Source organism: Limanda limanda, chromosome 11 (genome assembly GCF_963576545.1).
Source record: "Limanda limanda chromosome 11, fLimLim1.1, whole genome shotgun sequence".
Classification (NCBI taxonomy): domain Eukaryota; kingdom Metazoa; phylum Chordata; class Actinopteri; order Pleuronectiformes; family Pleuronectidae; genus Limanda; species Limanda limanda.
The window spans coordinates 6494801-6552876 of NC_083646.1; the positions used below are offsets into that span (position 1 = coordinate 6494801).

Consider the following 58076-nt stretch of genomic DNA (forward strand, 5'->3'; position numbering starts at 1 on the left):
TTCCAGCTTTCTAATCCTCTTGACTGGAGAGCAGGAGACTGAGTGGCTGCAGGGCGCAGAGGAGGGGAAGGAAATTGGAGAGAGGAGAGAGGGCGAGAGATGAGAGAAGGAATGAAAAAGGGCGAAAGTGCCTCTTGAGTGACAAACCCGGAGACGAAGGCAGAGGAAGAGACGAGAGCAGCTGAGTGAAAGGACAGTTTGATGAACCACGTCGAGCAGCACAGCTAATTAAAAACCTTTTTTTATTTCTATTTAGACAAAATAATTAGGAAACATAAAAGGACATGAAAAATCAGGAGCTATTCAAGGCTCTTTGGAAAAGCGAGCAAAGCAAAGTTCAACATTTCCTCGTGAAGCCCTTTCAGGAAATCTCACATCCGTTGAGCGAGTCCATCTCTTGTAATATTTTACACAAATAAAACCAAATCAAAAACAGGTTGAAAACCTTTTAACACACACACACACTCACACAAAGTCAATTCATCACACTAACACAGTTCCCTAGACTTCATTTTTGGATCTGAAAAACGCAGCAACCTTGAATAGCTGGCACCTTTCAGCCGACTGCAGCCTGGTCTCATAATAGTCTGCCCACTTACACGAGTCGGGGTCTCATCAGCGCCGCTGGCAGTCGGCACAGGGTGACGACTCATTTCCAGACAGAGCCGGAGGAGGCCGGGCGACGGAACAGGACCAAGGAGACCAAAACAAGTCTTGAGTCTGTGTTGGCTTCGTTCATGAGGAAAAGACTGATCATGATAATGTTGCATTGTGGCCAAGCTACGTTTAACAAGCTTCAAATGAAGGTTTAACAATAAATTTAAACCTGAACCTCCATTTAATTAGATATTTTTCTCCCAGTTTGACCAAAAGGTGAATCATTTTGTGGACAAAGGCTGAGGAAATTCCATGTGAAGTAAAAAATAACAAAAAAAACATCAATAATGAACTAGAATTAGCTTTTTCTAAATAGAGCAATGAACCTGAAAAAAGACAAACAAACAAACAAACAGTCTATGGCTTCCCCCCCCCGCACAGCGACTTGTTCAGGGGACGACAGAGTACGGCTGATAGGGCAGCAGCTTCTGTCGTTCGTTGATCGAGTGGATCCAAGTGGGTTTGACAAAGTTCAGATTGCCGTTGTCCATCAGGGCCTGTGACGGGGGGGACAGAGACATGGACAGGTCATGAGGTGGTCTTGTTACATCACAGATACGCTCACAGAGGAAGAGGCATCGCTCATTCAGACACTAACAAGCACCTCAAACGGCTGAAACACTATTTACACCGATAACATCAAGTTGATTCAAAAGCTACTTTATCCCAGCACTGCTGCATTTTCACCAGGGTGGCAAAAACACTAATTCTCTTCATTTCTTTTATTTTAATAAAACCTTGAAAATTTGCAAGTGTTTACTGCTTCAAGGACAACGGCTAAGATGCGACCTTGCCAGGACCTTTTCTGCTTTTCCCCTCTGAGGTTTTTTGAGGCGATTGTCATTTGAGCACTTGACTGAGCACTTAAAAAAGGTTCCCTGGAGTGATTAACATCACAAAACCGTCTTGTGTGTAGAAGGGAATAATAAAAGCAAACCCGCCTTTACACAAATCCTCAAGGGCGAATTAGAAGTCCTTACATGACTGGCAAGGAAATACTGATGAAAGGCAAACAGTGGCAACAACTCACATCTTCAAAAGAGTCATGCCAGCCTTCACTGGTCACCACAAACTGCACCTTCTCCGTCATGTAGTCCTCGATCACTCTGCGGCACAGACAACAGCACATACAACGGAGATTTAATAACAGGCATTTACAATTCCTGCCACATCTTTTTTCTGGTCGAGTTATTTCTAGAAGTCTCTCTCACCCATTAAAGGCCACGATGTATCGCAGCAGCAGGCGTCGCTCGTTGTTAGGGAATTTACCGTAGAGGAAAAAGTGCTTTCCACTCAGGAAGTCTGAAAGAAACGATTGAAGAGGAAGTAGCAGAAGAGTTTAGCTGAAGCGCACAAAACTCATATGAGTGTAATTATTGGTGTCCTTTGGTGAAGGGCAGGAAGCAGCAAAGTTAGGATGAATAAACACAGAAAGTGGTGCGAGAGGCAAAAGAGACATCCAATTATTTCCTGTCTGTGTTTGCAGTGGGCCACGATGGAGGGGAGGACATTTTTCCTTCTGCCGTGAACAGGATCAGACGACAGAGACCGCGGGACACGGGGATAAGAACAAAGGGACACACCTGGCAGCTCAGGGATGGGATGATCCTCTTCAGCCTCAGCGTCTGTGTTTTCATCTGTCGACCCCCCGTATGGATCCTCCTCTTTCACCGTCTTCACACCGGCTGACACCTTTTTCTTCTGTCTGTTCTCCTTCTCCACTCTAACACAAGGACAAAAAAGACAAAACTTGACCCAACTCTGTCTCTTATGCTCCATGTTGCCTGTCTCTGAAGAGAAGGAACCTCATTTGTCTCCTTCCCGTTCTGTCTTGTCTGGACACTTGTTTTAATGGTCGTCACAGAAAACCCACAGCTCGACATTATAGAGCAGTTCAGAAGTTCAACTTCAAGTCGAGGGCGACACAATCTTCATTCCTACCAACGTGGCTGCATTAGTCCACTGATGTGCAGGTGGCAGTAATGTGCCGAAAAATACAACAACTGCAAGATGCACGTAAATAATGCAGGATTTAAAATTGGGTTTTCAAATGTTTTACGAGGAAATAAATTTAAACAACGTTTATACTGTGGATCAATTTTGGGGCAGCGATGAATACAGTGAACACCACATTAACACATTTTCATTCACACAATCTATGGATCAGTTTACTACTGGTGCATTGTGGGAGCAGATATGGAGTCAACGACCACACTGGACACAGAAGACAAACCGGTTCACCTCAATATCACACAGAGCAGTTTGGACATGGTTGTGTTTACCTCTGCAGCTCGTCCTCCGTGTCCACGGCAGAGTCGTCATCATCACCTCCTGTGAAACCAAGAGTTAATACAGGAGATTTTTAACAAGAAAACTGACACGTCATTTATTACAATAATAGCAAAGGTCAAGCTGAAAATGAAATAGTTTAAGCGTGAAAAGTTTCATGCATCCAAGATCAAAACTGCAGCTTGTGGGCAGCTTTTCAAACGGAAACAGATGGACAGGGTAATAATAATATTGTTATTCCCTGAGGAAAATATCAATTCACCTAAAAAAACACAGGGTTGTTTCCTAGTTCAAATCATTTCCTATGATGTATTATTATCCCTGCACTCTGTCCTTCATTTTAAAACCAATTGAATCCAAAAGTCAAATGTCAAACAATGCTGCCCCTATGATGAAAATAATGTAATCTTGACATCATGTCCTCTATAAAATACTATTAACTTTCATTATGCAGAGCAAGCAGAGGTAAAGCAGGATGTATTTTCATCAGCAGTTCAGGCAATGTCACCTTGTTGGCTACACTTTCCATTACCACACAATCATGGGTTGTTGTGGGGGGGGAAACAGGAAGAAGCTCTAATTAAAACGTCCTCTCCCTATATGTGTGTGTGTCCTCAGTGATGCAACCCGGTACTTTACTTCTGGCCTCGAATTAACATAGAAATGAGAATCATGCACAAGTCCCTTCACAGCGATTCCTTGTTTCTTCCCTCAAACTCCCATCGACAGCATGTATGTTGTTCATGTTCTTTACACGGTCGAGTTATCAAACCGAGCCGTTTCCAAGTGCTTCATAAAGCTGATCCCATTTGCCTCTTTCTCTGGGTTTCACATTCTCCCCTTGCTCTTCTCAACTCACTCAGTCCTCTCCAGCTCCGCTGCTGCCCTCTCCCCCTACACTAGATATTTGAGCTGAAGGAATTAATCACTTTCCATGAGTCACCACCACTTATCGTTCAGTTTTGGGATCTTTACTAATATAAATATATGTTTATATATATTAAAGTACATGTATGATATGTGTAACGCACATGTCCACCTTATGTTTATCTATTTTTTAAGAGAGTGAGCTTTTTTATTATGCTAAATTAAACTACTGTATTGCATTCTACTTAGTTTACAGGGTGGTGAACCTTAGAGTTTTTTGTTTTCTGCTTTGTCACAGTAAATATTGTTTTCCCGTCTCCGAAAGTTTTGTCTCATTACAATTAATTTGTGGTGGGTGACCCTGCAGCAGTGGAGCGATAAACTTTGCCCATTTTAATATGCAAATTGAACGAAGAGAGAGAAAGTAAAACTCCCTTTCCCAGGCAAAAACAAAACGGGTATTAATTAAAGCATTTTGCAGAAGTTAAGACCTTGTAGGGCATCTGGTGATAACTGTTCTATTCTCAGCAGGGGACCACTTCTGCATTTGATCCCCTCTCTCTCTGCCTAGTTCCCTCTCTCTCTCTCTCTCTCTCTCTATTTTTCACATTTAATTAAAAGGCAAAATGCAAAAACATCTAAAAAAAAAAGTACAGGAAACTGAGAATATTAGATGAAAGCTTTCTGTTTTCTGATCTGCTACAAACCGCCCGTTCAATTTGCAACGACACAAGCATATTATGTTGTTGTTTTGCCGGCAGCTCAATGTGTTCACAATGACAACGTTAAGAAATTGAGGTTAATAATAATGTTGGTATCCAAATAATGGATACCAACATTATCTGGTCGGTAGATCTTGTTGAGCTGGTCATTTCAAGAGTAGCTCACAAGCCTATAAGGTGTGGGCACCCCTGCTCTAGAAGATCGAATCTTAAACCACATGTCAGGTAAAGTTCAGTTAACCACTTGAAGTAGTTTGATGCAAACCTGGTTCGTCCATATCAGTGGAGCCACCATATTCATCATCGTCTTCACTCTTCACAACGGTTTTTTTGGGGGTGACTCGTCTCTCCTGCTTCTGTGGAGTCTGCAATAACAACAAGGACAGGATATTACAACTGATAGTTACCAACAAGAATGATCATTATTTTTTTGTAGACTCACGCAAAACAACACAAACAAACCTTTGTATCCATTTCCTCTTCACTCTGGTTGTCCACTTCCATTTCACTCTCCGAGCTCGACTCGCCACCATCCATCAAATACCTGACGCAACAGAAGAAGAAAAAAAAAAGAACGGATGAACAAAATGCGTCCGGATGATTAAAGACTGGGGAGAAAATGATGCCTGCACTATATATCTTGCTCCAAAGCAGCTTCACTCACACACTGCAGTGGCCCTTCTAGCAGGCAGTAATGGGACATAAGCACATTTAACAAGGAAGAGATGATAAAGATATAATTTCACACCAGTGTCCCAATTGTCTTTACAAACATTACAACAGCTAATATATCAAATACCTTTGACGTTTGCATGCTCTTGAGCTACAGCTTATCCTCCCCAAACACGTTGTTGTTGTTTCGCAGTCGGTGAACTGAAACCATGAATCAGGATTGATGGCTGCAACCCTGCTCCAATATCTCAAATTTTTTCTTGAGTTATAGGTTAGATGTTGCAAACAATGCAGCTTGGCAGTGGTGGGACAGAAGGAGGGCAATAAGCAAAGGCTGAAGTGCAAAGTTTTATATTGAGATACAACTGCATAAATTGTCTGGCTGTAAAGTGCATACCTTCGCCAAGGCTCAACAGACCCCTTATGAATCCACATTAAAATTCAAAGGAGCCAAACTTTTATGCCCACACTCAAAAATATCAGTCACCTTAACAGACCTGACTTTTAAATCAACCTCCATGAATTATTCTCTGAGAAAACAAGACAAGAGGTTGAAAAATATCCTATCTCCCAAAGAAAGTAAAGTAAACTTCCTGGATCCACCCCCCCCCCGGACCCTGATCCGGATACACACCACAAAATAAGGGGAAATCGGTCGGTGGTTTTTGAGTGATGGGGTCTAACAGACGAAAACATGACTTCCTGGTGCTGAGGTAATAACAGCAAAAATAATGCCCACACAGCTCGGTCTTTACAGGCTCTGCACAACAACATAGAGATGATATCCTCTTCAGGCAGAAACAGCAGTGTATTGGTTCTTCAGTGCACATCTCTATTGATTAACCATCTTAACCCACCGGCATGGTGTAAGGGTTTTGTTGTTACCTGTGTGTGTGCCCAACCTTGGTGGGGAGGGTCTCTCAGGAAGATTAACTTTTGGAGCTGGGGGAACTTGCACAAAGTTCACTCTTACAGCGCTGGACAAGTTTGTTTATGTGGAATTCTCTCTGCCTACTGGGAATGGTAAACACTTTATGGATGCTTTAGCTCCAACTTGACCTTAGTAGTGAATGGTATGACATTTTAAGCTCGGAGATTGGTATTCCTTATTGAAATGCACCTCGGGAGTCATATTTAAGTTTGACCACTGAAGTTTTCCCTACACAGGCTTTTACCTGAACTTTCAGAGAACAAGACATTATCTGATGCTGATGATCTATGGGGGGGAAACTTTCACCTTCCTTCTGGGCAAAACGCCTAAAACCTCAAACATCTCCTCCCACTTTGCAGCTCTGTAAATATGTGCACTTTCGGAATTTATAAGACATTAAGAAATATATTACACCTGACGACATAGTCCTTCAACTTTTCTATTTTCATGACAAAAAAAGGGAGGAATAATGTGTCAGATTCTTCTCATTGGTGTTTTTTACGTCATTTTTCTCACAATAAGTACATGAGATTAATTGAATTAAATCTATTCAAATTCATGTGAAAATAAAACATAAGCAAGACTGCAAACAAAGTCTTTTAGACATATAATTCAATATAACCTCAAGAGAAATGTTAAACAGACTTCAGTGTGTTTTTTCCAGTCCTAACGACCACTCAAAGTGCTTTACAGTGATTCCATAGTGCTTCTCCATCAGTCACACAGGGTTCAGTGTCTTTCCCAAGGACACATGTGGACTGGAGGAGCCGGGGATCGAATCGCCGACCTCTCCGATGAGCGAACGACCGTGACCCACCTCCAGAGCCACGGACACTCAGATGCATAGAATATATTAGGGGGTGTAGTGTCAGACGACATATCGTGACTGTGTCTGTAATGTTCTAGGCTATGGTTAGGCAAGTGTGGCGGGGAAATGAAAAGACAGATTTTCCAATTACTTTAAAAGTGAAGATATAAGTTTGGATAATGATGAAGGAAATGGGTAGGACACGCAGAAAAACAGGAAAGAACATGTGACATTTCTCCCCGAACCTCTCTATACATCACCTCAATCCACGACTGTGCATCAAAGCTAAGGTGTTATTATTTCCACTCACACTACGCAGACACATTATAATGACCCATGCTTTCTTCTTTCATAAAACTAAGTGACTAGGAAATTGAAAAAAATGAAAAAGGAGACTGTGGATAAGAGGAGCAGTGCAGCATGTGCTGCTTATAACAATAAGTGGCATAATTAAAGTAAAGCACGCCGTGTGCTCAGCTCCAGACGAACTGGAGAGGTGTTTTACAAAAGATGAAAAGATAGAAATGATAATAGTTAAGTATATATTTATCTTATCTAGTCCTGATTTTCACTCAAAGTGTTTTACAGTACAGTTTTACATTCACACACGGTCGTACAGTGCATCTATGTGCAGCTCTTTCTCTGTGAGAAAGGTTAAATTGTTCAATTCTATTATTAAACTTAACATTTTTTGTGATTATATTTTTTAACCTCATCTCCTGTCACCCTACTAAACAAATAATTCAGTGAAATAATGTATGAACTACGATTCTAGTAGTTTTACCTCAATAGTTATTACTGTATACTTCTCCACCTGTTGTGATTTCAAGTTTGAGATAAGTATCATCATGTTCACGTGAGTCCGTTATGGGGTGTCACTGCGTGTTAAAGCATAGACCGATTCACAACTAAAATTGTATATGATAGACAGTGATTATCTATTTTTTGTATAATTCAAGTAAAGACTGGTTCTTCTTTAAATAATAGTTATTTCTTCAAAACCCCAGAAATAGCTGAAACTACTCATTGATGACAAAATTATTGCACTTAGCACATCTTTACACTCTTGGCAAAAATGCTGTTGAGGATAAAAGTAATATTTTCAGATTTCAAGTGTTGTGTTTTTGTATGCGATTAAAATCAATGTGTCGCAGATTAATCACGATGCGATTGTGCTGATATTTTGTCACCTACATGTCGACTACTTTCCACGTCCTCCAGGTCCTCCTCGGCTTTAATGAGATATTGATTTACTTATTCAGTCCCATTGTGATGGGATGTTGTAGAGCCACTTGAACGTTTTCTGCTCTCCCCTCTTTAGGTTCCGTCTCTGGATTCTCGCTGATTGAATGACGTACACAGAGAAAGTATTTATTTCGGTGCTTATGTGATGTCAGAAATCTCATTAATATATATATATATATTCTGAATAATAAATATGCATGGCAGGAGCCCAGTGAAGCTGTGCATTTGCCCGCAGATGCTCGGTGACAAAGTGTTTGCGTGCATGATGGATGGGGCAACAGTTAGAGGATGTGAGTGTGCCTATTTGTTTGGGTACTTGTCATCATCAAAGTAAGTGGTCCTTTTAATTACCCATAGCAGATGCAGCTTTTAAATAAAGGGTACATCATCAAAGCTGCACACTCAACACGCTGCACAATAGCGGAGCTGGACAGGGCTATGACAACAGGAAGCAGTGGGGGAAGGATGGTGGTGAGGGATCCTCAGCACAATCAGAAACTCACTGAGAAAGGCTTACATGAGGAGGAAGGATGACACAGGCTGCTGAGAGCTTGAAGTAAGGACCAGATTTGATTGAACATTAGGATTGTCTGCCACTGGCCTTCAGGTATATGTTATTTTTAAAAGCTGTCCACGCTACTCTTCCTCTTTATTCGCCGGTTGCATTCATTTCTGGAGATGAAGACTAACATTAGCAAAAAAATTGATTTCTCTACACTGAGTCTAACCTGCAGACTGATCCATGCAGGATGTCGGTGACAACAATCTCTCTGAAATGACAGTCTCATCGATACAAGTAATCATTACCCACACGAGACTCACTAATGAAGGTCTGTGACTCTTCCTGGTGTGTGTATTTGACCCAAATAGGTCGGACACATCATGATTATCTCTGTTATTGATTAAGCGGCCATCACTTGGTCAATATTTTGCAATATTTTGGAAGGAAAACACATCCATGGTGACAGCTTGAAAGTGTTTGTTTTGTTAATAACTTCCTTTTAAGACAAAAGAGAAGAAGCAAATAATATGAGATTCTGGATCCAGCTAATTCTCAGCTTTATTGAACTCAAATACTAAATTCTACACTTCACTGTGAAAATGGGCAGGTCAATTTCCAAGATGGGGTTGTGAGAAAAAAAAGAAGACATTAACTGTCACACCGGTATCCTGATTGAATTGGACCTACAGGGGTAATAATTCTGGAACACGTCCTACACAGCAATAGCTGAGAATGAATCACATTCATAGTAAAAGGTACAAAGAGACAAACACTAGTAGAAGGGACAAAAACATGTTTGGAAAGAAATCAAGGTAATGATCAGACCTTCCAGCTCTTAACTCCAGCTAAATATTTTACATACAACATTGGAGCAAATATAGGAACAAAAAGCAAACCACAAGTATTCCTGAACTCGAGCTGTGCGATATGACCAAATTCTCATATCCCCATAGAGTTCATTCTGTATCCAGATGACATCACACGTTGTACCTCACCATGGCCGTGTAAATTGGGGCCACGTCTCTACTGATGAAAGTTGTAATGGCAGCCATTACCTCCTTCCATCTTTGTGGTGCTTTGCCATATGGTGTGCCGTGGGACAAAGTATTGCAGCACTTTTTTTGCAATTAAAAATTAAGCTGCTCATGCACGCAGTTCTCAGGAGGATGGAACAGGCGGATCTGTCCTGCCGGCTGTGTGCTATACGTGTACCAGTCATCCGGGTGCATGCACAGAGAGGCGGTGGACTAGTGGCAGAAACTTGGACTATGGGCAGAAAAGGTCCCTGGTTCAACTCCACGGAGAAACAACAAAAAGACGAACCTGGATTGATCTGTCCAAAAATCCAAGAGGATTCTCCCTACCCTGTCTAGTGAGCAAGGCACCTTACTCCCCCAACATCTGCTCCCAGGGCGCCGTACATGGCTGCCCACTGCTCTGTGTGTCCTGCACCAGATGGGTTAAAAGCAGAGGTTAAATTTCCCTCCTTGCATGAGTGTGCTTGTGCATGTCTGTGCATGTGTTTTGGTCAAATAAAAGAAATGTATCTTAATGTATCAATGTGTGTTCACTGGCAGATCACCTTGACCCCAGTGGACATCTACTTTATTGGCACGTAACTACAAACCAGGAATTTTACTGATTTAATGTTTCAAAGTGGGTTGAGGACAGAATAATCGTCTAAAAGTGGATCTTAATCAAGCAGCAGCCCACCGTGTCGTCTTTTTCAACCTGGAGCCTACTGTGCTTTCTAACTTATTTGACTCTCAACGTGACCTTCATTTACAAAATTAACATCATGCTGTATTGAAGAAGCCTTGAAATTAGAGATTGGGACCATAAACTTCCGAGGAAACTCATAAACTTCTATAGAAACCAGATTCTTTTAAAATCAGAGTATTGGATCCATCTGAATGCACCAGAAGCCCGAGATTAATAAGATCAGTAACCTTGGATACCCCATCAGAATGAGAGCTCTGTTGAAAATTGAGGGCGACATGATCATTATGGAGGAAACAAGTATGAAGGAATTCCTGAAATGGTAAAGCAACCCCAGTACAGTGAGATTTCAATTACTTTGGACCTTCCGCTGCCCAAGATGAGTCCTCAGCTCTGCATTATTCAATAGACACAGATTCTTCTGGAGCAACAGCAGACGGCCTTGATGCTGCAAAGCTCCCCCTGTAATGAGCCATATAATTAGACAGCTGCTGGAGCTGCCTGGGCTGAAGTTGTGATCACAGCAGGCATCAGCTGCTCAGGGTTACAATGTTGGAGCAAGTGGGCAACACCGCTGTGAGGTGTATTTTTGGACGCCTCAATCAGCCTGATTGCTAAGTACAGACTGCGAGAGGTGCAGTCGTGGCTTTAAGAGAACATATTAACCAGATGAAGCTCTGCGGAATGTCCTTTAACAAGACTCTGAATTTCCTCCAGCTGTTCCACTGCGAATGCCTGAGCCTGGGCTTTTGGTGTAAAAATTCAAACTCAAGATATCGCTTCTTTTTCATTGGTTTGTTTTGCATTTCGTCGTCTCTTACCGTTTATAGGAGAGCTGCTCTTTCCTCTTGTGGCAGTCCATCACCCATTCTTTCCGTACAATGATGCCCCCTGCTGATTTCACCTGGCTGTACTTGGGCGTGTTAGCAAAGGCACAGCTGGAAATAGAAAAACACAGGGTTACATCACTAAGAGAAGTTGACGTGGGCAACAGTCATACGGCGGATATCACGATGCAATCAAAGTGAATTACAGAGTGCAATCAGGCCTGTGACACAATCCTGACGTACGATGTATGATCATACAAATTACCTAAATATATCTTTCCATCTCAAAAGATCGATGTTTGAAAAACATGTTTGCACTTATGTATAATATATTTCTAAATATAAGAATTTGGAGTTATTTACATATTAAACATATTAGACGTTTATTGTATTTGCCACTATGTGAATGACACTGTAAAACAGGATCTCCCCTGACTTTCTCGGTTACCTATAACTTCCCAGTGTACTGATTTGTTTATCAAGTATTCTTCAGCTTCCCTACTGTGCCAAAAGTGTAAACCTCTGATTTCACAAGCTTAATTTAAATGGACTCCAGCAGCATCAACAAACGACTGACTCCCAGCACAGCACAAACTCAACGTAAGCATAAACTAAATTTGTATCTAGGAATGAGAACAATATTGGAAAACAATATCGACAAAGCTGACTTTTTCGCTGTTGTTTTGAGTCCAAGAATGAGTGTGAGCAACAGAAATTGCTTTTAATTACAACGGCTTACTTAAATGATACACATTCACATATTTAAGAAGGGCGATTTATTCCTTTATCCCAATGATTAACTCTGCTCTTTCAGGAAACAATTAATGAATCTTGATGAAAAATAACAGGCGCATTTAATCTGAGTGATCTACTCATCTTTCTTTAATCAAATCAGCTGCCAAAAACCTGCCGTTGTACATGTATTGATTGATTCGCTCAATAGTAATCTCCTCACTTTCTCTTTGTGGAGCCACATTTCTGAGCTGTCCGTCAGTTTATTAAGAACGAGCGCCAACAAGGTCTCTTAAAGCAAAAACTGTGGTGGGAATTTAAAAGCCCTTTTTTAAGCTTATTTGTCAAAATCCAAAATAAGCAGATGTTTATTATGTTGTTGAGACAACACACTCAATTAATTTGCATCCATTTAAAACAAAGTCCATAAGACTAAAGTGTGTAGAAATCTTTCCTACTACATGTATTTACATTACACACATCACATATAACATTTACAATGTTAACTCTTTTATGATCTATAACTGCTTTCAGACATGCAGCAGAATTTGTATGTAACATCCTGCCTGAAAGTCTGGACCCAATTCTCAGCTTATGAAACAAGATTATTACCAAACACAAAACAAGATTATTTATTTTTGGGTCAAGATCAGGGTTCAGGTTATAGTTCTGCATTTTCCTTCTTCCTCAATTAGAGGAGAAGTTAGACATCACTCAAGTAAGTTCAGTCCCGAGAGGTGAGAGGCTACATCGAGCAGCAGGATACTGAGTCTTAATGAAGCTGGTGGGTGGATTTCTTAACTTTAAACAGAACTTGACTCACTGTTTCTCCACTTTTGCGCTAAACTAAGCAGCTGCTAGGTGCTGCTTTGTATTTACTTTGAATTGTTGCCTTTAACGTGCAAACAAGTAATGCATCTATAAAATACAGTCCACTTCCACATTTAAATTCCATAGATCCAGATTTGTTTTGGGATCTTCACCAAATGGCACACACTCTTTTTAAATCAACAAACAGACAGGAGTGAAATCAGAACTTCCTTAGTGGAGATGATGATGGCAAACAATAAAGAGCACAACTTCAGAATGCACTTTCCACGTGCCACCAGCTACTTACATGAGGTGTGTGGCGCCGGGCGTCCAGTCAGGCCGGTACTTGGCTCCCATATCCAGAGCCTTTTCCCTCAGCTCCCCCCTGTATGGGTTCTGGAAGCCACTGAGTACAAACACAACCCCTTCCAACATCCGGTTGAATGGGACCTGGGATTTAGTTTTCTGTTGTTTGGGTTTAGTTTCAGATTTGGTCAAACTCTGCCTCTTCTTGTCGGGGGACTTCGGTGTCAGGGAAGCTGGGGACACAATTCAGAAAGTCAAGGAAATTCTCTAAGAAAACAATGTATATGCTGCGATTGAGACACTAAACGAAGTGTTACCTTTGGCAGCGCTGGAGCTGGATGCGCTGGCTGGACTCGGCTTGTTTTTGGGGGTTGTGGCTTTAACCTCCGGTGAGCCAGCTGGACTTATTTTCTTCGTGGGAGGGGGGCCAGGGGCAGACTGGCGCTCTTTGTTGAACTCAAATTTCCTTTTTGCTGGTGGCTTTGTGGAAACAATTCATGGGAGAAACTGAGGATTTTACACTTTTCATGCTTAAGTCACAAGAATAACAAAAAATAATGTGCAAATACACGTTGTAGACAAACTTTCTGTTCATTTAATGGCAAAAAGTTTAATAAATTTGTAATGCGTGAGCATTCTGAAATTAAAATGTTCCGTGTGTATGCAGAAACAATAGATTAGAAAATGAAGTGTAAGAATTCATAGAGGATTTCAAAAAACAGTTGCTTAACAATTACAGAAGAAAATTGCAAACAGGACTGTAATCACTGGAATAACTGTTGAGACGACTTTTCAATACACGGAGAGTGACAGAGACATTTCCTGCGTTAGCATTTCACATTTGCACAGAGTTAAAGTAATTACATTTTTTGCTTCAAGCTGTTGATGAAAGCTACAAATTTAAGCTACTGCATATGAAACAATTTATTTAAATAAATTGGAAACGACAAATACATGAATTAGTTTTTCCGAGAGATATATTGAACACGGTCAAATAATGCAATGTTCAGCAAAACAAGTAAGTCTTCCAGGCACAGACTGTGTGTTCAATCCCTGAGTTCACAGGCTGTTGTGGTTCACATTAGGCGGTGTGTGCCACTGTGATTGGTACAGTGGGAAAACAACATCACAGTGACTCCCGCACGACAACAGCACGACAAATGTTAAGATGCTTCTCCAGGAGATTGCACAATCTGAACACACACCACCTCAGATTTGGCTTTTCACAGAATTGATGAGTGACTGTAATAATTGTAAAATGGACCAGAATGATGTGTGTAGTATTATATGAGGTTTCTTGAATGCGCCCTAGTGAAAATACAGCAGAAAAGGTACTGAAATAAAATGAAAAATAATTCACTATGAGCAAGCGGGGTGATGCCAGCTCCTTGCTCCTGCATGATAAATGTCTTGTGCCAGTTCAGATGCCTTTACTGGCTGGTGAATGATTTGTTATTTGTTGTTTTTTTTACACCGAAATAACAGACGGCAATAAGAGTTTTAAAGGTCAGGAAATTAACTGTTCTGCACCTTACTTTTTCTGGTATTGGCAGCATAACGGAAATAATACTCTGCTATAAAACGAAAGCACCTGTGCAGGCTGTACATAAAACAGTGGTAATAATTTTAAAAGTATTGAGGCCAGTTTCATATATATCCTGGAATTTAGTTTGGTGGAGAAATGGCTGGTGATGTTCAGTACCTGTGGCGAGACAGTGCTGGAGGACGAGGCTTGGCCCGACAACTGGGGGGAGCCACCGGTCTGCAGGGCAGCAGAAGCATAACTCAACCTCTCATTCTGAGGAGACACTAAAGTGGAGAAGTGCAGAGAGTTGGTGAGGAAGGAAAAATGAACTATTCCCACAAAGTGGCACAATAATGAAGAACGTCTTTGAAATCGACTCTTTGCTCTCATCTTCTGCTACAAGTCAGAAGCTTTAATTACAACCTAATTGATGAACTATGGATTTTTGTTTTTACTCAACCTCATTATCAAGAAGGACCTGAAAGAATTAAATTGGCCTTCGGCAGCTTGTAAATTTGAAGGAATGGATTTACCTTTGACAGAAGGACTGGTTTTTGTCGTACTGTCCCGACTGAAGAAGAGACTGCCCGGCTGAAGACTGGGCCCAGATGACGGAGACTCCTCCTTCACCTTGAACTGTCCCAACTTGGTCAGCTTCTGACAAGAGACAAGAAGAAAATGTCCGTGGCCAAAAGAAGAGATGGAGGGACTGACTGAAGGTTTGAATTTGATAAATGATTTCAAAAGATAAAACACCTTCCTTTTGTTGTTTACTTATTTTATAATCAAGTAGTTTCTGATCAAAACTATTACAGTATGATTGCAGTCATTCTATGACAATGTCCGGTTGTTACTTTGAGTTCAGACAAAATGTTACTATTAAGATGGTTGACTTATTTTGTAACATTTAATAATAATTTTAAATATATATATACAAACTAAAACTTAGTTACTAATCATCAAGGCCTCATTACAAAATATTTTTAAAAAAGGACAAGATATTTTAATACTTACAGGGGAGGCTGCTGGAGGAGGATCATTTTTGTCCGGCGGTGAATGAAACTTAACAAAGGCCAGACCATATGCTATGTTCTATGTACAAAGACAAAAAAAAATGTATAAAATGTATGTATATTTCGATAAGATTCCACTTTCATCATGTAGCTCAACAAGTAAACACACTGCAGGTGAAACCACACTGTTGTTGAGCATGTGTGAGGATATCATTTGCTCTATATGTCCTCTTATATGACTTCATTGTGACATTTCTGTGATACAATCAAAGATCTGACCTAAAACTAGTGATGCTGTTATTGCTAATTATGTCATAAAGTCATGTTAACACTCAATACAACCTTTACCTTGCTGTAAGGCTGGCTACAAACAAGTTTCACCCTGTCCCACTTCTCCTGGGCTGGGGTCTTCTGCAGCTGGGTGGGCCCAAAGAAACGCACCCGGTTCAGATTGGTGCCATTGCGGCTCTCAGTTGGAGACATGAAGGAAGACGTAACCAGAAGAACCTGAAGCAGACATTTAAAAAATCAATAAATCACAGGGGGGGAAAATGGGATAGAGATCACGTGCAGACATTAATAGTCAAGATAGTGACGGACTACCTCATAATCCTGGTCTCTGGTAGCGGAGGAATTCCCAACCAGCACCTCGATGAAAGCTGAGCCTTCATTTCCGATGTCGATGCTGTGCACCTGCTCCTCCTTCTCGAGCTGAGCGAAGGAAAACAGCGACAACAGATAAATAAAAACTTAATATAAGCCCCTTGTGCTTCACAAGCATCACAAATACTGTAAATATCCTTAAGTCAAAGAAAGTCTAACACAGTCACATACGAGAACAGACAATTGACACAATTATTGATTATATATTCATTTTTGTTAAGCACCTTCTCAAACACTATCACAACATTTTACTTCTGTTTAGAGGTCCAGTGTGTAATAATTATGTGAAAGGGATCTATTGACAAGAAAATACAAAATACTTAATGATCCTAGTGATGTGTACGGGGGTGTGGCCTAGGGGGTAGAGTGGGCGTTCTCCAACAAGGAGGTTGCCGGTACAATCCCCACTCTTCTCCATCTGCATTCCGAAGTGTCCTTGGCAAGATACTGAACCCCTAGATGGCCCCTCATAAATGTTGAGTGTACTAAAAATGTAAGTCGCTTTGGACAAAAGCATCAGCTAAATGGCATGTAATGTAATGTAATGTTTACAGTTGTGTGTTTCATCTAAATTGTACAAATTGTTTGTTTTCTTCACCCTAGAATGGGCCCTTTGTATTTAAATACTTTATATTTACATCAGGAGCGGGTCCTCTCTACGGAGGCCACCATGTTTAGTTTTACAGTAGCTCAGACTGGACAAACTAAACACCCTTTGAGTTTAGAGTCATGTTGGGAAGGGGAGAGTGAGGTGAGTTCAGCTGCAACATGCAACTTCACCACTAGTTGTCACTATATCCTACACACTGAACCTCTGAAGACTTTTTGGAGGGGGGGGTGGAGACAGGAACTCACCTGCAGGATGACGGATGTCTGCTTCTCCCCGGGTCTCGCTGCCTTCCACTTCCTGTAGGTGTCCGAGCTCAGCAGGTTGTCCGCCTTGTGGGTCTGTTCAGCGGGATGAGAGAGGATGAATGAACGGGAGGATGAACCTTTGAGCAGATACACGTTTCTCACTGAACATAACACACAACTCACGGTGTCCTCGGTGCTGCACGACACAACGTGCTTGATCTTGATCTCAGGCATTGTTGATGTTGATTCCTCACGTTGGTTCAACGCTTCTAGGCGAGTTAACAAAACATAGAACACACACGTTGTTCTGGCAGTGGAGGAAACTACAGTGTGTTCCTGTCCAGCGGGCTAGCCTTGTTAGCACGCTAGCAAACAATGGGTAGAGTGAAGTTCCCACTGGTTAGCTTGATGGTTTCCACACACACCAGCGCTCCCAGTAACGAACCTGTACACGTGTTGTGTAGCTGACACACACCCGCTCACTCTGGCGCTACAGTGCACGTCGGAAAACACACGATAATACTTTTAATGTTAAGCTAAACGTGTCATTTTCCCACCAAAAGCCCGACGTGTTCCGTGTTGTTGTGACCACACCGACAATCTCAGCCAATCAGCGAGCCCCTTTTTCTTCTTCTACTCTTTAAAAAGCGCATCACAGGGTAATGTCGCCACCAACTGTTTATAAGATATAAACACACACACATCTATGTATATTTTCGGATGTAAGGATTTAATTCCTACTATTTTTAATTTACCTAATCTTGTTTTCATTCTTCTTTCGTTTTATTATTTTTACTCTTATTATGTACTATTGTTTATTAATATATACTAATGTATATGCATAAGTACAATTTCTGATCTAATTTATATTCTGTTTCACTTGGAAAACTATTGTACTATTATTAATATATTTTCTCTAATATTAGTTTATTCTAAATTAAATGTATTGTTATTTTAATTCTGCGAGTTCTGCGTTAGTTCAGTTCAGTAAAGTTCAGTTCCTTCCATTCCTTTGTTCCCTGAACTATGAAATTCAAACCTAGCCTCCACCACCCCCTGTCGATGTGTACTACACAATAAAACAAAATAACTACATCCGAGTCCAGTGAATGTTCTTTATGAGTGTTGTTATAGTCTAGGTGCAAAAAACAGACATGTGCTGTTGAATTATATTTCATAAGTAAATTGAATCGGCAATGATCTATGCTATAGATAAAAGTCTGCTTGAATGGTTCGATGAAAAAGTTAATGTCTCAGGAACAGGTCCAGGAAACTGAAGTGCATCCTTGATTCTGGCAAATCTTCCTGAGGCTCTTTACAGAGCAGAACTTTTGTTAATGTTACACACTTCCCTCACTGATTCATCATAGATTGAGCTGCTTTTTTTTCTCACTCTGGAGGAACATGGTCAAAAAAACATGAAACTGAAAAATGTCTAATGTACTAAGCAAACCTAATCCGAGCCTCAGCGCTTGTGTGCTCAAAGAAGTTGTAGATCATCAACAAGATTGAATGATGAAATATGTCTTTTATTATGCTTTTTTATCTTTTATATAAAAAACGAGCACAGAGGTAAGTCACAGGCCACCAATCAGTGGTTGAATATGGAGATTATAGAAATAGATTACCAAGAGATCACTGGGCATGATTTTAAAATGCTGTTGACATTTGGATGCAGACTATATACAACCAACCAGCAGCTATAAACATATGCATTCCCGTTCGTAGAGTCTGAAGTAATGTAACAGTTGAATAATGTGACTCAGAGGATCTCAAGGTAAATGGCAGTTTCTGCCTCGGCCACACTCTGCACCTCTCCTGTGCCTCTGACTCCGAGAGCGACTCGTCTGTTGACACCTGCTCCCTCTCCTCCTCCTCCTCTTCTTTTCTCTCCTCCTCTTCTGCCGATTGGACGAATCTGGAAAATGTCAGATGTTAAAAGTCTCCCCAAAATTCAGGAATGATAGATTTTGAAATTGAAATCTACGCAATACTGTCTGTTACCTGGTTGTTATGGACAAAATGAGGTGTGCAGTTCTGGTAAACGAGCTGGTAGCTGCCGTTGGTGTAGATGTGAGTCACTTCTGTGCAGTTAATATAGAGAGGCATCCTGTCCTGGTAGATCCCCAGTCCTTCAGGGTAAACAGCTGGACTCCTGCTCAGGACCTCTCTGAGAGGAGCAGAACAAGTGGTGAGTGTGAACCTCGCAGCAAAACACTTGTTTACAAATGTCAGTGTAACATTCAAAGGGCTGGTTTCCCTCACGTACTTTCCAGCTCTCCTCCGACAGCAGCAGAAAAGAAGAGACAGGAGGAATATGAGCGAGCAGATGGACACAGCAGGAATCACCAACCACCACAGAGCTGCTGTCACTGGAAAGGGAAGAAAAGAGCAACAATGGATCATGATTTCAAACATATATATAATATATAGGTTTCCCTCTCCATCATGAATAGAAAGACCTGGATTATGATTTACATCTTAGATTGTAAATAAAGATGGACGACACGTCTTCACTTTCTCTAAAAACTATGCCAAAAATATCCTGGATATGAATGCATACAAATTTTTTATAACATGTGAAGCAATACAACATTTAGAATTCAAGACAGGTACAACAACAACCTGTGCAGCACTTCAGTTTATCCCCTTGACTTTAAGCTGCAGGCACATTGCACAGATGTTCAACACCAGCCCGACACACAGCGAATACTGAGGCCGAGGTCGAGCTCTTGTCTTTTGTTCACGTGGGAAAAACAGAGCTCAGAACTCACCTTCTCCACCCTGCAGCAAAACCAGGGAGTCGTTCCCCAGAGCGTTGAAAGCAAAGCAGATCACAGTGAGGGGTTGGTCCATGTGGCCCCTCAGAGTCGCAGTTAGTACGTGAGGCTCTGATGTCACCGACACGTTGTAATCATGAGGGGGAACCGATCCGTTAACGCTCCAGGTCACCGCAGGTTTGGGGTTGGATGTAACCGAACACCGACACAACACCTCAAACTCCTCTACGACACAGGTGGAGGAGAGTTGGACGATGGCTGGTTTATCTGGAGGACAGAAAGAATGAAATCTGAAACTCTTTAAACGCACAATATGTAACTTCTCCCACTAAGGGTCACTCAATCAAAATGATAACTGAAGATTAAGACGGTTATAGAACAGGGTAAAGAGGATATAAACATGTGCAGGTAACTTTTGTCTACAAGTTCATGGTCATTGGTAGGTAGGATTACAGGAAGTAGGATTACATTGTATGTTCAATGGCGTGGGGCGGGACTCTCCTCGACCAATCAGGTTGTGAGCGGAGCAGCGGACCTTCATGTCTCGAGTCACGTTGTACAACCGGACTGAGTGTGTGCGCTGATGGAGGTGCACCGTGTGGCCGTGTTGAGTGTAGGACCAGTGGTACTGTGACACTGGAGGATCAGCTTTACATGAGCAAACCAGCAGTGCATTCCCCCCCTCCAGCACCGTCAAGGACTGGACCTGCACCTTCACCTCTTTTGGGGGAACTACAGAGCGTAAAACACAAGGATATTAATTTGAGAGAAAACCAAGACACACACAAACATAAACATCAGAGCTTTGCTTACAAGTAATGTGTAGATCCTTCGTAGTGGCCATTGATCTGGCTCCAGGGAAGGTGACCTGGCACCTGAGTCTGGGCTTCACCTGTTGTGACACAATAAACGACAGCGGGGCCAGTAACATCAGCCTGTGGGGGTCCGGACGGAGTGTCAGCACCTCCCCAGGCTTGGTGCTGTTCGGCTGGACTCCTCTCTCCCAGCTCCACTTCAGGGTTGGAGGTCTGGAGGGACAGTGATAGCTGACGGAGCAGTTCAAGGTGACCAGCTCTCCTTCTGTGGCTGCCGACCTTCCGCTGATGATCGGAGCCTCAGGAGCGTCTGTCAGCGAGGAAAATCTCCATCATGATTTTGTTTGAACACTAACCCTGTGTTTTATTAAAGACATATAATAATTCTACACAAGCATCACAGGAAATCTCCTACAGAAGTGGTTTGTCCCGGATTTCCATTTTTATAGTCAATTTAATCATTGTGAAAGTTTAGCCTATTTAAGGTGTTACATTTTTTTTAAATTATATTTAAGGAGAAACATGATTTCTCTTTCCTCAAGTATGTTATATAGGCTTTTTGTGTATGCAAAAGTTCTGCAAAGTTAAAAAGACAAGGCATTTGCATAATATACGCTTTGCCTCAAGACACGCCCACTAACAAACCCAGCTGTTTCAGCTGGCCAATCATAGCAGACTGAAATTTATCAGGAGGGGGCCTCAAAGAGCGAGGGGCTGAAACCAAGTGTTTCAGACAGAGGCTGAAAAGAGGAGCTGCAGCAATAAAAATTAAGGACAGTGACGTCGTTTCAGAACTTTAGAGCATGAAAACCTTTTCAAGTAATAACACAAATTAAAATGAACCAATTATGAGTATATGTCTCATTTAAATTTTAGTTTTGTTCTGTACTTGTTGAATCTTATAAAGCTTGTTCATTCTTGTATAATAATTTTATTCTCTGTTTGCCATAATGGTCTTGCCAGGATAATATTGTGACAACAAGGTGGAGTTGTCTCCTGTGCTTGGGTGTGTTTTGGCGGAGTCGGACCGATGATCTTGATTCTTGATAGAATAAAGACTATGACTACAGAACTTTGTGGCCTTATGTGGTTCTTGTTGCACCACCTGAGTCAAGGTGTAACAATATACATATGCAATGCATGCATTTCAGAAATTTGTTTCACTTTATGATAAATATGACTTCATCTCATCTTTTTGGGGTTTGGCCACGTGTCGAAAAATGCTCTTATTTTCTACTATTTCTTCCCCAATGTGATTCTCTTTTGCTCTAACGTCCTACAGCCTGTATACTCACATGATCTGGTTGAAACTAGGACAGTGCAATGTCTTCCCTATACTCACCAACTACATCCAAATTGAAGCTGCTTGATTTTCCCCAGAGTAAGTCATCGCCTGTCTTCAGAGCCACCTCAAACATGCGTGAGTCGTCCAGGCTGATCCTCTCGATCTTCACCGAGCAGTCTCCATCTGCGATTCGCCCAAAGAGGGATGCGCGGCCTTGGAAATCCCTGCTCACTTGACTCCTGTCCTCGCTGTTGAAGGCAGTGCTCCGCAGAGAGAATAAATGGCCACCGCCTCTGAACCTCAGTCGGACGTCCATCCTGTCCTTCCTCCCCCTGAGAGGATGAGGAGCTAGAGGAGTGAAAGAGCAGGGAATCACCACGCAGGATCCCACCAGAGCCTGGACACGGTCAGGGACTGAGGGCGCAGGAGAGACAGCCTGGACCCCCCTCCACACGGCTGCTGTGTGTCAGAGAACATTAAAATCATTACCAAGGAGAATCAGTTAAAGTTTTATCATAGGTTTAGGCTTTAATGAATGGAGTCAATAGGCTAAATTGCAAGTTATCCAACCATTTAATTCTGTGTGCAATTCTTTCTGTTTTAATTTGAGGAGCTGTGGAGCAAAAGACGTTTCCCAAGAGTGTGACCAATTAAAAAGTTTGCACGGTCTTCACGGTCAATAAAAAAATAACTTAATGAATCCTTTGAAAGAAGACAGGTCGGCATTTGCACATTTCTTTTAGCACGAGGTTGGAATTGTTGAATTTACTGCCCAGTCTGCAAATGCACAACATGACCCACGGAGGTTTTGCAACAGATGTAAATTTAGAAAAAGGGAAGCTGGCGAATGCTCTTTTGTCTCTGGAACTAATCTACAACCACAAGCTTATTATGTGGATATTATGCAGTCAAATAAGAAAAGAAAAAGTCTTTATTTCAAGCCACGTACATATATTATCAATATTCATGGAGATGACACACAAGGATATCATTGTTTAGGCAGTATAAATTATTCCCATCGGTGGATGGAATATCATTGTCCAGTACAAATAATTCTGCAGGAGACATTGCCAGATAAAAAGAATAACAATGTCTACTATGTATTACATTAAAAGTTATGGTACATTTAGTGGTCTCAAGTCGTAACTTCATAGTGACATTAATATATGTCCCTGAAATTTACATTTAAATCACAGTAAATGCATAAAAAAGCATAGGTATTGGATTGAATAACTCACCAAAAATCAGCGGACACAGAAGAAAGACAGTGTCCACATGCATGTCTGCAACCCTGCTCTGTGGACACAGAAACAGGGACGGCAGAACTCATGGGCAAAGAGGGGGAAGTGGGATTATTTCATGTGTTCCTGCTGTAACTTCACCTTGATGCCCAATCTTTAACCTCCAATCTTATGTTTGTGCAGTAGTTAATTCCTATAAGTTAAATTCTAATAGCAGACACTATCGTTTTATACTTATTTAATTATGGACTTGCAAATGATTCAAACATTTCAAATGTGGTGGAGCTAGGAATTGTTTCGCTAAGGAAAGAAAGACCTCAGCAAGTATTTGTGAGACAACACATGACAACGTGTGAGTCACTCTCATGCTGTTTGCCATTTCCTCAAAGCCCTTTTCCTGATTCCCTCTGTCAACACAGACAGTCTCAAATAAACTACAAAAGTAGCAGCGATAAAAGCTCCACAGAAAGTTGAATAAAAGAGAGTATTGATTAACTTCAGCCTGACAACAATCTACTGCAGTGCTGCTGAAGATGGGCATCGCATCAATAACTTTTGTATTCCAACAACAGACTGTTAAGAAAGAGCAAACAACCTGTTTCATCACAGTGAAAATATATACAAATTGAAAAAACACTGTTTTGAAATGAATTTTATGTTTCTTTGAGTTTTTTAGGGGATTTAAAGGATCATTACTGTGCAGATCTGCAGGTCTGGGTGCAAATACAATGCAAGGATGACAGGGACAGTAACAGAAGGAGGTGTGGTTGTGTTAATATACCTGATGATTATAAGTATATGTATAAAAGGGAGCATCAGAAGGGTGAATAATATAATTACACAAAACCTTACTGTACACAGTGAGGGACAAAAGTGGCTAAGCAATAGAGGTGCTAAAGGATTATTAACGGTGCACAGGGTGGAATCAATGTGATGCTCTGCCAAGTCATTTTTGCTGACTTTGGGATGAAAGGAGTATAAAATTAATAAAAGCCCATTCAGCTCAGCTATAAACGAAATGTCTTCACAACGACCCGGTGAATTGCTGTGAAATTTGTCTCAGACATTCATGCCCCCCTCTGGATGAGGTGTAATGACTTTGACAATCTCCTAACTTTTCATTTAGTGACATCATGGGGTCTAAAACTTTGGTCTTGAAAAAGCAAATGACCCTTCTAGTACGCTAATACAACTGTGTAAGTATGCTTTCAAGCTAAGATGGTGAACATTTGAGCAAAGCCCAGAACTATGCGCAGCCTCGTTCAGCTGCGAGTGATACAAATCCTCAGGCAAAACAGTTTCCTAAATCAAAAAGCATGGTGTCCAACAAATAAACATAAGATGACATCATGTTGTACCTTATATATCATGTGTGTTTACAATATGATCCACAGATTAGAAGTGTAAAGGGCCTATAGCTAAATACTCCAATGGAAGAGCAAGGATGTCAGTCTCCTGATATATATATTCATTTTTAAAGTATCATTACATTATTTATAGTTTGTTGTCTTCATAATGGTAAAAACCCTTCATATATGAGGATTGATTAAGTCCCATTCTTTATTTATTATTTGATTGATTTGATTAAATTATCTCACAGTCTATTTATTGTGCGGCTAACAAAGAAGGAGCCAGGAGCTCTTCATCTTGGAGGAATTAGATGAGTTCCAACTCACCTGGGATTGGAACAGTCCTGTTAGAAACATTGCCATGGATTTGAAGGTGCCAGTGTCCCAGCTGTTGGTGGCTTTAATCAAGAGAAGCTTTCTCCCTGCGGCATCCGTCATTCTCACAACAAGACCAGTGAGAGCATCCAAAGCATTTCTTCCAGAGATGCTGTACACTACAATTAAACAGTAAACCAGCCTTAAAATTGTATGATTGACAAAAACAAAGCCAGCAATTACCAACGCTGTTAATCACTTTTTACTACTTATACAGAAAGTCGTAAATATGTAGCCATATATACATTGTTTGATGAAATGTACTCAGTAAAAAGTGAGTTTGCAATTAAGTTACTGATGTAATCTTCATTCATTCCTCAACGCAGAGCTTGAAAACTGAATCCACTTTCAATTCATCTGTATTTGCGCACAGCTGATTTGGTGAATTGTACCAGAACAACATAAGACAATCAGCAATCCTCAGTAGATCCCCATTTGGGAGAGGCGGTGGACTAGTGGCAGAAACTTGGACTATGGGCAGAAAAGGTCTCTGGCTCGTCTCTGGTTCGACTCCACGGAGAAACAACAAAAAGACGAACCTAGATTGAACTGTCCAAAAATCCAAGAGGATTCTCCCTACCCTGTCTAGTGCCCCTGAGCAAGGCACCTTACTCCCCTAACATTTGCTCCCCGGGCGACACAGGCCACTGCTCTGTTTGTCTGGCACCAGATGGGTTAAAAGCAAAGGTTTAATTTCCCCTTGCATGAGTGTGCCTGTGCGTGCATGTGTGTGGGATAAATAAATGTATGTTAATCTTAATCTTAAAATTAAAAAAATGTATCACTCAGACATCAACCTGCTGGGGAAGATCCCAGATACGATAGAAAGCTCTGGATCAGCTGTTAAACAGGCCTCATGCTGGGACCGATTTGTCAGCGACTTTTTCAAAGGTCATGTTTTAAAACGACAACTGCAGCCCAATTTGTCATCATGTATGATGTAAGATTATTCTCAGTAATTGAACAATCGAGAGCACTGAGTGATGAAATCCTGTATTGCATTGATGTGCAATACATGACCTGCTGATCTGAGGACTTCTTCTGCTGCTGCTTCATACAATAAGCTCCTTGTAGTAGCTGCAGCCTAAGAGCAGTATTGACTTGAAATACATGCTCAGAACTGTTTGAGTCGGCCGTGTTTATTCCTTGTAGCAGTGAAACTGATGCTAATTTACATTGGTGTAAATAAGAATAAAACTAGACCCATGGGCTGATGAACTCCAAACCTTATTATCATGTTTAGAGTTTGTGTAATGGGAGGAGGTTCTTTATTAACACGTATGATAGTCAAAATGCATATGCTGTTTTGCATACATTAGCATAGGAACAGAAGAATTTGACTCACTTGTTTGACTCTTTGCAGATATTGTTTAACATCAGCTCACCTTTGAAAGCAGGAGGCACAGCAAGGACAAAACATGGAGCTCTAGTTTCCTTCTTGAAGCCGTAACATTTTCAAAACGTTTATTAGGTGAGTTGATTTTTTTTTTTACCTTAACAATTTTTCCCCATTTGGTGTTTGGAGTCTGAGATTGAGAGCTTGGCTCGTTTGTTTTGCAGTTTTTCTGTATTGTTTACTTAATTCATTCTTCTATAAAAAAAGAAAATATAACTTTAATTTCTAGATTTGCGATATACGTTCAAGAAGTAACTGTTCATAGGGTATAACATTTTAAATGCAATGATGGTTGTTACTTCATACTATAGTCTCATTAGTCTGTAAAATGTACGACATGACAGCTCCCAGAAGTGAAGCCAAATCATCCAAGATAAAAGTACACATCAATTACATTTTTTCTCATAAGTGATCGAAACTGGATGAACCCCTGTATCGGCAAACCTTCGATACCGCTGCTCTTGACCACAATCACCGCTGCACAGAATTTGTCGTCAAAATTGAGGTCAAAAGCGTAAGATGGTAGCATATGAGGCATATTTAGTTTCAGTTTAAATCAGAAGTAAAGTATTGTACATTTGTATATGCAGGCTATCATTCCTACAACTTGATTGATGTTTGTTCACTTCCTTTTATTTATTTGGTTCAGGTCCATTGACCATGGTGAACAGCGAGGTGATTCTCTCGGTGTACATAATAACCCTCGTGATTGGCTTCCCAGCCAACCTCCTGGCTCTCTATGCCTTCAGTGTCAAGATCCATGTTAAGGCAAATCCAACAGACATCCTGCTACTCAATCTGACCGTCTCCGACCTGCTCTTCTTGCTCAGCCTTCCTCTCAAGGTGTATGAGGCAGATTTAGACATGATGTGGAAACTGCCCGAGTTCCTGTGCTCCCTCACCACCTTCATCTTCGCCTCCACCATCTACACCAGCTCTTTGTTGCTGATGGCTGTCAGTCTGGTTCGCTACATTGCACTCGCCTTCCCTATCACCTATCATCGGCTGCACAAACCTGTGTATGCAGTAGTGATGAGTGCAGTCATTTGGCTGATCTCCTTTGCACACTGCAGTATAACTATCATCACCCAGCACCACCCATCCCTAGCCAGAGAAACCCCTGATGGCCAGGCATATGCTTGCTATGCAAACTTTACGGAGAAGCAGCTGGATGTCGTCCTCCCGATACGTTTGGAGGTTTTCTTTGTTCTCTGCCTTGTACCTCTTGTAATTTGTGTTTACTGCTATGTGCAATGCATCTTGATCCTGTACAGCCGCCCCAGGATATCCCGCATGCAGAAGCAGAAAGCCATCGGTATGGCCTTGGGGACTCTAGCCGTGTTCCTCATTTGCATGCTACCATACAATATCTCTCATGTAGTGGGTTTCATTGAGGGTAGGAGCCCAGAATGGAGGTACTACGTTTTGCTGCTTAGCACCTTCAACACCTGTATTGATCCCATCATCTTCTACTTTTCTTCCTCTAGCTTCCACTGCAACAGTAAAAAGTCAATTTTCAGGAAACGTACACTCACTGTTTCAGAGTTACAAAATCAGGGCACAGGCTCTAACCCAGGATAAAAGACACTGTCCAGCTTTAATGTTATTATTGTCCTGTATATTATTCCATTCATTATTTATCTATTACCTCTACCGCTTATCCTGGAGCCAATTCTACCCAGCAAGAAGTACCACATGCTTCAGAAGTTGTTTTAATGCAAGCTTAAATTTCACATTTATTTATCTTTATAGAAAAATGTCTTAAAAAATCTGAAGTGTGATCTGATCCTGTTGAAAGTGACTGTGTTGCTTTTGAAAAAAAATGTAGGCCCTTTAAAAAAAGAATGCAGAGACATTTTATTTGCATATGCAAAATTCAAAATTTTATCTTTTACAGAAGGTTTTCTATTTTTAAATGGGAATTCAAATCATTTGTGCCCTTGACACAGTAGCTTGTGTTTACTTTAACACGGGCCAGCCACTCTTCTGCACGCATGCTTTCTGTAGGCACACATGTAGAATACACCTGCATCAAAAAACAAAAGTCAGAAATAAAGCCACAAAGGCATTTCTTCAGCACACAGATATGCCAAGTACAAGATAGTGGAGCAATAACTATTTTTAAATGAAAAGATTATTTTTTTCTCGAAGTTATCTAGTATATTTGAAGCTTATTGTGTGAGTTTGATAATATGTATGTTTATGGAGACTATATCGAGGGATTATTCCAACAGCCTCTTTAACAATTATTATGAATAAAGCTTTGGGATAATGACTGAAATATGTGTGGCAGCAGTTTAATTTTTACTATATCATTTGTTTCTCATGAAAAGACATAGTTGTAATATTCAAGGAGGAATTCAAACTGATTTAGTTGACTCTTTTGGGACCTGGTATTTGTGAACTACAGTCCGGCTTACATGTGGAGTCAAACCCTGGCCACACGTTCTTTGTTCTGGAGACAAACCAGAGTCTCCAGAACTCAGTCTCTCAGGGTGCTTCAACGTCACACTGACGTGTGAAAACTGACCGGGGACACAAGCTTCAAACACTATTGGTAACTCTGGGCCCATGACCCATGAGGTCACCAGGCCAATATAAGCCCACCTCTTCCTCTTTTTACTTAACTCTCCGAGAGGAGCCCACCTCTCTGTCTGCTCAACTTCAATGGAGGAGAGGTGCAGCTTGCAGCTCACCTCACCAGGGAAGCCTCCTCCCAATCCAAGCTCCACCAACCTTCAAGCAGGCTTGACTGGAGTGGACTGCTAAAGCCTTCCAAAAGGCAGCGACGCGAGCACCTGCCTAAGAACTTCAGCAAAAGAGCTGCATCGTGCAGCAGAAACACAAACACAGGAGCCACAAAACTAGCAAGACGACTTCACTGGACTTCAAACAGCACATCAAGCACATCGGTAAGATTTAAGAACAGACACAGTAATTGTACAATGGAAAGCACTGCGTGATGAAACCTTGTACTGCACAAGTGTATTGCATTGATTTGCAATACATGACCTGCTGATCTGAGGACTCACAGAACTCCGCCCCCTTCACTGGTTACCGGTGGCTGCCCGCGTCCGTTTCAAAACATTAGTACTTGCGGACCCTTCTGCGAACGGATCGGATCCAGTCTACATCCAGGAAATGGTCAAACATTACACTTCAGCCCATTCATTCCGCTCTGCTTCTGCCAATTGGCTTGTTGCTCCCTCACTGCAAGCTAAACACTCATCAAAATCACGACTCTTTGCTGTCCTGGCGCCTAAATGGTAGAATGAGATCCCCATGGACATCCGGATAGATGAAAGTATTGACATACACATACCATGTCCTTTGAGCATTAACTACACACACACACACACACATACAAGGCAGAGGACCAACATCTGAGGGAGGTAAGGCAGATAACGAGCAGACCTCACTCACACACACACACACACACTACGTCACCTCAACTTCAGATGTTTCATGCTCTTATCAAACAGGAAAAGGTTTGCATGCCTTTTCTCACAGTTTTCCATGAATCACTTCATTATATTAATTTCTAAGACGTCCTCTCTCCTGTGAGATCCTCAGTCTTAGAATGCTTTGAGGCCAGAACACTATGACCTCTGGTAACCATAGCAATGGCGCGCACCTACAGCATCATCAACACGCGACGCCAGGAGGAGGACCCAACGAGCCAGGAAGGCAAACTGCCTTGTGAACCAGCCAACGAGGCACTGCCGCGCGTACAATAACCTCTGTCACGCCCAGTATATGGATATATAAAGTATGTGCACACTTTGTCTAAGTGCCATTTTTCCTTTGCAGCTGACTGTGTAGGATCAGTGGTCCGTGCATGATCATTTACTGGACACAGCAGTTTCCTGACCTGTGACCTCTGAATAAACCTGCTTAATTTTAACTGGAGAACGACGACTCCTGCCTTTGATTTCCACCCGCAACAAAAGTTTACACATCTTCCGCCGCAACCTAAAAACACACATCTTCCAAATATACCTTGAATACAATTTTAAACTGACAATTTAGTAGCACTTAAATGGCACCTTGTAGTTTTGCTTTTTTGAAGAAATTGTACTTTCTGGATTCTTGTTGTTCTGGGTTTGTACCCTCATGGTTGAATGCACTTATTTTAAGTCATTTTGGATAAAAGCGTCAGCTAAATTAAATGTAATAGAAAAAGGACATCTTCTGCTGCTGCTTCATACAATAAGCTCCTTGTAGTAGTTGCAGCCTAAGAGCAGTATTGACTTGAATTACATGCTCAGAACTGTTTGAGTCGGCCTTGTTTATTCCCTGTAGCAGTGAAACTGATGCTAATGTAGACAGTGCTAACAGGAAGTGAAACCAATATTGATGACATGGAACTGCAAAGAGGGATGTCCTTAATCGATTCTCTATGTGGAAAATAATCAGTGTATTTAAAATTATTGCGTAAGTGTAAATAAGTATAAATGCATAACCATGGCCTGATGAAATCAAAACCTTATTATCAATGTTAGAGTTTATGTAATGGGAGGAGGTTCTTAATTTAGACGTGTGAAAGTCAAAATGAATCTGCTGTTTTGCATACATTAGCATAGGAACAGAAGAGTACAGCTTTGCAGGTACTGCTTATATCAGCTCATCTTTGAAAGCAGGAGGCACAGCAAGTAAAAAAACATAGAGTTCAACATTTTACAACATTGTTTATTAGGTAAGTCGATTTTTATTTTTACCTTATCAACCAATTTTCCATATTTTGTGTTTGGAGTCTGAGATTGACAGCTTGGCTCATTTGTTTTGCAGTTTTTCTGTATTGATTTTATGATGTTTGTTTACTGAATTGATTCTTGTATAAAAAAAAAGGAAATGATACTTAAAGATAGAGCTTACATTTCTAGATTTGCAATATATATTCAGGAAGTACCTGTTTTTATGGTATAACATTTTAAATGCAATGATGGTTGTAACTACATACTATAGTCTCATTAGTCTGTTAAATGTAAGACATGACAGCTCCCAGAAGTGAAGCCAAATCATCTCGATTGTGACCTGGTGGGTGGACCAAGCTAAAAAGTAAAAGTGAACATCGATTACATTTTGCTCACAGATGAGGTTTGTTCAAGTGTTTGTGCAACTTTTAGCTGTAAATTGGATTTTAACTCATAATTGATTCGCAACTAGTAGAACATCTGTGTCGGCAGAACTTCGATACCGCTGCTCTTTACCACAATCACCACTGCGCAGACTTTGCCGTCAAAAGCGTAAGATGGTAGCCCCCATATGAGGTTTATTTAGTACCAGTTTCAATCAGAAGTTAAGTATTGTACATTTGTATATGCAGCCTATCATTCCTACATTTGATTGATGTTTGTTCACTTACTTTGGTTCAGGTCCGTAGACCATGGTGAGCAGTGAGGTGATTCTCTCGGTGTACATAATAACCTTCGTGATTGGCTTCCCAGCCAACCTCCTGGCTCTCTATGCCTTCAGTGTCAAGATCCATGTCAAGGCAAATCCAACAGACATCCTGCTACTCAATCTGACCGTCTCAGACCTGCTCTTCTTGATCATCCTTCCTCTCAAGATGTACGACGCAGATTTAGACATGAAGTGGAATCTGCCCCAGTTCCTGTGCTCCCTCACCGCCTACATCTTCTTCTCCACCATCTACACCAGCTCCTTGTTGCTGATGGCTGTCAGTCTGGTTCGCTACATTGCACTCGCCTTCCCTATCACCTATCATCGGCTGCACAAACCTGTGTATGCAGTAGTGATGAGTGCAGTCATTTGGCTGATCTCCTTTGCACACTGCAGTATAACTATCATCACCCTGCACCACCCATCCCTAGCCAGCGAAAAGCCTGATGACCAGGCCTATGCTTGCTATGCAAACTTTACGGAGAAGCAGCTGGATGTCCTCCTCCCGATACGTTTGGAGGTTTTCTTTGTTCTCTGCCTTTTACCTCTTGTAATTTGTGTTTACTGCTACGTGCAATGCATCTTGATCCTGTACAGCCGCCCCAGGATATCCCGCATGCAGAAGCAGAAAGCCATCGGTATGGCCTTGGGGACTCTAGCCGTGTTCCTCATTTGCATGCTACCATACAATATCTCTCATGTAGTGGGTTTCATTGAGGGTAAGAGCCCAGAATGGAGGTACTATGTTTTGCTGCTTAGCACCTTCAACACCTGCATTGATCCCATCATATTCTACTTTTCTTCCTCTAGCTTCCACTGCAACAGTAAAAAGTCAATTTTCAGGAAACGTGCACTCACTGTTTCAGAGTTACAAAATCAGGGCACAGGCTCTAACCCAGGGTAAAAGACACTGTCCAACTTTAATTTTATTATTGTCCTGTATATTATTGCATTCATTATCCATCTATTAGCTCTACCGCTTATCCTGGAGCCAATCCTACCCAGCAAGAAGTACCATATGCTTCAGAAGTTGTTTTGATGCAAGCTTAAATTTCACATTTATTTATCTTTCTAAAACAATGTCTTAAAAAATCTGAAGTGTGATTTGATCCTGTTGAAAGTGACTGTGTTGCTTTTGAAAAACAATGTATAGACATTATATTTGCATATGCAAAATTCCAAATGTTATTATTTTACTATTTTCTCTATTTTTGAATGGGAATTAAAATCATTTGTGCCCTTGACACAGTAGCTTGTGTGCGGGCCAGCCACTCTTCTGCACTCATGCTTTCTGTAGGCACACATGTAGAATATACCACCAAAAAAAAAAATTAGAAATAAAGCCACAAAGGCATTTTCTTCAGCACACAGATAGGCCAAGTACAAGACAGTGGAACAATAACAAGTTATAGACAGAAAATATATTTTTTAAATGTAAATATTCATTTTTTCTCTTAGTTATCCAGTATATCTGATGTTATTGTGTGAGTTTGATAATATGTGTGTATATTGAAACTATATCGAGGGGTCTTTTCAACAGCCTCTCTAACAATTGTTCCGAATAAAGCTTTAGGAAAATGACAGAAATATTTGTGACAGCAGTTTCTTTTTTTTAAACAGGTTTTGTTGACTATCAGCAAGAAACAGCTTATACAGTGAAGTTGAATGCACCTGTGTATTGGACCCAACCCAGTATGTAGGACCAGGAGAGGCGGCAGTCTGTAATACAAAGGTCATTTCAGGTGAAGTTCACACTGTGCACCAATAGTTTGTGCAACAGGCCGAATGGACTGTCACTGTACATGATATTCAAATTCACCACAAAACACATCATTCATGCCCGATGGGATATTTGGGTACTGTGGACATTTATTCTGATGAGGAAGAGATACCTACAAAAATAATACAAGCCCATCCTCCACTTTTGTACTTTTGTGTACAGAGGTCGTCATGAGAGCTTCTGGACACAGTAATCAAACCAACCACAATAAAATCCATTAATAACAACATGTGTTTTGATTTATACAACCCTGCGGCACAAATCAGAGATGTGTAAATTTCCTCAGCCAACCACTCAAAACGTTAATCTGAAAATGACCTGGGAACATTAACTCACAAACAACTAACAATGCTGTGAGAGATGCTGATACAACTGCAGCTTTGTCTTATGAACTGTGAAGCTTTTGAGTATGACGACGGCAACAGCAACAACAGGTTCTGAGGCAAAGTCGACCGGGACGCAAGATTATTGCAAACTTTGCTGATGACCTTGGGTTTTCATGAGGTTTACCTGGACCGGGTGGAGGAGATCTGGGCGGAGAGAGAACAGATGGACTTGGTGAAGAATGAAGATGCCCTTCAGTCGGTGCTGAAGAGGATCCAGGTGGCAGGACAAAAAATGAAGGGAGAGAATGCAAAGAAAGTTATGAAACGTTTTATGAGGGACGCCCGGGCTCCTTCTTTAGCTTGGAGACATATTGTGCAAAAGAAAAATCTACACATTACCAACTCGGTTCATAACTATTTACTACTTATACAGAAACTCATAAATATGTAGCCAAATGTAAATTGTTTGATGTAATGTAATCAGTAAAAAGTGAATTTGCAACTAAGTTACTGATGTAATCTTCATTTATTCCTAAATGCAGAGCTGATTTGGTGAATTGCACCAGAACCACAGACAATCAGCAATCCTCAGTAGATTCCCATTGTACCTTTTTACTGATAACATATCATCAAACAATCTACATTTGGCTACATATTCATGACTTTCTGTATAAGTAGTAAGACAATAACCTGCTGAGGAAGATCCCAGTTAGATATAAAGCTCTGGATCTGTTAAACAGGCCTCATGGTGGGAGTGATTTCTCAGTGAGTTTTTCAATTACTAGTTTAAATCTCTACTTTTACAACAAGACAGAAGAGAAGCCTCTAAACACATGAAAACATAAACTCCATCTGACATCATGTAAGATTTAAGAACAGACACAGTAACTGAACAATGGAGAGCACTGGGTGAATAAACCTTTTACTGCACAAGTGTATTGCATAGATGGGAAATACATGACCTGCCGATCTGAGGACATCTTCTGCTGCTGCTGCTCCATACAATGAGCTCCTTGTAGAATTTGCACCCTAAGAGCAGTGGAAAAATAATCTGTTTATCTTAATTTATCTCGTAGGTGTAAATAAGAATAAATGCAGACCCATGGCCTGTTGAAATCCAAACCTAATTATCATGTTAAGAGTTAATTTAGTGGGAGGAGATTCTTTAGTAACACGCAGGTAAGTCAAAATGAACCTGCTGTTTTGCATATTGTTAAAGATTAACCAACTCGTGGCTCCATATATGGTCAAATAAATTTGACTCTGGGCCACATCAAGCTTCTGCTTACACAGATGACGTCTCTGTTTCTTATCTTTTTCTAAAGTGCGACTCACCTCTTTGCGGAAATCAGTTGATATCAGCTCATCTTTGAAAGCTAGGGTCACAGCAACGGAAAACAATACATACAATTCTATTTGTTTCTTCCTTGAAGCCTTTACATTTCTAAAGCATCTTCTCTTCGGTAAGTAGATATATGTTTACCTTATGAACATAACCTTTCCACATCTGGGGTTTGGAGTCTGAGATTAAGAGCGTGGCTCATTTGTTTAAACATTTTTCTGTAGTTCTTTCATGATATTTATTAACTTATTCATTCTTGTGTGGAAAATAAAAAAATTCTAATAAAAGATAGAGATTTAATTCCTAGATTTGTAGCATATTCACATACAGTGACTAAATACTTGGGTGAGATTATCAATAACGGTTTGCTTGCAGATATACAGGAAACCAAGTTCTGTAAACAACACAATACATTTCTACTGGTGACCTTCTACTGACCTCACTACAACACAGGATTCCAAATTTAGTTGCTTGAACCTTTATAATTGAGCCTACATGAGACTATTGCACTGTGTCTTTATCTCTTTATTCAAAAGGTTTTGTTAAATAATCAAGAGGGAATTTAATAAAGTTAAAATAATGTGACACTTATCGGTCAATTCAATTTTAAACCCATATGTTGGGAATCAGGATGTTTAACGGTAAGTTGCATCTTATTTTATGGGTGAAATGCAAACTCTTAATTATTTACATATTTCTTATTAAGCGTACTCATATATTGCAGTAATTTTGATAATAGTCAAACATGTGACACTATAAAATTGATTAGTCATGAATTCTCTACACAAATTGTTTGAAATGATGATCCGTAATTACTTTTCCATAGTTTTCTGTTGTGGCGTTTTTAGTTTTTCGGTAAAACAGCTCGACCTCAAACGACTGCTTACTCAGCGGATGATTCTGTTTCATATATTTTTTTACGGCGACTCACCTCTTTGCGGAAATCATTTGATATCAGCTCATCTTTGAAAGCTAGAGGCACCTCAACGGAAAACAAAACATACAACTCTATTTGTTACTTCCTTGAAGCCTTAACATTTCTAAAACATCTTCTCTTAGGTAAGTAGATATATGATTACCTTATGAACATAACCTTTCCACATCTTGGGTGTGGAGTCTGAGATTGAGAGCGTGGCTCATTTGTTTGAACATTTTTCTGTATTAATTACACAATGTTTATTAACTTATTCATTCTTGTGTAGAAAATAAAAATGATAATAAAAGATAGAGATTTGATTCTTAGATTTGTAGTATATTAATATACAGTGTGTCAGGCCGGGCGAAAGGCAGGACTCAGACGCAGAGCTGATGTGTTAGGAGAATGTTTTATTTACACCTCCACACAGAGTAAACTATGGTACAAAAATAAAGTCGCTCCAAAAAGGAGGAAAACGCTATCTTAATACTGCAATACAAAAATAACAATTAAACAAAAGCGCTCCAAAGGGAGGAAAAACAAAGCTTCATTCTATAAACCTAACTAAGACTAAACACTGAAACAAAAAAGGCTACAAAGAATAATCACTCAACTGAGGTAAAACTATAAGCATGAGGCTAAGCAAAACTAAGACTATGACTCTTGTATCTATGGCACGGGCTGGAATGACGACAAAAGACGACACACTGGCACAAGACAAAGGGAGACGCAGACTATATGAACACATGGGGGAAAAGGGAACAGGTGGACACAATCAGGAATCAGGGGAGACGATCAGACCGGTGACACATGAGGAAGGGCACGTGACCTGAAACGAGAGGAGAGTTACTTTTCAAAATAAAACCGGAAATGACGAGACAAAAAACACAAAACAAGACATGATCTCACCGCGGTGTGACACAGTGACTAAATACTTGGGTGAGATTATCATCAACGGTTTGCTTGCAGATATACAGGAAACCTTGCAAGTTCTGCAAACAACACAATACATTTCTACATGTGACCCTCTTCTGACCTCACTACCACAAAGGATTCCAAATTACGTTGCTTGAACCTTTATAGTTGAGCCTACATGTGAATATTGCACTGTGCCTTTATCTCTCTATTCAAAAGGTATTGTTAAATAATCAAGGGGGATTTTAATAAAGTTAAAATAATATTACACTTATCGGTCAATTCAGGGTTAAACCCACATGTTGGGAATCAGGATGTTTGACGGTAAATTGCATCTTATTTTCTGAGTGAAATGCAAACTCTTAATTATTTACATATTTCTTAATAAGCATTCTCTTATATTGCAGTAATTTTGATAATAGTCACACATGTGACACTATAAAATTGATTAGTCATAAATTATCTACACAAATTGTTTGAAATGATGATTCGTAATTACTTTTCCATTGTTTTCTGTTGTGGCGTTCTTAGTTTTTCAGTAAAACAGCTCGACCTCAAATGACTGCTTACTCAGATGAATTTTCTGTTTCATATCTTTTTTTTAAGTGGGACTCACCTCTTTGCGGAAGTCATTTGATATCAGCTCATCTTTGAAAGCTAGAGGCACCTCAACGGAAAACAAAACATACAACTCTATTTGTTTCTTCCTTGAAGCCTTAACATTTTTAAAACGTCTTCTCTTATTTAAGTAGATATATGTTTACCTTATGAACATAACCTTTCCACATCTGGGGTGTAGAGTCTGAGATTGAGAGCGTGGCTCATTTGTTTTTAAATTTTTCCGTATTACTTGAGTGAGATTATCACCAACGGTTTGCTTGCAGATATACAAGAAATCTTTCAAGTTCTGCAAACAACACCAGAGTTAACCCTTTTTTTGCATTTATTTACTTCAACTAAACATACCATGTTAACCATCTAGCTCCATTCACGCCAGCCCGTCTCATAACTTTATCCAGTCTGCCTGCAAGAAGTAGCTGTTCATAGTGAATAACCTTTTAAACGCAGCTAGGAACAAACGTCAACACCGTCCACTCCTGGCCAGACATAATGTTTTGCAGCTGAGAAACTTACAAATAGCCCTTCAGTTTAAGTCAGAAGTAAAGTATTGTACATTTTGTATATGCAGCCTTTCATTCCTACATTCTGATTGATGTTTGTTCACTTCCTTTGGTTCAGGTCCATTGACCATGGTGAGCAGTGAGGTGATTCTCTCGGTGTACATAATAACCTTCGTGATTGGCTTCCCAGCCAACCTCCTGGCTCTCTATGCCTTCAGTGTCAAGATCCATGTCAAGGCAAATCCAACAGACATCCTGCTACTCAATCTGACCGTCTCCGACCTGCTCTTCTTGATGATCCTTCCTCTTAAGATGTACGAGGCCGATTCAGACATGAAGTGGAATCTGCCCCAGTTCCTGTGCTCCCTCACCGCCTTCATCTTCTTCTCCACCATCTACACCAGCTCCTTGTTGCTGATGGCTGTCAGTCTGGTTCGCTACATTGCACTCGCCTTCCCTATCAGCTATCATCAGCTGCACAAACCTGTGTATGCAGTAGTGATGAGTGCAGTCATTTGGCTGATCTCCTCAGCACACTGCAGTATAACTATCATCACCCAGTACCACCCATCTCTAGCCAGCAAAACCCCTGATGACCAGGCCCATGCTTGCTATGAGAACTTTACGGAGAAGCAGCTGGATGTCGTCCTCCCGATACGTTTGGAGCTTTTCATTGTCTTCTGCCTTGTACCTCTTGTAATTTGTGTTTACTGCTATGTGCAATGCATCTTGATCGTGTACAGCCGCCCCAGGATATCCCGCATGCAGAAGCAGAAAGCCATCGGTATGGCCTTGGGGACTCTGGCCGTGTTCCTCATTTGCGTGCTACCATACAATATCTCTCATGTAGTGGGTTTCATTGAGGGTAAGAGCCCAGAATGGAGGTACTATGTTTTGCTGCTTAGCACCTTCAACACCTGCATCGATCCCATCATCTTCTACTTTTCTTCCTCTAGCTTCCACTGCAACAGTAAAAAGTCAATTTTCAGGAAACATAAACTCACTGTTTCAGAGTTACAAAATCAGGGCACAAGCTCTAACACAGGATAAAAGACACTGTTCAGCTTTAATGTTATTATTTTCCTTTATATCATTCCATTCATTATCCATCCATAACCTCTACCACTTATCCTGGAGCCAATTCTACCCAGCAAGAAATACCATATGCTTCAGAAGTTGTTTTAATGCAAGCTTAAATTTCACATTTATTTGTCTTTATAAAACAATGTCTTAAAAAATATGAAGTGTGATCTGATCCTGTTGAAAGTGACTGTGTTGCTTTTGAAAAAAAATGTAGACCCTTTAAAAAAAAGAATGCAGAGACATTTTATTTGCATATGCAAAAGTCCAAATGTTATTATTTTACTATTTTCTCTATTTTTGAATGGGAATTCAAATCATTTGAGCCCTTGACACAGTAGCTTGTGTTTACTTTAACGCGGGCCGGTCACTCTTCCGCACGCATGCTTTCTGTAGGCACACATGTAAAATATACCTGCATCAAAAAACAAAAGTCAGAAATAAAGCCACAAAGGCATTTTCTTCAGCACACAGATATGCCAAATACAAGATAGTGGAGCAATAACTATTTTTACATGAAAAGATTATTTTTTTCTCTAAGTTATCTAGTATATTTGAAGCTTATTGTGTGAGTTTGATAATATGTATGTTTATTGAGACTATATCGAGGGATTATTCCAACAGCCTCTCTAACAATTATTATGAATAAAGCTTTGGGATAATGACTGAAATATGTGTGACAGCAGTTTATTTTTGGCTTTATTATTTGTTTCTCATGAACCGACATAGTTGTAATATTCAAGGAGGAATTCAAACTGATTTAGTTGACTGTTGGGACCTGGTATTTGTGTACTACAGTCCGGCTTACATGTTGAGTCAAACCCTGGCCGTACGTTCTTTGTTCTGGAGACAAACCAGAGTCTCCAGAACTCAGTCTCCCAGGGTGCTTCAACGTCACACTGAGGTGTGAAAACTGACCGGGGACACAAGCTTCAAATACTATAGGTAACTCTGGGCCCATGACCCATGAGGTCACTTGGCCGATATAAGCCCAGTTCTTCCTCCCTTCCTCCTCTTTTTACTCAACTCTCAGAAAGGAGCCCATCTCTCTGTCTGCTCAACTTCAATGGAGGAGAGGTGCAGCTTGCAGCTCACCTCACCAGGGAAGCCTCCTCCCAATCCAAGCTCCACCAACCTTCACGCAGGCTTGACTGGAGGGAACTGCTAAAACCTTCCAAAAGGCAGCGACGCGAGCGCCTGCCTAAGAACTTCAGCAAAAGAGCTGCAACGCACAGCAGAAACACAAACACAGGAGCCACAAAACTAGCAAGACGACTTCACTGGACTTCAAACAGCACATCAAGCACATCGGTAAGATTTAAGAACAGACACAGTAATTGAACAATGGAAAGCACTGCGTGATGAAACCTTATACTGCACAAGTGTATTGCATTCATGTGCACTACATGACCTGCTGATCTGAGGACTCACACTACTCCGATCCCTTCACTGGTTACCGGTGGCTGCCCGCGTCCGTTTCAAAACATTAGTACTTGCGTACTGTTCTGTGAACGGATCGGGTCCAGTCTACATCCAGGAAATGGTCAAACATTACACTTAAGCCCGTTCATTCCGCTCTGCTTCTGCCAATTGGCTTGTTGCTCCCTCACTGCAAGCTAAACACTCATCAAAATCACGACTGTTTGCTGTCCTGGCGCCTAAATGGTAGAATGAGATCCCCATGGACATCCGGATAGATGAAAGTTTACACATCTTCCGCCGCAACCTAAAAACACACCTCTTCCAAATATACCTTGAATACAATTTTAAACTGACAATTGAGTAGCACTTAAATGGCACTTTGTAGTTTTGCTTTTTTGAAGAAATTGTACTTTCTGGATTCTTGTTGTTCTGGGTTTGTACCCTCATGGTTGAATGCACTTATTTTAAGTCATTTTGGATAAAAGCGTCATCTAAATTAAATGTAATAGAAAAAGGACATCTTCTGCTGCTGCTTCATACAATAAGCTCCTTGTAGTAGTTGCAGCCTTAGAGCAGTTTTGACTTGAATTACATGCTCAGAACTGTTTGAGTCGGCCTTGTTTATTCCCTGTAGCAGTGAAACTGATGCTAATGTAGACAGTGCTAACAGGAAGTGAAACCAATATTGATGACATGGAACTGCAAAGAGGGATGTCCTTAATCGATTCTCTATGTGGAAAATAATCAGTGTATTTAAAATTATTGCGTAAGTGTAAATAAGTATAAATGCATAACCATGGCCTGATGAAATCAAAACCTTATTATCAATGTTAGAGTTTATGTAATGGAAGGAGGTTCTTTATTAACACGTGTGAAAGTCAAAATGAACTGTTTGTTTTGCATACATTAGCATAGGAACAGAAGAGTACAGCTTTGCAGGTACTGCTTATATCAGCTCATCTTTGAAAGCAGGAGGCACAGCAAGTAAAAAACATAGAGTTCAACATTTTACAACATCGTTTATTAGGTAAGTCGATTTTTTTTTACCTTATCAACCATTTTTTGTCCATATTTGGTGTTTGGAGTCTGAGACTTACAGCTTGGCTCATTTATTTTGCAGATTTTTTATGATGTTTGTTTAATTCATTCATTCTTGTATTAAAAAAAGGAAATGGTACTTAAAGATAGACCTTTAATTTCTAGATTTGCAATATATATTCAGGAAGTAGGTGTTCATAGGGTATAACATTTTAAATGCAATGATGGTTGTTACTACATACTATAGTCTCATTAGTCTGTTAAATGTACGACATGACAGCTCCCAGAAGTGAAGCCAAATCATCTCGATTGTCACCTGGTGGGTTAACCAAGCTAAAAGTCAAAGTACACATCGGTTCGATTTTGCTCACAGATGAGGTTTGTTCAAGTGTTTGTTCAACTTTTTGTGGTGAATTGGATTTAAACGCATTATTGATTCGCAACTAGTAGAACATCTGTGTCGGCAGAACTTCGATACCGCTGCTCTTGACCACAATCACCACTGCGCAGACTTTGCCGTCAAAAGTGAGGTAAAAAGCCAAATTGGTAGCCCCCATATGAGGCAGATTTAGTTTCAGTTTAAATCAGTAGTAAAGTATTGTATATTTGTAAATGCAGCCTATCATTCCTACAACTTGATTGATGTTTGTTCACTTCCTTTGGTTCAGGTCCGTAGACCATGGTGAACAGCGAGGTGATTCTCGCGGTGTACATAATAACCTTCGTGATTGGCTTCCCAGCCAACCTCCTGGCTCTCTATGCCTTCAGTGTCAAGATCCATGTCAAGGCAAATCCAACAGACATTCTGCTACTCAATCTGACCGTCTCCGACCTGCTCTTCTTGCTCATCCTTCCTCTGAAGATGTATGAGGCAGATTTAGACATGAAGTGGAATCTGCCCCAGTTCCTGTGCACCCTCACCGCCTTCATCTTATTCTCCACCATCTACACCAGCTCCTTGTTGCTGATGGCTGTCAGTCTGGTTCGCTACGTTGCACTCGCCTTCCCTATCACCTATCATCGGCTGCACAAACCTGTGTATGCAGTAGTGATGGGTGCAGTCATTTGGCTGATCTCCTTTGCACAATGCAGTATACCTGCCATCGCCCTGAACCACCCATCTCTAGCGTCCTCCCGATACGTTTGGAGCTTTTCATTGTTCTCTGCCTTGTACCTCTTGTAATTTGTGTTTACTGCTATGTGCAATGCATCTTGATCGTGTACAGCCGCCCCAGGATATCTCGCATGCAGAAGCAGAAAGCCATCGGTATGGCCTTGGGGACTCTGGCCGTGTTCCTCATTTGCGTGCTACCATACAATATCTCTCATGTAGTGGGTTTCATTGAGGGTAAGAGCCGAGAATGGAGGTACTATGTTTTGATGCTTAGCACCTTCAACACCTGCATCGATCCCATCATCTTCTACTTTTCTTCCTCTAGCTTCCACTGCAACAGTAAAAAGTCAATTTTCAGGAAACATACACTCACTGTTTCAGAGTTACAAAATCAGGGCACAGGCTCTAACCCAGGGTAAAAGACACTTTCCAGCTTTAATGTTATTATTGTCATGTATATTATTCCATTCGTTATCCATTTATTAGCTCTACCGCTTATCCTGGAGCCAATCCTACCCAGCAATAAGTACCATATGCTTCTGAGGTTGTTTTAATGCAAGCTTAAATTTCACATTTATTTATCTTTATAAAACAATGTCTTAAAACATCTGAAGTGTGATATGATCCTGTTGAAATTGACTGTGTTGCTTTTGAAAAACAATGTATAGACATTATATTTGCATATTGTTGAGATATCTATGTTTTGTTCTTTATCTTCTGACTATGTTTTACCTATATCCTATGAATAATATCAGCTGTATAGTCTTTATAATCAATATTGCATAATACAAAGTTGACTGTTAACTGGTTAACTGAAAACAACATGTTTTCTACCGTTGGCTCCTCAGACGAACTGTGAGCCAGAAGGATGGAAACAGGAACTTGATACCCAGACAATACTTAGAATAAGCTTAGCTACAACTGTTTTTTCTTAGAATAAGGTGTCATCTTTTTGACTCAGATGTAGGGTCAATCACAGGTTACAACCACAGAAAGGGCAACGTAACAGGAACCAGACATAGCAACCAACTGGTAACCATGCACATGAACTTGTGACATTCTGATAAGTGAAATACAATTTGAGGTGAATGTGAGGTGAACAAATCTGCATAGCTGCACATTTAGGAAGCAGCATACCTTAGACCAATAACGGGGTCTCCTCAAAAGGGAACCTCCTCTGTGCCGCGCCCTGGGTCTGATTATATATACTGTGGACTTAGGATAAAACGGGGCTTCTTCCTGGTGACGTGTCCGGCAGAGACCAAGAATTCTGTAAGTATATGATAATTGTTCTTATACAATAAACTTATTAGTGTGAAACTTTTGAACGTGGAACTTGTCTGAATTATTAACCTTTCCCATTTGAACCTTGAATTCACAAACACGACGCCGGTCCGGGCGAGGACCGGACTCAACAATATGCAAAATTCCAAATGTTATTATTTTACTATTTTCTCTATTTTTGAATGGGAATTCAAATCATTTGCGCCCTTGACACAGTAGCTTGTGTTTCCTTTAACGCAGGCCAGCCACTCTTCTGCACGCATGATTTCTGTAGGCACACATGTAGAATATACCACCAAAAAAAAAAAGTCAGAAATAAAGCCACAAGGCATTTTCTTCAGCACAGAGATAGGCCAAGTACAAGATAGTGGAACAATAACAAGTTATAGACAGAAAATATATTTTTCTCTTAGTTATCCTGTATATCTGATGATACACAGACAGCTTCCAGTTCTGTAACTTTTAAATGCGAGTTATGTGAATGTAGTGACCTCTCCATAGAGAGAGATTTTTTTGTTCATATTGGAACACATCTTCGAAGTAACGAGACTGTTAGTTGTGTGTTTCTTGGTTGCCCTTTCAAGACAAATATTTACAGCACATTTTATACACACAAAAGAGAAAGCATCATCCACACACACTTAAAGATTTAAAAACAGTGTAGTTGCATTTGTGCACCCATTGCAAGTGTCAGATACCTCTGATAATGTGAGAGCTGGCTGTTCTGCTGATGTATCATATGGTGATGTTGAAACTGAGTCAGTGACAGAAAATGATGATGGTGTTGTTGAATTGCCCGAACTAATTCACCGAAAAATAGCAGTAATATTATTAAGACTGGAAAATATATTTCAAATTCCAGCAAAAGGCGTAGATGAGTTATTGGAAGAGTTGCATTTTTTGTTAAGTTCAGCTAGTGTGCCTGTCACAAAGCGTACAGTTACAGAATTTTTCAAAAGTCATAACCTCCATATTGGTCAGGCTGTTATTGAAGAACTTGCCAATTCTTTGTGTGTTTCTAACCCTGTAGCTAAACTTTTGGGAAAGTGCTGCCCTCTTGCCACTTCTTATAAAAGAAAACAATACTACAAGCTACATTTTAGGGTTGTAGAGCCTATTGAATATTTATTTGTAGGCCAAAGGAGATAATTTCAGTACATCCCTTTATTACAGTCTAAGCAGGAAATACTGAATACAATAAATTACTGGATAAAGTAATTGAAGGACATATAGCTCAAGAAAATAGAGAGGATTTGCATGGAGATCAGCGGGTTTACAGGTCTTTCGAGATGGTGAACTTTATATAAAAAATTGCTTTGTAGCTGTTGAGGAGTTGAGAATTTCCATCGAACTTTATATTGACGATTTTGAGGTTTGTAATCCTCTTGGGACCTCACGCAAAAAGCACAAGCTTTGTGGAGTATAATGGGTCTTGGACAATTTGCCTCCTGGCTCTCATTCTGCTCTCTCATCAATTTATTTGGCTGTTCTTTGTAAAAGTGAAGATTTGAGGACATTTGGATATGATGAAGTGTTGGCTCCACTTTTGAAAGATCTGGTCTTTTTGGAGCAACATGGTGCGTTCATCAGTCAGTTGAACGAGTTTATCAAAGAGACTGTGAATAGCGTAATAGCTGACAACCTAGGAGCCCATGGGCTGGCAGATTTTGTAGAAAGTTTTTCCGCTGCATATATCTGTAGATTTTGCACAGCCAAGAAAGCAGAAATCCAGTCATTTACTGCTGGATATTTTGAGCGTAGAACACGGGAACTTCATGAAGCCCATGTGAAGACTGCACTCGAAACAGCAAGTTCGTGCTGTGGAGTTAAACGGGATTGCATTTTGGGTAAGAATCTCACCCATTTTCATGTCACAGCAGGCTACCCTCCAGATGTAGCACATGATCTATTGGAGGGCGTAGTACCTGTGGAGCTTGCTCATTGTTTTTGTCTTTTGATCTCTAAGAAATATTTCACCTTAGAAAAACTTAACAATTTGATTCAAAATTTCGAGTACAGATGGGGGGATAGAACCAGTCGGCCTCACGCAATACCACAGACTTTCTCAGCAAAAAAAAACATTGGTGGAAATGCACACGAAAATTGGTGTCTGCTTCGATTGTTGCCTCTGATTATTGGTTCACTTGTTCCAGAGGATGAACCTGCATGGCATGTTATTTTGGATCTCAAGGACAAACTGGAGCTTTCTGTAGCCCCTGTCCACTCTGATGAGTCGATTTCATATCTTGAGTGCAAAATCAGTGAACATCGCCAGAGATACCAAGAGCTTTTTCCAAACAACCGTCTTCTCCCTAAACATCATTATTTGGAGCACTACCCTGTTTTGATTCGCCCATTTGGGCCTCTTGAGATTTGAGGCGAAACATAGTTCCTTTAAACAGATTGCTCGCCATACCAACTGTTTTAGAAACATACCTCTCATACTTGCCAGAAAACATCAGCTCACAATTGCCTCTGACTTGCACTCTTTTGACCATAGGACACCTTTGGAGGTAACTAGTGTGTCATCAGTACCAATTGATGTTTTGCAAAGTGACATTGCGCTTGCTATTAAGCAAAGACTACCAGATGAGGCTGATGTGCATATTACAAAAAGTGTGTCATACAATGGTATGAACTACAACAAAGGAATGATTGTTGTCCATGGGCAATTATTTGGTCTACCCGAGTTTGCTGAAATTCTGCAGATTTGTGTTTTGCAAGGCAAGATACATTTTATTGTGAAAAAGTTCACCACTTGGTATAGAGAACACTTTAGAGCTTTTGAACTTGACACGTCACATGTGAGGGAGGTGTCTCTGATTGAGCATGGGGAACTACTTGATGACTACCCATTAGCTGCCTATTCAGTGGGAGGCCTGCGTCTGGTTACTCTGAAGAGATACATTCACTTACAGGGAAAACGGGAATAATGTTTGTAAGTATTTTCCTCCCACAACACTTGGCATAGTAAGTTGTAAAATCAGTAATTGGGCACTTGTGTTTTGAACTTGTTTACAGCTTGCCTTAATGGCTGATAATATCTGCCCAGCTTTAAAAAAGCCTGACAGTTGTCGTCATCCTTGTGACTTACCTGTTCCTCAGTGCTCAGTTACAAATCAAATGGTACTTGAAATAATGCTTTTTAAGATTTCCCTGCAGTAGAGGTAATTTTTTAACTTGTTAGTGAGAGTAAGGTTAAATCAGAATACCTGTAAAGCGGAGTACTACATATCACATAAGATCCTAGTTTTGATTAAAAAACATTAAAAAAAATATCAGCACAAAGTGGAATCTATTGTAAATTATATACTATAAAAACTAATAATATAAAGTATCAAACAGATGTTCCTTAGACCATGTATATACACATACCCACACATTACCACTACTAATTATAAATTATTATAAGTGCCTCTGATTTTTTTATTGTGAAATATTCAACCAGTGTTTTTGTTGTTTATTGTTTAGGTTTACACAATGGCCCACACTGTAAGAATGAGGATTATCCTTGGTGAAGATGATGCCAGGAAGCTAATTCTGCCAGCAGGGACACCGGACTCCATAGAGGAATTGTGCCAGACAATAAAGACAAGTTTTGGATTACAACAAGATTTTCGTCTGCAATATCAAGATGCTGATTTTTGAAATGACTTCATAAACCTGTCAGAAATCTCAGAAATAGATAACAAAGCAACTTTAAAGGTTGTATACTTGTATACTTAAACTTGCAAAGTTCTACAGAAGCTGAGGCAATGACACGTCAACCTCTCGCAGTCCAAAGCTCACCAGATGCCTTATCAATCTCCTCTGTTAACTTGGATAACACAGACCCCGCCTCATCTTCAGGTTCATCAGGATCTCCAAGGCTCTCAGTTTGGCCAAGTGTCTTCACTGTCCCTAGTTTTAGATATGAGGCTGAACTGCAACTAGAAAAGGCCAATGCTGATTGCAGTTCTAGTGGAACTCTTTTGAGCCCCTCACCGAAACTGAAATCCCTCATTCTAGAAGGACTGGCAGAAGGAATTATTAAATTCAAAGCCTACCCAACTGACAATGATCTGAACGATGTAGCGGAAGCACTTGTGAAAAAGCATCCCATCTTCAATGGCTGTTACGGGTAGGGATGAGCGAGTACAGCATTATCTGTATCTGTTAACCATATGAATTATCCGTATCCGTACTCGGAGTGGGCGGGGTCTAACCCGGAAGTGGGTGTGATTTAACCCGGAAGTGGGCTGGTTCAACGTAACTTTCTTTTTTAACTTTGAAATTATTTTATGATTTTTTTATTTTTATTTTTTTTTTATTTATTTCCACACCAGATGTGTGTGTGTGTGTGTGTGTGTGTGTGAGTGTGTGTGTGAGTGAGTGAGATGCGAGGGACGTTCACTGTCTCCCGGAGAAATGAACACTCTGTGTTTTTAGTATAGAAAATCGTGAATTATATTCGTTCACAAGTCATACAGACTGGTTTTGTTATTTTCACTTTACATTAACACTTAAAGTTTAGTGCAGTGTAATTGTTTGGCGTGATAATTAAATGCCAGTCTGATAATAAATGACAATTTCAAACCATACAAACTGTCATGTTGTACTGTATTTAATAGAGGTTTACTTTACTGTAAAGTAAGTGTAAATGTAAAGTGAAAATAACAAAACCAGTCATATTGACTTGTGAACAAATATAATTCATGTCTTTCTATACTAAAAAACACAGAGTGTTCATTTCTCCGGGAGACAGTGAACGTCCCTCGCATCTCACTCATCAAGACTCGTACCCGAAGACCCAGTCGGGAAATTAACAATCATTTCTGCTTCCTTGACTGAGCCTATGGAACAGTCCCGATGCGCAGTGAACCTGAGTGACTGAACGACAGAGAGCTGTTCTGTGAGTGAGTGAGCAGAGCCGTGTGTGAAGGGGAGGAGCGCTGTGACGCTGTGTGAGGATTTTCATTCAGTCCGAGCACAGATAATGACTGCGATTACTCGTATTATACTCGTAGTCGGCAAAAGTGCTTTATCCGTACCGGATACTCGTTTCAGCCGAGTATCCGGCTCATCTCTAGTTACGGGTGGAAGATCAGCCTCAAGTATAAAATGGCCAACTTCCGGACCAAACTTAGAGGCCTGGGATGTTATGAGGTGACGATAAATTCACTGAAGAACAAGTCCCAAGACAAACGTCAGGCAGCGTTGAATGTGAAAAAGCCCAGAAGGGCAGAAGTCAATTACTGTCCGCAGCATCCAAAAGGTGAAACCACTGAAACTCTGGAAAACGAGAGAGTTGCACTGCTTTCGGAGATAAAGAAGAGAAACAATGGCCCTCTGGTGACAGAGAAAATGGAGAAGACCTTCTCATATAGAAGGCAAGAAGTTCTTCAAGGAGAGCCCTTGGTTGCCGACTTCAAAAGCAGATGGCCAGCTCTGTTCACTCAGAACAAGGTACATGTCATGTGGTTTTACATATGCCCCCAGACCGCGCACACACGGAGTACAAAAGATAATGACAAATCAAATATAATAGTGTGGAACAGTTTTTCTCCTCATTGACATTGATAGAATATAGTGATCAACCAGCTAGTGATTAATTGTTCATCCTTCCTATGTTGTATATTGTTGTAATTTTTGAATTAGGTGAGTAACAAGTGCATTGTTGATGTTTTTCAGATCGATAAAGAGTTCATGCGCATATCAACTGTACCTCTGCTATCTACATTGTGACAACCCTGGAGTTGTCTCCTCTGCTTGGCTGTGTTTTCAGGCTCCTGTGGGCGGAGTCACACCGATGATCAGTGGGAATGAGGCACACCTGTGGAACCACTACTTGGGAGCCCTGCAGACTGGTCTCTGTCTCTCTCTCATTCACCGGGTTTACCTCCACAGGGGCATGTGGAGGTTTTGTTTGTAGTTATTCTGACTAGAATAAAGACTGTAACTACAGAACTTTGTGGCTGTCTGTGGTTCTTGTTACACCCTGAGCAAAGGTGTAACAACATTCTTTGCTGAGCTTGACTGGCACTCTTCACGCATGATGGAGATCTTTGGAGGCAAAGGTGGGGCAGCTGGAAGAAAAATTCGACCTCATGGTGGCCATCCATCTTCAACAAGACTGAATTGTGTTGCACTAAAGTGTTTGACCAATGTAAACTAAACGTAAATGAATTAAACTACACTAAGTAGCTACAAACATTTTAACTCAATTAAAAGCACATAAGTTGAATGAACATATTCAAATGACATTCAACCCACACATCTGTGGTGTTCAAGTAACACAATCAAGATAGACTGATATAACTTGATTTGTTTAGATGGAATATAAGTGGCAAGATACAATTACGTTCACCCAATGAATTATTTTTTTGAGTGTAGACTGGACAGGTGTTTTGAACGATGGAGAGAGATGGGAATAGTAGTATTGGACCAGTTGTTCGAGAGAGGTGTACTGAAGTCATTTGAACAGCTTAAAGATAAGTATGAGTTACTAACCAAAGACTTCTACAGATATTTACAAATAAGACATTATTTATTATACACATCAAGAATGGGAAAAGCTCTGCTCACCACCATCCAAAATGGAACACTTCTTCATATCGGCAATTCAAGGAACAGTGAAAGCAAAGTTCATATCACATTTATACAGGATATTGCAGGAAGAACTAAAGGAGAATAATTTGGATATTAAAGAAAAATGGGAACTAGAGATGAAAATAACAATTTCTGATGAACAATGGGAAAAATCATTCGAACAGGGACACAGAGTAACCAGTTGTCCTAACTGGAAGGAATTTGGATGGAAGCTTAAAATGAGATACTTCAGAACTCCACTTATAACATCCAAATGGAGCATCACATCAGAACAATGTTGGAGGGGTTGTGGCAAGGTGGGAGACCATACACACATATTTTGGGAATGTCCAAAGCTATCAGAATACTGGCAAAAAATACAAAATGAAAAAAAAACTTGTTTATTTATAGACATACCATTAGAACCATCACACTTCATTTTAGGGATACTGTCTGATAACCTTGAAGAAAATAGCCAGACAAAACTTCTGAGAGTCCTTCTTTTAATAGCAAATAAACTAATAACAGCCTCCTGGCTGAAGCCACAGCCCCCCACAATAACCCAATGGAGGGGTAGAATTCAAGATATGTACAGGATGGAATACTTGACTGCACTATTACAACTGAAAACAGAGGTTTTTAAAAACAACTGGTCCCCGATTGCTCTACATTTCCATCTGATATGAGCAAAATATATATATATACACTCCTGATCAAAATCTTAACACCAGTTAAAAAATTGCATGAATTAGCATTTTGCACTGTTGGATCTTAGGAAGGTTCTAAGTAGAGCTTCAAAATGCAAAAAGAAGAAATGGGAACAAGAGACCAAAAGTTGTGAGCAGGCAATTTATTGAAAACAACAATTTAACTCAAATAGGCTGTTCATCAGCTGATCAAAAGTTTATGACCACAGCCTTTAAAAGCCAAAATCTGTCAAGTAATCACACTGTGAAGATCTCTTGATGGCAAAAGCAAAACAGCTCACCGTCTTTGAACGTGGTAGGATTGTTGAACTGCATAAAAAAGGCCTCTCACAACGTGCCATCGCTGCTGAGGTTGGACGCAGTAAGACAGTCATTTTTCATTTCTTAAAATATCCTCAGGGTTATGGAACAAAAAAATCAAGTGGTAGACCCAAAAAAATCTCACCGGCGCTGAGCCGGAGGTTCTGAATGGCTGTCCGTCAAGACACGGGACGATCCCCGTCCCAAATTAAGGCCATTACTGGTGCTGACTGCAGCCCAATAACCATCAGACGGCATCTGCGAAGGAAGGGCTTCAAGAACAAGAAACGCTTCAAAGGCCACGTCTCCTTCAACGCCACAAAATTGCCCGTTTAGACTTTGCAAGGGAGCACCAAACATGGGACATTCAAAGGTGGAAGAAAGTTTTATTCTCTGACGAGAAAAAGTTTAACCTTGATGGTCCTGATGGCTTCCAACGTTACTGGCATGACAAGGAGATGCCACCTGAGATGTTTTCTACGCGGCACAGTGGAGGGGGCGCCATCATGATCTGGGGTGCTTTTTCCTTCAATGGAACAATAGAGCTCCAGGTTGTGCAGGGGAGTCAAACAGCAGCTGGCTATGTGGAGATGTTGCAGCGGGCATCCCTCATGACTGAGGGCCCTCGTCTGTGTGGTAACGACTGGGTTTTTCAGCAGGACAACGCTCCAATTCACAATGTCGTCTGACCAAGACTTTTTTCCAGGAGAATAACATCACTCTTTTGGACCACCCTGCGTGTTCCCCTGATCTTAATCCAATGAGAACATTTGGGGATGGATGGCAAGGGAAGTTTACAAAAATGGACTTCAGTTCCAGACAGTGGATGCCCTTCGTGAAGCCATCTTCACCACTTGGCGCAACATTCGCACTAGCCTTTTGGAAACACTTGCATCAAGCATGCCAAAACGAATTTTTGAAGTGATCAACAATAATGGTGAAGCTACTCATTACTGAGTCAGTTTTTGACACTTTAATTTCTGTTTTAGGAGGTTTTTTTTGAGCTGTGGTCTTAAACTTTTGATCAGCTGATGAACAGCCTACTTCAGTTAAATTGTTGTTTTCAATAAATTGCCTTCTCACAACTTTTGGGCTCTTGTTCCCATTTCTTCTTTTTGCATTTTGAAACTCTACTTAGAACCTTCCTAAGATTCAACAGTGCAAAATGCAAATTCATGCAATTTTTTAACTGGTCTTAAGATTTTGATCAGGAGTGTATATATATTGCTTTTGTTTTCCCTTTGTTTCCCCTTTTAAGCAATGGACATATGCAGGTCATACTATTTCAGAATAATGTCTAGATTAAATGTTATGTGAAATGTATTGTGTCTGAGGACATTGTTAATCGGTAACTTGATTTTGATATATTTGGATCATGATGGCTTGGACCCGAGACATACATGGACAGTTAACCCCAGTAACCTAAGACTTGAACCCGTGATACCCAATTTCATGTTAAAAACGATGTACTGTATGACTGTATTTGACAAAAGGAAATAAAAAGAAGTTCAAATTAAAAAAAAAAGAAATTGACCTGGGAACATTAACTCACAAACAACTAACAATGCTGTGAGAGATGCTGATACAACTACATATTTGTCTTATGAACTGTGTAGCTTTTGAGTATGACGACGACAACAGCAATAAGGATCTAAGGCAAAGTCGACCGGGACGCAAGATTATGGGAAACTTTGCTGATGACCTTGGGTTTTCTTGAGGCTTACCTGGACCAGGTGGAGGAGTTCTGGGCGGAGAGAGAACAGATGGACTTGGTGAAGAATGAAGATGCCCTTCAGTCGGTGCTGAAGAGGCTCCAGGTGGCAGGACAAAAAGTGAAGGGAAAGAATGCAAAGAAAGCCGAGGGACACAAGTTATGTAACGTTTTATGAGGGACGCTTATGTCCCTTCTTTAGCTTTGAGACGTATTGCGAAAACATCGAAACATTACCAACTCTATAACTATTTACTACTTATACAGAAAGACGTAAATATGTAGCCATACGTTAATTGTTTGATGTAATGTTATCAGTAAAAAGTGAATTTGCAATTAAGTTACTGTAATCTTAATTTATTCCTCAATGCAGAGCTGATTTGGAGAATCAAATCTACTGGAGGCGGAAGGATATTGTGGGATATGTTGTGTGTGTATTGTCCTAAACCCTCAGATGTCTCAAATGACATGGAACTGCAGAGAGGGATGTCCTAAATCGATTCTCTATGTGGAAAAATAATCCGTTTATCTTAATTTATCTTGTAGGTGTAAATAAGAATAAATGCAGACCCATGGCCTGCTGAAATCTAAACCTAATTATCATGTTTAGAGTTAATGTAGTGGGAGGAGGTTCTTTAGTAACACGTAGGTAAGTCAAAATGAACCTGCTGTTTTGGATTTTGTTAAAGATTAACCAACTCGTGGCTCCATATACGGTCAAATAAATTTGACTCTAGGCCACATCAAACGACTGCTTACTCAGATGACGTCTCTGTTTCATATCTATTTTTAAGAGCGACTCACCTCTTTGCGGAAATCATTTGATATCAGCTCATCTTTGAAAGCTAGAGGCACAGCAACGGAAAACAATACATACAACTCTATTTGTTTCTTCCTTGAAGCCTTAACATTTCTAAAACGTCTTCTCTTAGGTAAGTAGATATATGTTTACCTTATGAACATAACCTTTCCACATCTGGGGTGTGGAATCTGAGATTGAGAGCGTGGCTCAAATATTTTGAAATTTGTCTGTATTACTTATAATTACTTTACTCCTTATTATTACTTTACTTTATTAACTTATTCATTCTTGTGTCGAAAATAAAAATGATAATAAAAGATAAGAGATTTGATTCCTAGATTTGTAGTATATTAACATACAGTGACTAAATACTTGGGTGAGATTATCACTAACGGTTTGCTTGCAGATATACAGGAAACCTTGCAAGTTCTGCAAACAACACAAAACATTTCTACATGTGACCCTCTACTGACATCACTACCACACAGGATTCCAAATTTAGTTGCTTGAACCCTTATAGTTGAGCCTACATGTGAATATTGCACTGTGTCTTTATCTCTTTATTCAAAAGGTATTGTTAAATAATCTAGAGGGATTTTAATAAAGTTAAAATAATATGACACTTATGGTCAATTCAAGGTTAAACCCACATCTTGGAAATCAGGATGTTTGACGATAAGTTGCATCTTATTTTCTGAGTGAAATGCAAACTCTTAATTATTTACATATTTCTTATTAAGCATTATCTTATATTGCAGTAATTTTGATAATAGTCACACATGTGACACTATAAAATTGATTAGTCATAAATTATCTACAGAAATTGTTTGAAATGATGATTCGTAATTACTTTTCCATTGTTTTCTGTTGTGGCGTTTTTAGTTTTTCAGTAAAACAGCTCGACCTCAAACGACTGCTTACTCAGCTGATGATTCTGTTTCATATCTTATTTTAAGTGCGACTCACCTCTTTGTGGAAATCATTTGATATCAGCTCATCTTTGAAAGCTAGAGGCACCTCAACGGAAAACAAAACATACAACTCTATGTGTTTCTTCCTTGAAGCCTTAACATTTCTAAAACGTCTTCTCTTATTTAAGTAGATATATGTTTACCTTATGAACATAACCTTTCCACATCTGGGGTTTGGAGTCTGAGATTGAGAGCGTGGCTCATTTGTTTTTAAATTTTTCTGTATTACTTGAGTGAGATTATCACCAACGGTTTGCTTGCAGATATACAGGGAACCTTTCAAGTTCTGCAAACAACACCAGAGTTAACCCTTTTTTGCATTTATTTACTTCAACTGAACATACCATGTTTACCATCTAGCTCCAGTCACGCCAGCCCATCTCATAACTTTATCCAGTCTGCCTGCAAGAAGTATGTGTTCATAGTGAATAACCTTTTAAACGCAGCTAGGAACAAACGTCAACACCGTCCACTCCTGAAAGACACCATGTTTTGCAGCTGAGAAACGTACCAGTTTTAATCAGAAGTAAAGTATTGTACATTTTTATATGCAGCCTATCATTCCTACATTCTGATCGATGTTTGTTCACTTCCTTTGGTTCAGGTCCGCAGACCATGGTGAGCAGCGAGGTGATTCTCGCGGTGTACATAATAACCCTCGTGATTGGCTTCCCAGCCAACCTCCTGGCTCTCTATGCCTTCAGTGTCAAGATCCATGTCAAGGCAAATCCAACAGACATCCTGCTACTCAATCTGACCGTCTCCGACCTGCTCTTCTTGCTCATCCTTCCTCTCAAGATGTACGAGGCGGATTCAGACATGAAGTGGAATCTGCCCCAGTTCCTGTGCACCCTCACCGCCTTCACCTTGTTCTCCACCATCTACACCAGCTCCTTGTTGCTGATGGCTGTCAGTCTGGTTCGCTACATTGCTCTCGCCTTCCCTATCACCTATCATCGGCTGCACAAACCTGTGTCTGCAGTAGTGATGAGTGCAGTCATTTGACTAATCTCCTCAGCACACTGCAGTATAACTATCATCACCCAGCACCACCCATCCCTAGCCAGCGAAACCCCTGATGGCCAGGCCCATGCTTGCTATGAGAACTTTATGGAGAAGCAGCTGGATGTCGTCCTCCCGATACGTTTGGAGCTTTTCATTGTCTTCTGCCTTGTACCTCTTGTAATTTGTGTTTACTGCTATGTGCAATGCATCTTGATCGTGTACAGCCGCCCCAGGATATCTCGCATGCAGAAGCAGAAAGCCATCGGTATGGCCTTGGGGACTCTGGCCGTGTTCCTCATTTGCGTGCTACCATACAATATCTCTCATGTAGTGGGTTTCATTGAGGGTAAGAGCCCAGAATGGAGGTACTACGTTTTGCTGCTTAGCACCTTCAACACCTGCATCGATCCCATCATCTTCTACTTTTCTTCCTCTAGCTTCCACTGCAACAGTAAAAAGTAAATTTTCAGGAAACGTAAAGTCACTGTTTCACAGTTACAAAATCAGGGCACAGGCTCTAACCCAGGATAAAAGACACTTTCCAGCTTTAATGTTATTATTGTCATGTATATTATTCCATTCGTTATCCATCTATGAGCTCTACCGCTTATCCTGGAGCCAATCCTACCCAGCAAGAAATACCATATGCTTCAGAAGTTGTTTTAATGCAGCTTAAATTTCACATTTATTTGTCTTTATAAAACAATGTCTTAAAAAATATGAAGTGTGATCTGATCCTGTTGAAAGTGACTGTTGCTTTTGAAAAAAAATGTAGACCCTTTAAAAAAAAGAATGCAGAGACATTTTATTTGCCAGTCTATTCTTGTTCTTAGAAATGATGGCTATTTCATGTAAGAAATTGAGAGGAAACTGAAAATGTCCTACAACGGTGTGAACTACTCTCTTCCCTTCAGAGAACAGCACAACAGGCTCTAACCAGAGTAGAAGGAGAAGTGGGGGGGGGGTTGCACAACTCAGCAAAAAGACAAGTACACTCCTGATCAAAATCTTAAGACCAGTTAAAAAATTCCATGAATTTGCATTTTGCACTGTTGAATCTTAGGAAGGTTTTAAGTAGAGTTTCAAAATGCAAAAACAACAAGAGCCCAAAAGTTGTGAGCAGGCAATTTATTGAAAACAACAATTTAACTGAACTAGGCTGTTCATCAGCTGATCAAAAGTTTAAGACCACAGTTAAAAAAAAAAAAAAAAACCTCCTAAAACAGAAATTAAAGTGTCAAAATTATTGTTGATCACTTCAAAAATTCGTTTTGGCATGCTTGATGCAAGTGTTTCCAAAAGGCTAGTGCGAATGTTGCGCCAAGTGTTGAAGATGGCCTCACGAAGGGAATCCACTGTCTGGAACTGAAGTCCATTTTTGTAAACTTCCCTTGCCATCCATCCCCAAATGTTCTCAATTGGATTAAGATCAGGGGAACACGCAGGATGTTCCAAAAGAGTGATGTTATTCTCCTGGAAAAAACTCTTGGTCAGACGGGCATTGTGAATTGGAGCGTTGTCCTGTTGAAAAACCCAGTCGTTACCACACAGACGAGGGCCCTCAGTCATGAGGGATGCCCGCTGCAACATCTCCACATAGCCAGCTGCTGTTTGACGCCACTGCACAACCTGGAGCTCCATTGTTCCATTGAAGGAAAAAGCACCCCAGATCATGATGGCGCCCCCTCCACTGTGCCGCGTAGAAAACATCTCAGGTGGCATCTCCTTGTCATGCCAGTAACGTTGGAAGCCATCAGGACCATCAAGGTTACATTTCTTCTCATCAGAGAATAAAACTTTCTTCCACCTTTGAATGTCCTATGTTTGGTGCTCCCTTGCAAAGTCTAAACGGGCAATTTTGTGGCGTTGAAGGAGACGTGGCCTTTGA

General features: G+C 40.5%; 5 protein-coding genes and 2 pseudogenes across 6 annotated transcripts; 5 read left to right on the forward strand and 2 right to left on the reverse strand.

Annotated features, from left to right (window-relative positions):
• Window positions 1-225: 225 nt before the first annotated feature.
• On the reverse strand, window positions 226-17729 carry xrcc1 (X-ray repair complementing defective repair in Chinese hamster cells 1). 2 transcript variants are annotated; one of them, XM_061080902.1, is made up of 17 exons: window positions 17327-17729; window positions 17144-17236; window positions 16229-16336; window positions 15974-16132; window positions 15627-15704; window positions 15146-15266; window positions 14790-14896; window positions 13405-13567; window positions 13089-13320; window positions 11234-11350; window positions 4998-5079; window positions 4801-4900; window positions 2940-2988; window positions 2241-2380; window positions 1869-1959; window positions 1688-1763; window positions 226-1154 (listed from the first exon to the last, which is right to left on the reverse strand). In XM_061080902.1, exons 1-17 carry the CDS (start codon window positions 17375-17377, stop codon window positions 1047-1049), a joined length of 1875 nt encoding a protein of 624 aa, XP_060936885.1. In that variant the 5' UTR covers window positions 17378-17729; the 3' UTR covers window positions 226-1046. The 2 variants fall into 2 exon arrangements, with proteins under 2 accessions (XP_060936885.1, XP_060936884.1); XM_061080901.1 differs by having other exon boundaries at window positions 15146-15269.
• Window positions 17730-18743: 1014 nt separating this feature from the next.
• Window positions 18744-25051, reverse strand: LOC133013911 (sialoadhesin). The gene is made up of 9 exons (XM_061080995.1): window positions 24941-25051; window positions 23262-23319; window positions 22081-22482; window positions 20737-21048; window positions 20392-20655; window positions 19918-20190; window positions 19413-19515; window positions 19148-19313; window positions 18744-19061 (listed from the first exon to the last, which is right to left on the reverse strand). The coding sequence occupies exons 1-9, from the start codon at window positions 25049-25051 to the stop codon at window positions 18906-18908; spliced, it is 1845 nt and encodes a 614-aa protein (XP_060936978.1). The 3' UTR covers window positions 18744-18905.
• A 1993-nt stretch (window positions 25052-27044) lies between these two features.
• Window positions 27045-27965, forward strand: LOC133013912 (free fatty acid receptor 2-like). The gene has a single exon (XM_061080996.1). It carries the CDS (start codon window positions 27045-27047, stop codon window positions 27963-27965), a length of 921 nt encoding a protein of 306 aa, XP_060936979.1.
• Window positions 27966-31770: 3805 nt separating this feature from the next.
• Window positions 31771-32691, forward strand: LOC133013913 (free fatty acid receptor 2-like). Its single transcript, XM_061080997.1, has one exon. It carries the CDS (start codon window positions 31771-31773, stop codon window positions 32689-32691), a length of 921 nt encoding a protein of 306 aa, XP_060936980.1.
• A 5625-nt stretch (window positions 32692-38316) lies between these two features.
• LOC133013914 (free fatty acid receptor 2-like) lies at window positions 38317-39237 on the forward strand. The gene has a single exon (XM_061080998.1). The coding sequence runs from the start codon at window positions 38317-38319 to the stop codon at window positions 39235-39237; it is 921 nt and encodes a 306-aa protein (XP_060936981.1).
• A 3169-nt stretch (window positions 39238-42406) lies between these two features.
• Window positions 42407-43260, forward strand: LOC133013915 (free fatty acid receptor 3-like; annotated as a pseudogene).
• Window positions 43261-55798: 12538 nt separating this feature from the next.
• On the forward strand, window positions 55799-56719 carry LOC133013916 (free fatty acid receptor 2-like; annotated as a pseudogene).
• Window positions 56720-58076: the final 1357 nt, after the last annotated feature.

What these genes read in the sequence shown, in the direction of transcription:
- xrcc1 (XM_061080901.1), bottom strand. Translation starts at nt 17,377, where the DNA reads ATGCCTGAGATCAAGATCAAGCACGTTGTGTCGTGCAGCACCGAGGAC. An exon ending in GTAGCCAGCCTTACAGCAAG is followed by an intron (nt 15,705 to 15,973) that starts GTAAAGGTTGTA and finishes CTTTGTACATAG; the next exon opens with AACATAGCATATGGTCTGGC. An exon ending in CCAGCACTGTCTCGCCACAG is followed by an intron (nt 13,568 to 14,789) that starts GTACTGAACATC and finishes GTTTCCACAAAG; the next exon opens with CCACCAGCAAAAAGGAAATT.
- LOC133013911 (XM_061080995.1), bottom strand. Translation starts at nt 25,051, where the DNA reads ATGACGGATGCCGCAGGGAGAAAGCTTCTCTTGATTAAAGCCACCAAC. An exon ending in CACGCCATTGAACATACAAT is followed by an intron (nt 20,191 to 20,391) that starts GTAATCCTACTT and finishes TCTGTCCTCCAG; the next exon opens with ATAAACCAGCCATCGTCCAA. An exon ending in TGTCGGAGGAGAGCTGGAAA is followed by an intron (nt 19,314 to 19,412) that starts GTACGTGAGGGA and finishes TGCTCCTCTCAG; the next exon opens with AGAGGTCCTGAGCAGGAGTC.
- LOC133013912 (XM_061080996.1), top strand. Translation starts at nt 27,045, where the DNA reads ATGGTGAACAGCGAGGTGATTCTCTCGGTGTACATAATAACCCTCGTG.
- LOC133013913 (XM_061080997.1), top strand. Translation starts at nt 31,771, where the DNA reads ATGGTGAGCAGTGAGGTGATTCTCTCGGTGTACATAATAACCTTCGTG.
- LOC133013914 (XM_061080998.1), top strand. Translation starts at nt 38,317, where the DNA reads ATGGTGAGCAGTGAGGTGATTCTCTCGGTGTACATAATAACCTTCGTG.